At 36.6% G+C, this 72089-nt stretch overlaps 3 protein-coding genes across 3 annotated transcripts; 1 reads left to right on the top strand and 2 right to left on the bottom strand.

Annotated features, from left to right (window-relative positions):
* The first annotated feature begins 20997 nt into the window (after nt 1-20997).
* LOC149826845 (ruvB-like protein 1) lies at nt 20998-36056 on the top strand. The gene is made up of 12 exons (XM_090018994.1): nt 20998-21197; nt 21454-21642; nt 24391-24522; nt 24643-24792; nt 30570-30725; nt 31016-31150; nt 33082-33147; nt 33258-33364; nt 33465-33564; nt 33669-33760; nt 35023-35092; nt 35573-36056. The coding sequence occupies exons 1-12, from the start codon at nt 21114-21116 to the stop codon at nt 35660-35662; spliced, it is 1371 nt and encodes a 456-aa protein (XP_089875120.1). The 5' UTR covers nt 20998-21113; the 3' UTR covers nt 35663-36056.
* A 5467-nt stretch (nt 36057-41523) lies between these two features.
* Nucleotides 41524-59291, bottom strand: LOC149826844 (cytochrome b-c1 complex subunit Rieske-4, mitochondrial-like). The gene is made up of 2 exons (XM_090018993.1): nt 59055-59291; nt 41524-42453 (listed from the first exon to the last, which is right to left on the bottom strand). The coding sequence occupies exons 1-2, from the start codon at nt 59230-59232 to the stop codon at nt 41813-41815; spliced, it is 819 nt and encodes a 272-aa protein (XP_089875119.1). The 5' UTR covers nt 59233-59291; the 3' UTR covers nt 41524-41812.
* Nucleotides 59292-61886: 2595 nt separating this feature from the next.
* On the bottom strand, nt 61887-66615 carry LOC149826843 (pentatricopeptide repeat-containing protein At1g80270, mitochondrial-like). Its single transcript, XM_090020140.1, has 3 exons — nt 66405-66615; nt 65196-65841; nt 61887-63336 (listed from the first exon to the last, which is right to left on the bottom strand). The coding sequence occupies exons 1-3, from the start codon at nt 66437-66439 to the stop codon at nt 62089-62091; spliced, it is 1929 nt and encodes a 642-aa protein (XP_089876266.1). The 5' UTR covers nt 66440-66615; the 3' UTR covers nt 61887-62088.
* Nucleotides 66616-72089: the final 5474 nt, after the last annotated feature.

Genomic DNA, 72089 nt, shown 5'->3' with positions numbered 1-72089 from the left:
AAGGGAGGTACAAGAGAGAATATGCAACAATATAGAAAAAAGTTAAAATATGTAGGTTTAGTGTTCTCAGTATTTATAAACATTGAGGAAAAGGGTTACCAAAAAACTCATAAAACATAATGTGCTTATCGAAAAAAAATCATCATTAAGAATGTATTTACCAAAAAAACTCATCGTTAAGAATATGCTTACCGGAAAACTCATCATCGATGAATCTAAAAAAATTCAATGATGAAGTATTTGGTGTGAGTTTTATGAAAACCCTTTTTAAAACAATATTTTTAATGAAAATCCAGTGAAAGCCAGACACCAAAAATATAAAAACCGGCTCGCACAAGTGGTGGAGTCTGGGTCGATCTCAGGGAACGGAAAATACTTCGTATTCAAACACACAATCTAACTACTCTTTATTGCCAAAATAAAAAGAATTAATTAAATAATTAACTACGAGAGTACGGCCCTACGCAGAGGGCTTAAACAAAATAAATAAATGGTTTTATTACAGACCCAATTAATAAAATAAAATAAAACCCTAATCTAAAAAGAAAAGAAAGGCTTCAGTGCTTCGAGTCTTCTTGTCCCTTCTTGAAGTAATGTATGTTTTCTTGCACTTTTGCTTCTCTGAGGGCTCTCTGAGGACCTTTCTGAGGGTCAAAATCGCTTCTATCGCACATCCCAGCGCTTCCCTGCAAAACACAAAAATAAAACACAAGCAGTACTACGAAAACTATACAAGAAATTAATAGCTAATGATTAAAAATATTCAGCAAAAGCACGATTTGAATTAACTAAACTAAACTAAACATGAACTAACTACGAACTAACTTGTAACAACCTATACTAATTGACGAAATAGCATAACAATTTACTAATTAATCAAGAATTCAACATCTAACCAACTAATGACTAACATCTAGCTAATTCAAGAAATCGAGAATTCAAGAAACTAAAGTAAACTAACACCGATTAAGAAAGTACTCCACTGAACTCAAAAATTAATCCAATCAATCCATTAATCTAATATCAACAAGCTATTAAAAGTAAGCAGGACTTAAGCAACAAAATTTACGAGAAAACAATGTGAATCGGCTGGCAAGCGTTAATTAACACAAATTACTAAACTATATGCAAGACTAATGGCTATCAATCAACAAAATAAAACTTGTTGTACGGATGCTAAATCTGAAACTACGACTAGCTATGTAATATTATTAATCACTAACTACTTACTTGAATGAAAACAAGAATCAGCTACCTTAAATTAGCCTAAGCTAATTACCCTAATTAAACTAAGTTAATGACATTCAAATAGGAATAGCACTAAACTAATTGCTGAAAAAGAAAGCATAGTCCACATGACAGTTTAGAAGACAAAGATTAACTAATACTACACTACAATGGACTCATGGCTAAAGACATTAGACTATACTATACTATGTAATAGGAAAACTAGTTAGAAACATAGACTTCTATGTGCTAAGTGACAAAACTAAGGAACACACGATATAAGGTTAAAAGGAAGTGTTAAAATAACCAACTCAAACAATATAATATTACCCAAAAAAAACGATTAACATTAATTTCTAACCAACGACTATGCTGTTGAATAAACCAAAACGCTGGTGCATCAAACCGACTGAATAAAGATTGATAACCTAAGCAATTAACAGATCTAATTAACTATTGTAAAACCTGACGCTAATGAAGAACACCAATCTATAAAAACGCTGATTGCATAAAAAATGCTGATAAATAAAATATTTATTTCAACTGATAACTGTATGCACACCGACTAACAACTCAACATATGCCAATTACTAATATTCTAATGACTGACGACTAACTCTTGCTGAAAACATGTTGATCCATCAAAACACAGACTGTTAACGCATGATTAAATAGACTAAACACACTAAATAAACACAACGTTGAATCTCAACAGAACAAAATAAATGCAGAACCTATGAACCAACAAAACATAGAGCCTATGGTACCAGCAAAGACAATAATGAACTGAACTCAAATACGTGAAAAGAGAGGGGAGCAGAAGAAAGGATTACCGAGTGGCCCGGCTGGAGTGGTTGCGAAGAGAGTGGTCTCTCCCCATGAAATCAACACGCTGCCGTTTTGTGTGCTGGAAAAATAGAAGAGACTACGAACTGGATGGTAGAGAGAGAGAGAGAGAGAGAGATTCAAAGTGGGCTGCGTGAATTCCAAAGTGAGAGACCCCCTTTTTTCTGCTGTAGAAGACTACTTATAATATTAAATTAGGGTAAAGCAAATTTTTCAAAACCAGTCCCACACTTTTCAATAGTTTTCAAAAAGACCTACTTTAGTAAAACCTATTTTAATGTCTAAAAAGAAAACTTCCTAAACTAATTAAAAATTACAAATTAGCTAATACAAACCTAAGCTAACTAAACTACCCTTAAGAAAATCTAAATCTAATAAAAATACTAAAACCGTAGAGAAAACGTTGAAAACTCGATTTTCTGCTAAAATTTGATTCAATGCGATTTCTCAGAACTAACAATAAAAATGGGTTTTTAGAGCGATTTTTAACACGGATCATGCATAAATAATGATTAATAAAATGCAAATATTATGCATGATCAGTATTGTCGATGAATCACAAAAAAAAGGTTGTAGGAAATAGTTGCCAAAAAAAGTCATTGATTTTTTTATGAAAGATCAAGGAAGTTTGATATCACAAAAAAACCCTAGAATATGAAAAAATAGCCTTGGGGTATGGACAATCACTTTTTATACCCCTGAAGAGTCATTTTTATTCTAGTAGAAAAATCGTAAACATGAAAGAACATTGTACATTTAAATATGAAGTCTTATTGTGGTATTTGCGTAGTTAGTAACATATTTGCATCTCTCCGCACAATTAGATATGCAATCTTCTTATAAAATATGTGATTTTACTCCATTATTTATGAAGTTACAATTAAATGATATTCGCATAAGTTATATTTGTCTGCTTTGTGCGGACCACAAAAAAAAAGGTACAAATATACATTTAAGTGAGGGTTATAGAGAAGAAAAAAATGAGGTTCATACAGTCTTTAGTGACTTTAGTATAAAATATGTGATTTTACTAAGGTATTGACGAAGTTATGATCATAAGGTGGTTCACAAAACTTGTTTTTGTGCACTTCGTGAAAATCACAAAAAAAAACAGGTGTAAACATGTATTTAAGTGACACTAAAGAAATAAAAATGAAGATTCACATGGTTTCCTATAACTTTGGTATAAAATATATGATTTTACTAAGGTATTTACGATTAACAGAAAAGACTACATAAATAACATGAAATTTTACATGCTTTTTTAAGATCACAAAAAATATATGTGTGAATATACATTTAAGTGAGATTTTGCCTTGGCTAATAGGCGAAATGATATATTGTGCTAACTTCATGACGTTCGCTTGTGCAAAGGGTAAAATGGTTCAAAAAATTGCCTATTTGCAGTTTTGAACAATAAGAGAGTTTCAGAAATTTTGAAGCATTTGAGAGAACACATCATATTTGTTGTACAATACCATCATTTTTTGAAAAGAAAAAGAAAATATGACAAAAAAACTAGTATGTTTGGTTACATTCAAATGTGATTTGAAATCTCATGCAAATGAGAAAATGAATTTCATCTATAGAGATATCCAAACATTTGATATGGAATCTCATGCAAAAGATAAATGAAATGTGATTTGAAATCACATTTTAAGTGAATTTGAATCACACAGTTTTATATGTGATTTGAAATCATGACTTCAAATTGCATTTGATTTCATCGCATGTGATTCCAAATCACATGAGATGCAACCAAGCATTTGATAAAGAAAGATGAGATATTGTCTCTTAGGGTAGTACTTGCACTTCTCATAGAGAGAGAGAGAGAGAGAGTCTCTCTTAGTGGTTGTTCTCTTGTGTTTGAGAGAGGTCACATCTTTTTTATTGAGAGAGGATGAAGAGAGATCCGACATAGTTTTGGGTAGGGATGCGCAACGAGCCAAGCTAGCTTGGGCTCGACTCGTTTAAGCTTGGCTCAAACTTTGAAAAATAAATGAGTCAAGTTTGAACAAGGTTTCAGGCTCGAAACATATAAACGAGCTAAGCTTGAACTGACAATCTAGGTCGAATAAGCTCGATAAGCCTGCTTAGGCTCAGTTCACATAGTTATATAAAAAAATTAGATTTATATATCTATGTATTTTATTCATATTCATATAAAAAAAGGGTTTTACCTTAATGGATAAGTCATTGGTCATCTTTGGAAGATGCAGAAGTTCAAATCCCACCATTTGGATCTCTTTCAAAAAGTCATTTTACATAATTTTCAAAAAAATTAAAAACATATTTAAATTAAAGGTTTTTAGCTTGAGTCGTGCTTGAGCTCGACTCAAGTCGATCCTGAGCCAAGGTTGTTCAAGCTCGGTTTGAACCGAGCCGAGCCAACTCGAACCCGGCTCGTGTGCATCCCTAGTTTTGGGTACGATGGATAAGTGGTTGGACTACACACATCGGTGTGCCTTTATGGTAATTGAAGACAACAAAGGTTCGAGCAAAGTTGGTACTCTTGTTTTATTTTGGTTCTCTTTCTTGTATTTGCATTTTGCCTAAGACCGCTCTTGGAATTCTCTTTTTATGTATATCATTGAACCGCTTAAGTCCTTATATTCTTGTGCATGGTTTGTTTCTTTGCTAGTTTATTGTGTTTGTGTGATTTCCTAAATTACACCCAACATCAAATCTGACATAGCATGATCCTCGGCATTGGCTTCAAAACTTTGAATTTGGGATGTCCTTCACTTTGAATACCTTGAACCGACCTACCTAGCCAGGTGTTTGGAACCCCTGCAAGCTAGATATAGATATTTTGTAATAGGAGTTATCACTACAAGAGTTCGGTTCCAATTAGCCGAATTGTATGGCTTCACCAACTCTACGTGGGCTCCACTGGTTGACTGGCAAGATCCCGCCGGCGGTCGACGACCTCCACAGTCTCACCGAACTGAACTTCTTGGAAAACCCTATAGAACGTGGAACTGGCCAAAGCCACCAAAATACTAGGCAAGTTGATGGCATTATATATGTGGCAACTAACTTGATGGATTATAAAAGAATTCGGAATGTAGCAAGTTCACTATCAAGTCCATATGCCTAGTGGTTAGGTGACTTGATGACTGGAACTAAAAAAAGAAAAAAGGAAATCTGAACCTAACCAAAGTCTATATTGACTGGTTAATGAGTTTAACTAATTAATCAAATTAAGTCTAATATTGACTTACTAAGATGACAATTTGAATCCACAATATGTTTTCTGATAGATTCCTAACGTTGGCTTTTCACCGGAGTAATATGAGAGAGAGAGAGAGAGTTTTCCCGAAAAAATGTAATGCAAGTTGGGTTTTTTAGTTCAAAAAGAACTTTTTTTTAAAAAAAAATATTTACCAGGAGAAACTACCCTAAGGGTCAGAGACCTAGCCTTGCAGGCTCTGCCTGTCATAGTTACGTCTGCTGTCCTGGAAGTGTAAAACTTCGCAGGCTTTCCTCTTCCCCCCAGGGAGTCACCACGCTTCAGCTTGTGCAAGAGGTGACACCCATGGGATTTGAACCTAGACCACCGGTAGCGGCCTAGGTCATATCCCACTATGCCAAACCCCTTTGGTCAGTTCTAAAAAGGACTTGAAAAAAGGGTTTTCAGTAAAGAAAAGTCAAAGATGGTTTATTTGCTACTTTTTTTTGCCTTCTTTCAAGTGTTGTGTTCTAAATGATAAAACATCTCTTAATTTCAATATTTGTTTATTAAGCTAAAATTAGTTTCCTTTAATATTAAGTTGTCATTGTAATTTATGATTAATTAGGATGACAAATTATGGTTTAATCATTTTCATTTACCTCATATTGTTCATAACTTAAGATTTTTCTTGATTAATCAACAATAATCATGAACTTCGCCTGTGTAGTTATACACTGCCGGTCCCAAGCCCGGATAAAGGAGGAGGGTTGCGGTAGGCCTGTGACAGCCAGCATAAAAACTTTGTCATATCTTATGAAAATGAACCAATATGAGAATTTCGTTGGGGCGTTCCCTACTGAGCGACGCGCTGTACTCTCTAGGCCCGGAGGCAGTGATAAATGTGCAAGGGTTGCTAGGTCGTCGCCCAGAAGCGATGCGTCACACCGGCGCCCGGGTGTGGTGTCAAATAGGCAAGGGTTCCCTCACTTTGTTGGACGGGTGGGGGTAAAGAAGTTAGTCCAAGACCATAAAATTAGGTTAGCCACTTGGAACATAGGGTCTTTAACTGGTAAGTTGGTAGAGTTAGTAGATGTTATGTGTAGGAGAAAGATTGATATTTTATGTCTTCAAGAGACCAAATGGGTAGGTGAGAAAGCTAAAGTGATAGAACCTTGGGGATATAAGATTTGGTATACAGGAATAAATAGGAATAGGAATGGAGTAGGGATTGTTATGAGTCGTCAGTTTATAGATAATGTAGTGGAGGTCCGTAGGAAGGGTGATAGAATTTTACTTATTAAATTAGTACTAGGTACGGATATTATTAATATTATTAGTGTTTATGCACCTCAAGTAGGTTTAGATGATTCCATTAAGCATCAATTTTGGGAAGATTTAGATGGAGTAGTACAAGAGACATCTTATGGAGAAAAGCTTTTCATCGGCGGTGACCTTAATGGACATGTAGGCATTAGTAGGGATGGATTTGAGAATATCCATGGAGGCTATGGTATAGGAGAAAGAAATGAAAGTGGAGAAAGGATTTTAGATTTTTGTTTGTCCTATGATATGATCTTAGCAAACACTTGGTTTAGGAAGAGGGAGTCTCACCTAGTAACATTTAAAAGTGGGGTTAATACGAGTCAGATAGATTTTTTCCTACTTAGAAAGAGAGATAGGGGTTGTTGCATCGATTGTAAGGTTATACCAGGAGAAAGTGTAGCTACACAACATAGAGTCTTAATTTTAGATCTTAGAATTAGACAATGCCGCAAAAGGGATAGACATAGGATAGATCCTAGAATTAAGTGGTGGGCACTGAAAGGAGCTAAACAAGGAATGTTTGTAGAGCAGGTAGTTAAGGAAGTTGATTGGTGTCTCGAGGAGGATTCAGAATCAATGTGGAATAAGATAGCGGGTGGTATGAGAAAAGTAGCTAAGGAGGTATTGGGTGAGTCTAAAGGCGGTGCACCACTAGGTAAGGATACATCATGGTGGAACGAGGATGTCAAATTAGCTATTAAGGTTAAAAGAGAGTGTTATAGAAATCTAAGTAAGAGTCGTGATAATGAGAATTTGGAGAAGTATGTGATAACAAAGAAGGAAGCTAAAAAAGTAATTTGAAACACGAGGGATAAGGTATATAAGGAGGTTTATGACAAGTTGGATACCAAAGAGGGCGAGAAGGATATTTATAGGCTTGCAAAGATGAGAGATAGGAAATCGAGGGATCTGGGTATGGTTAGATGTATCAAAGATGAAACGCAAAGGGTTTTAGTCAAAGATGAGGAGATTAAGGAGAGATGAAAAGATTATTTTGATAAGCTATTTAATGGAAGTCATGCTCAAGATCTTGGAGACTTCTCCATTCCTTTTCATGAGATAAATCGTGACTTCATGCACAAGATTCAAAAGAAAGAAATTGCAGAGGCTTTGAAGAAAATGAAATCAAGAAGGGCAGTTGGCCCAGATGGTATACCTATCGAGGCTTGGAAATGCTTGGGAGAGAAAGGTTTAGAATGGTTGACAAATCTTTTTAACTTGATTTGGCGAACAAATAAGATGCCTAATGAGTGGAGGAAGAGTACTTTTGTGCCTTTATATAAGAATAAGGGTGATATACAAGATTGCACAAACTATCGTGGTATAAAACTCATGAGTCATACTATGAAACTTTGGGAGAGGGTGATTGAGTCTAGGTTGAGGAAGGTTGTCATGATATCGGAGAATCAATTTGGTTTTATGCCTGGAAGATCAACTATGGAAGCTATACATCTTCTTAGACAACTTACTGAAAGATATAGAGAGAGGAACAAAGATTTGCATATGGTTTTTATTGATTTAGAGAAGGCATACGATAGAGTACCTAGGGACGTTCTCTGGTGGACAATGATGAAGAAAGGTGTTTCTCTCAAGTATATTAGTATAATTAAAGATATGTATGAAGGAGTAGTAACCAATGTCCGCACTTGTGGAGGGGTGACAACCAATTTCCCGATAACGGTTGGGTTACATCAAGGATCTGCTTTAAGCCCTTTCCTATTTGCGATAGTGATGGATGAGCTTACGAGATCAATTCAAGAAAATGTACCGTGGTGTATGTTGTTTGCTGATGATATTGTTTTGATTGATGAGTCTAGAGCTGGGGTTAATGCTAAGTTAGAATTATGGAGACAGACATTGGAAGCTAGAGGTTTTAAGTTGAGTAAGAGTAAGACTGAATATATGGAATGTCGGTTTAGTAAGCAACGAAGTAGTGATGGGAGTGTAGTGAAGCTTGGTGAGCAAGATATACCGGTGAATGATTATTTCAAATATTTGGGATCCATCATTCAAAAGTATGGAGAAATTGATGGAGATGTAAATCATAGGATAAAGGTTGGGTGGATGAAATGGAAAAGTGCTACTGGAGTGCTGTGCGATCGTAGAATGCCATTGCGGTTGAAGGGAAAGTTTTATAGGACGACTATTAGACCCGCTTTACTATATGGTACGGAATGTTGGGCTGCCAAGAGACATCATATTCAAAAAATGAGTGTAGCTGAGATGCGGATGCTTAGATGGATGTGTGGAAATACAATAAAAGATAAGATTCGGAACGAAGAGATACGTAAGAAGGTAGGTGTTGCACCCATTGAAAATAAGATGCGAGAGAATCGTTTACGGTGGTTTGGACATATTCGGCGAAGGCCTAATGATGCTCCAGTTAGAAGGTTGGAGAAATGGGAAAATATATTAGTTAAAAGAGGTCGGGGTAGGCCTAGGAAGACTTGGATGGAGATGATAGGAAAGGATATGAATGCTTTGAACCTCACCGAGGACATGGCGTTGGATAGAAATGATTGGAGGAAAAGGATTCATGTGGAAGACCCAAAATGAATTTCTTTTTTGGTTCATATCGCTGACCCCAATTGTTTTGGGATGAAGGCATAGTTGTTGTTGTTTGTTGAATCAACAATAATCATGATTTAATAAAAAATACAAAAAACCACCAATTTGAATATGATAATTACAACTTCTTGATTTTAATTGAGTTTGAGGGAATGCCGACGACATCCGTGGTTACTGTTAGAACTTGAACTTCCACGGAGGATGGTTCTACAAATTTTGGTGGGTTAGACGTGAGACATGACTCCAGAGAGAGAGAGAGACAACACGAGTAGGAGGAGCATGAAGCGATAAGAAGAGAGAGTCGTTTACACAAGGGAGTTTGAGGTAGATGGGGGGGGGGGTGACGATAAGGGAGGGAGAAAAGGTGTTCTCTCTGGATCGATGACAGGCATGAAAGAGAGGCGAGAGAGAAATGCATTCCCTTAGAGAACAAAAACACGAACAATAAACTTTTTTGAAAATAAACTAAGCAGAATACATTTATATATAGATTTAAAAGATGACAAAAGAATAAAAATACACACAATTTTCACCTTAAAGAGGACTCTAAGGGACGTTCTACCAAAGTCCCAGCCTAGGTAGGACTCCAGGTTGGGCAAGTTTCTTTGAGAGTCCTGAGAGAAACGAAAACTCCCTATACGTAGTCTCAGCTAGGCAGGTCTTGGAAAACCGACGTGACTTGTTGTTCACCCGTAGGTTTAGTGATGCAGCACAGAGTTGTAATGCGTATGGTTCTAGGATCCATTTATGGTCCTCTTTTCCATTTTTTTAGATTTTTTTTTTTATATTTGGATCATAGTTAAGGCTTGGATCCATATTATATTAAGGTTTTTTTCAGTTTTCCTATAAATATTTATTGTAGAGAGTTATTTTTCAAAGATGGATGAATGAATTATCGATTATTTTCATTTAATTTCCTTAATTTTCTATAGATCAAATATTAGAGTAGATTGTATAACATAGATTTTTTCAAACCCAAAAATAGTTTTTCATCATTTAGGGACACAATTCCTGATAGGGAGACACAAAGACGTGTGCACAGATGTAAACAGTATGTAATAGGTCTTCTTCAAGAGGGGATATTCTCACTATTGGCATTTTTCTCGTATATCTTTTTTTGAGTGAGATACTCTCCGTTATAAGGGAGTGTATGTTGATGGTTTCACTCCCTAGGCAGCTTTAAGGGACTTATAGATTTTCTCTTTTTAGAGAGAAAATCGGTAACCAGTTTCACCTCAAGCTTATTCAAATGAATGTGTTTCATTTGGATAAGGCCCTCTATCGAACAGTTTCATACATTGGAGAGAGAGTGGACCCACCTCTCTCCTCAACTATGGTCATGTATGACCAACAGTTCCAGCATAAGGAACCTCCATGGACCCACTTGAGTGCAATAATTCATGAGATCACCTAAAAAAAGTTGAGAAAATCCATCATCTATTTGCTTCGCAATATTGGAGCCAAAGAACATAGGATCGTCATGCTCAACTGCATTAACACCCTTAATTGGTTTGTCTTTTACTATAATCATGCCGGTTTGAAATGAGAAGTTCATTATCCAGCAATAACCAGTCAGGTTCCTCGTCATGAGAGAGAGATGATGCCATTTATGTTGAACTAACTTGATGGGTCTTGAAAAAAGTCTTGAATGGGTTCTAAGAGAGGGATGTTTGTATTGGGTCTAGATTGAATTTCAACTATTTGGGTTTGGGTAAGCTGAGGGGTATCTGAAGGCTTTTCCTTTTCCATATTCAATTCATTTTCAATATCCAAGGCATGTTGAATAGCTTTCTCAAGAGAAGTGGTTGTGATGCTTCTCATTTTCTTGAATATCTAAAAATCAAGTTCGTTGATATACCTCGTAATCTGCTTCTTTATGGTTTCCTAAGTATGGGTGACCAATATTACGCGATAAAACTGCTTGTTATACTTTTTGTACGGACTTGGAGCCTTGAAAAAGGAAGAGGTATTAGGCTTTTGTTGCTATATCTTCAAGGATTGCATGCACATATCGATCCATTAGGGTTTAAGGTTTGCTTTGGGTTTGGTCTTCTGGTCAGAGGTTCTATGTATGGAAAAATATTTTTTTTTGGATTTTCAGAGTTTTTACAAGGTTAAAATTAATTTATTTCTGAGATGGGTCAGAGCGTTACATGTTTTGTTCATTTTTTTTAGTTCTAACATGTTCTAAAGATCGATGAATTTTTAGGATCTATAAATTCGGTTTGAAAGATAATATATATACGTTCCTAAAAAAAAACCAGGATTTATAGATCTAGGATCAAACCTGAGGAATTTTTTGAAGTTAAAAAATGTTAGGTCGTGAGGATCCAAACGTTGGATCTGACATGTTTTGGTAAAATGACGATATCTAAAGATCAAGATAGGATTTTTCTGATCCATAAATCGGGTTCAGTTTAGACAATCAAGGCTATCTACGATGACTTTTGAGATTTTGTGAAACTGTCAGATGGCCATAATGAATTTTGTAAAATCAAACTGGGATGTAGTCCTGTGTCGATCTTTCTAAGAACAGACATAAATTTAGCTTGATTTCTAAAAGTTAGATCGGGGTCACCGAAGGTCAGATTTTAACGATTCTAAATTCAAACTTAAAGTACAAAAATAAAAAAACTTGATGCCGATGTGATCTCTTTGAAATAATCAGAGTTGATATCTTGGGATGCAAGTCATTGCGGTTCATGCAGATCACTGTTGGTGGTGATTGAATCTGTCATGTGGATTCGTGAAGGGCTTGGGCTCTTGTTGCATTGACACATGATTTTTCAAAAGTGATGTTCTAATACCACTATAAAAAACAAAACTCCCACGAAGGACAATTCTATAAATTTTGAAGGATTGAACATGAGACATGACTCCAGAGAGAGACGCACACCACGAGTAGGAGGGCTTGCAATGTTGGGAGAGACAGAGAGTCGTCTCTCCTAATCGACTACACAGAAGAGCATATGGTAGATGTAAAGTCGACAACAAGGGAGGAAAAAAAAAGTGTTCTCTCTAGATCAATAACAGACATGGAAGAGAGGTGAGGGAGAAATACATTCCTTCAGAGAACAAGAATGAAGCTTAGAGAAATCTCTAAATAAACTTCATTGAAAATAAACTAAGCATAATACATTTATATATGGATTTACAAGAGGTCAAAAGGATAAAAATACATACAATTTTCACCCTAGAGAGGACTCTAGGGGGTGTCCCACTAGAGACCCAGCCTGGGTAGGACTCTAGGTTGAGCAAGTTTCTCTGAGAGTCTTAGGATAAAGGAAAACTCCCTTTGAGCAATCTCACCTGGGTTGATCCTAGTTGGGGTGGATCTGGTTGGTCAGACCTAGATTTGGAAAGGGTCTATAACAGTTACCAAGTCTTTGGCACTAGTTTGACTATCTAGATTTAGGCAATTAATTACCTAGAATCTTAGGTATAATTGAGGATTTATGGTGAGCTCACCTAAAGCCTGAAGTTTAGTACACCCAAAACCCAAAACCTTAATTTTAATACAAATCCTAAATGGATCCAATGCTTAACTATAAACCATAAGACAATCCAATATTCAATAATCAATTTCAATCTAATAAAAATTCAAAAAAGAATAAATGGATTTAAATTGATCCTAGATTAGATCGACCATGCTTCGCTCATGCATAAGGTTCACACACTTGTTTGCTACATAAAGAAGTTTCATGTTGCACAAATACACCTAAGGGCACATTTGATATCCTTATACCTTAGAGCCAATGTCATGCTTAGATCTAAAGTTTGCTTCTTTCTCACTTTTATAAAAGAAAAAGTGAATATCAGATATTGTGTTTGTTACACTTTAGATCTTAGCATGGAGCTCACGCCACATTAGTGCCCCTACGCCCTCCCGCTAAGATCCTTGGATTTGTGGTATGAGTGTATCAAATGCAGAATGTAGAAGCAATCAAGAAAACTATGTAGGTAAATATATAACCTATAGAAAAGTGTGTTAAGCCAACAAATCCTGCTTGTACAATGGACAGAGTTTACATCAAATGTCAGACTCATGTTTGCTTTGGTCACAAGTGGGACAAGCAATCATAACTGAGTTCAGTTCTTTTATTCAAGGACAAGCCATTCATTGGAATGCATTCTTAAGTTTTGTTTCTAGCAAACTCAAACTTTTTGTTGTGGAAGTCGCAATTGAGTCAACGATGTACTCACAGAACCTGATAAAGTTTGTAGATGGATAATCTCATCCCCCTCCTCAATTTGTGCAAGGTGATGATCTAACCTAGTCTTTGAATCCTAAATATGTTGTCTCGAAAAGGGCAAATCAGTTGACCCTAAGTTGGATTAAAGCAACGATGTTTGAGTCAGTGCTTTCATAAATTATTCGCATTCTCACTACTTGAGAGGCATGGGTTGCTCTCAAGAGTTCATATGCCTTGAATTCTAGTTTGGGTATTTTGCAACTCAAAAGAGATTTGCAAAATATAAAAAAGAATGGAAAATCAATGTCTGCTTATCTAAATGAAATCAAGTTTCTTGTGGATTCTCTAAGTGATGTAGGTGAACATGTCTTAGAATGACCTTGTCAGCTATACGCTTAATGGATTGTTATCTGAGTATGAAAGTTTCATAACGACTGTCACCACCATGAAGCCTCTTTCAGATTTTTTAATATATATGATATATGTAAAACCCATGAATTTTTTATATTTTTATGAGAAATAAAGGCAAAGTTAATGTTAAAATATTATTTGAAATTAAGATGAGATTAAATGGCAATCTAAGCTTCAATTTGGATTCAAAATGAATTTGAAATTTGGAATTTGAAATTCATCATGTTTGATTTCTAATTAGATTTAATCTGAAGTTGGATTTATTTAGGTCTAATTTTGGAGTTTATTGCAAATTGAATTTTAATTTAGTTCAAATTTGACTTAATTGTTAATTTGAATCTTGTTTGAATTTGAAGTTGGATGTAGCACCTATGATTTTCAGAGCATTTATAATGAATAAAATAATATTAATAAGGATTTTTATGTAAAAGAAATATAAAAATGCAAATTGGTCTAAATCCAATTTTAAAAGATATCTTATGAAGAACTAAAGTTGATTTTAGTGAAATTCATAATTAAAATCAAATTTATGAAAATAAAATTTTTATAGAATAATTGATAAATTTTGTTAAAATAAAGTAAAAAAAAGAGATTTCAGATGAATTTGGGTTTAATTTGATATGTATATGATGTAATTTTATAAAATTAGAATTGGGTTTATATGGATTTGAAATCCATAATCTAAAATAATACAAATTATTAAATATAGTTTTTTATGAAATGGAAAACTGGATTTAACTATGTTTAATAAAGTGGTAAAGGTCCATATGGTGAGGCATCTCCTTATATGGGCCCATCTTATGTGGCACCTTATGCTGGAATTTAACTTAAATTTTGAAAGTTAAAAACTCTAGAAATTGATATTTTAATAGTTTCTAAAAAATAAAACAGGTAAAGAAAAAATATAAAATAAATAAATTCAAAACTTGCCAAAAACCAACAAAAGGTAAATTGTGCAGATTTTTGACTTAGAGAACACATTCTCTAGGGTGGGATGTCCCATCCTAGAAGGTTCTCATAGTTAGATTGTTAGGTAAGTAACAAAAAAAGAAGAAAGAAATGAAGAAAAAAAAAATAAAAGTCAAAACTTACCAAATAAGTTAGTGTTAGTACCTAGGCTAGGTGGTTTTGGAGAATTGGTAAGCTTGAGAGCACAAGGGGGACGTCCCATGCTTGTGGACCCCATGTTCTACTTAGACTTTATGAAATATATTACACAGTTACCTAAGGTGACCATGTAAAACTTAATATATAAGGTTTTGTAATATAGTAAGTAAACTTTAGAAAAAAAAGGGAAGAAAACAAAAGAAAAAAAAGCTAACACAATAAAACTCATAAAATATTAAATAGGTGTAAAATTTTTTAGAATGAGAAATCATAAAGATTGTGGGCTGAAAATAAGTGAGAGAAAAGGCAAGTAAATAGAGCCTATTGGGACTTGAAAAAAAATTCCAATAAGCTTATACAAGAGGAGTTCACACCCCCCTTGTCCCTCTTTAGGATTTTTTTTGAGCTCTTCTTCCTTTCTCTCCCAAATCCGGTTCATACCTCTCTCTTATTCTTGCTCTTCTCCCAAGGGTGGTAATCTTCATTAAAGTAGAGGTATAACTGCAAACGAGGAAGACCAATTGAAGAATCCGATAGGCCCATGTGAATCGCATACCCGTATGACTCAAATTTTGGTTTCGGCTTTACGAGGTAGGGGTTTCTACTCGTAGATTGGAGCTCGTATGCACGAGCATACTCCGATGCTAAATAGATATGAAATCGTACATTATCGAATATTACACATGAGAAATCGATGTAGGTTCCAACCTATTGATCATCAAATCGGGCTTCAAAATCGATTACTAGCTTGATGTACCAATTGAAGAATGGACCGACCATGAATATAGATTGAGGTGGGACTGAGTGTATGTACTTTGTACATGCATAAATATATATATGCATGTATATATGTGTATAAAAATATAGTTTTTAAAAAAAATAATATACCCCGTATGAATGGTTGATTATAGGCATTTTTCCAAGTGTACATATATATATATATGGTTTAATGAATTAGCTAAGTCTTGCAAGAGTTGTTGAATTGTCCTCCTGGGTTCAGTTGTTGTGATTACTGAATGATTGTTAAATGTTTATTGTCTGGCATGTTTTTATAAAGCCTAAACTTAGAAAATTGTGTGAACTACCATATATATGTCCACCTATTGCGTTAATTCTTTTAAGCTAGATCTTAAAGTCAACATGAAACATTATTTACAAAAAAAAATAATCTTTCAAAAAAAAACTAATATTAACGTGTTGTAGTTTCACCCTAATATGCTATTCTCGCATGTGAAGATGAAACTCAACCTATGTCCGGTAAATCAATTGTATCTTCATCGTCCAGATGAGTTTTAATTATGGCATTAGAAAGCTGATAAAATTTTGCATATTTTGTTAAAGCTTGAGCTCTATTCTCAGTCAGTGAATAGAATAATGCCATTCAGAATAGAAAAGCATATATTAGCCTAAATCGATCATATCTTCATCATTAAGAATAATTTTTATGAACAATTTACGGCATTGAAAAATTGACAAAATTTTTCACATTCTGTAAATGTTTAAGCTCTGTTTTCAGACTGTACACAGAGTTGTGAAAATCAGAACAACAGATCAAATTTGAACTAAAGTGAGTTCTGAACCTGCTATGGACCAGATAACCAGTGCATGCAATGAATGTATGATTTAAGCTATCATTCTAAATGTTAACTGAATACGCAAATGCATCTTGTAATGTTGTGTTTATGTAGGTGCTAAGTGCCTAAAGGGCCATGACATGAAAAGGCTCATATCTGCTTGTGCATGTTTGAATGCACACTACTATTGAAGTGCCTACATTATGTATTATGTATTTATGTGATTGTGTATGGATGCATATGGATAATCATGATCAATGCTTATAAGTGAATGCATGAATGTGTTTGTTATGTTACAAATTACATGTTTGGCATGATAACATCTTTGGTATTAAATTTTTGCATCTATGAGCCCAAATTAAAGGCCTGAATCATAGATTTAATTTATTTTGTATATGCATGAATAAATGATAAAATTAATGGATTAAAAGAATAATCATGTGAACATTAATTCTATTGGACTTACAATGAAAGGGTATGCAGTACTTTTGGTTTCATGAAATATGTTTTGAGCATGTAAGGTTGTTAGTCATGAAATTACAGAGAAGGCCTCCATATTAGCCGCAAGGTAGTTAGTCATGAAATTCATGAGTAAAAGTCTGATGCATCATGATAGAGGTGTTGAGAGCGCTCTCTTGATTAGGTTGTCCCTCACTCAGAATTGGTGAAAGATGTCCGGCCAGGGTAAAGCCACAAATTATTTAAATATACCTCCTCAGTCGTGGTCCTGATCCAGGTACTGCCTGTGTAGTACCCATAGGGCTAAAAAATGAGAATCTTAATTGTTTGTGTATTTAGTTAAGCATGACATGCATCATGTAAAAAAAAAGCCTAAATAAAGACAATTAAAGTTACTCATATATGAAATATCTCCTGTCCTGCAATGATAAGTACATGCATGTTTATCTGCTCATGCAAAAGATTATAACCGTTTATGAATGATATTTTTGTGATGCACTATGATGATATGCATATTTGAATGGATAATTGACTGCATCATTGTGTGAGTTTATTGGAATATGATCATGTATATTGGTTTTAGTTTACTTGTGTCAGTATTTTCTACTAGGCTTTCACGAGTCTGACCCATTTTATAGGGTTTCAGGTGAAGTATGAGGTACAGCTGCGAAGCAGATGCGGAATACTCGAGCGACATCAAGAGCCACTCTTTTTCTTTTTCGGGGATAGTTTTAAAAAAATATTTATTGTTATTTTAGATTGAAAATACTCTGATATGAATTTTAAATTACTAAGACTGAATTAAATGTTAATAGTGATTATTATTCGCATTTTAATTCAGTTATGATGATTGATCGTACTAACCTACCCAGAATGTTTAACCCAAAGAAAGAGGTTTTTTTGTTGTTAAAAAAAATCTCAAAAAATTTTGGGTTAAAATTTTAGGGCATTACAATATGTTACTGAATCAAGAAAAGAGGCTACAAATGTTAGCCCCTAAGTCGCAACCACCTGTGAGTGATTAAAACTTGAATACCGCATTATTTAGTCATAGGGGAAGAGGTTGTTGAGGTTTATTTTGTGGTCGTGTACATGATCATAACAAAAATTTTGGTTGTGATTTTGGAAGTCAAAACTTCTTTCAAAATAAAGCAAATCATAAAGAGAAATTTAGTGGTGGAAATCGTGGAGATATCCAAGTTATATGTCAGTTTTGTGGAAGGAAAAATCATACAACTCGACAATGTTATGATATACCAAAGGCATTTGTAGCAATGCCTATAAATAACATAGTTGATGTCAATTGGTATCTTGATAGCAGGGCGTCTCATCATATCATTGTGGATGACTCAACTTTAACCGCCAAGGAAGATTATCATGATGCAGATGAAATAATGGTGGCAAATGGTAACAATTTGACCAAATGCTCTTACCCTCACAAAATAATAGTTTCTGTTTAAAGAATGTTCTACATGTTCCTAGTATTAAGAAAAATCTGATTTCAATATCTCAATTTACTAAAGATCATAATTGTTTCTTTGAGTTCCATATCCTCGTGGGTTTTATGTGAAGGATTGCCAGAAAGGAAAAATAGTTCAAAGAGGGTCGATTAAAGGAGAAATGTACATTTGGCCTACTTGCATGAGCAACACACATGAGGTGTTTGCAACAGAGAAAGTGACATCTTTTTCGCTTTGGCATGCAAAACTCTACCATCCTGATCACAAAACTTTCTCTTTTTTGAGACAACAATTATTTGAATTTTACTGATAATAATGACAATGGTTTATGCTATGCTTGCATGATTAGTAAAATGCATAAGATTGCTTTTGGCAAATCTGACCATTTATCAAATGCTCCTCTAGAGATTATCCATGTGGATTTATAGGGTTCAACTCCCGTCATATCAAGAGAAGGCTATAAATATTATTTTTTGATTGTTGATGATTTTTAAAGGTTCTCGTAGCTATTTTTCTTAAAAAATAAATTAGATGCTTTCAATAGTTTCAAGATATTTAAAAATGTTGTTGAAAAGCAAGTGAGTTACTCCAGCAAATTTTTTCATAGCGATGGAGGGGGTGAGTTTGTTAATAGAGAGTTCAATAACTTTTTAAATCATCATGACATAAGAAGATGATTAACATGCCCACGTACACCACAACAAAATGGTGTAGTAGAGAGAAGCCATAGACATGCAACTAAAAGTGGTTTATGCATGCTGTGTTTTGCCTCATTAAAAATAATTTTTTGGGTGAATGCCTTTAGATATGTCGATCATTTGATTAACACTGCCAAGGTCCCAATACAGATCAAAGAACTCCATATGAATTATTGTTTGAAACTAAAAATCAAGCTATGATCATATGGATTTTTTCAGAAGCACGGCTCCTTATAATAATTCCAAGTTGAAGCCAAAATCAAAACCATGCATCTTCATTAGTGTGGGCTCATCGTGTAAAGGGTTCTTGTGTTTTGATCCTATTTTCAAGAAATCTTTTTATTTCTCATCATATAAAGTTTGAAGAATCACATTTTCTGTATGCTGAAACTCAAGAGCCCATTACAAGTGATGTGTCAAACACTACTTATAAGTAAAGAAGGTAAGTCGGCTGAGCCCTCACTTGATCATGTTGATGATGATAATAGTGATCACGAAGAAGACAATGAAAGTGTTAATGGTGTCCACAATGTCACTGAAGGTAATAATGATGAACTTGAAAGTAATAATGAATTAGTTGACCCCCCCCCAGCTCCAGGCCGAGTTCACCCTATGATAACTCGGTCACAAGATGGATACCAATATGGGCTTCTTAGCCAATTAGTCCATGAAGAATAGCCTTTGTCCTTTGTATTTACACTAAATCATGGATTTGGCAGCTGCCACTTCTTCAGATGCATAAACACCCATCCCAGTAACAACCACAGGAGAGGGTGTTGCCTGTGCACCCCAACATGCACTGTAGCTACAATGCGTGTTCTGAGGTCCCCACTGAAAGCATGACGCTCAGTGGGGTGTATGGAGGAACCGTACATCAGCCCGCGGGGTGTATGACTCCCCCGTACACCCCACTGAGTGCCACGCTGCGCTCAATGGGGACACAGGAACATGCACCGTAGCTACAACGTGTTCCTGGAGGAACATATAACCTGCCCGCCAACTACAGACTCCAAACAAGCTCTTGTAGTTTTTTGGGGAATATAATAATCTTGGTGATGGTGATAGTAATCAATTGGCCCTTGTAGTTTTTTTTATATTCTGAAAATATTGCATTTTAATAGGCATAATCTATGTCACAAAAACACCTAAACATGAGGATGCATGACTCACGTTAGGCACACAACTTCAATTTTTTTTTTTTTAAAAAAGACATGAGGACATGGATTTTTTGAATTTTATAAGCAATAAAAACTAATCTTTTAATATTGAAAAATAGGTTTTTTGTTGTAATAATATTTAAAATTATTAAAAAATATTAAAAATATGTGTCAGTGACGATGTCCACGTGTCTGACAGAGTCCACTCTTGTGTCATGTGGGGCACACCACCAAAATGGCATGTCCTTGTGACATAGGACTTATTAATATTAATACGATTAAAAAGTTTTTTATGTCTACTGATAGTTTGAAAATAATTACAAACTTACTCCTAACTTACGCATGCATGCCGGCATAAATTTGTAAAATAAAAAGCTATTATAAAAATTTGCAAAAACATGCTTAGCTTTTAGACTATTTACAAAACACTCTCCTAACTGTTGACATGTTAGAAATTCACGCTTACCTTTTGAGAATTGCTTTGTTAACCAAGTGTATTCGTAATATCTCAAAAGTTAAGAAGTCTTTGAAAATAAGCCAAAAGATAGCCGTGTTTTTGTAAATTTGTCTAATATATATATATATATATATATATATATATATATATATATATATATATATATATATATATATATATATATATATATATATATATATATATATATATATACGCAGCGGAGTTTTTCTCACGAAATCAAGATTTTTTAGCATATCTTGAGATTTTCCCTCGGCGAGAATTTCCCGAGAACGCGATTTCTGACGTTTTTATTTTCATTTTGCGCGCTCCCTCGCACTCTCTCGAACCGCCGCTCGTTCTCTCTCCCTCTCGCTCCGTGCTTTTCTTCTCGATTAATCTTCTCCGAGGAGGGACTCACAGAATCGAACCCTCAGAGAGAGAGAGAGAGAGAGAGAGAGATGATGAAGATAGAGGAGGTTCAATCCACCACGAAGAAGCAGAGAATCGCTACCCACACCCACATCAAAGGCCTTGGCCTCGAGGTACTTCCTTCTTCTTCCTCTTCTTTACTTTTTCCTTCTCGCTTTCTTCCTCGTTTTTTTCAAGGGGAAACAGAGGGTTTTGGGTTTCAACCGCACACGCCGCCTCCTGGGAACTCTGGTGCATTAGGGTTTATTTACGGTAACTGGTGGTACATCCAATTGGTTGTTCTGTGGTTGCCGTCATCGTCGTCCTCATTCTCATTGTTGTCCTCCGTGTTTAGTCTGCGAAGTTGTTGATGTGTGAATATGGTTTCAGCCGAATGGAAAAGCATTGCCAATGGCTTCCGGGTTCGTGGGTCAAGCTGGAGCAAGGGAGGCCGCTGGCCTTGTTGTCGACATGATCCGCCAGAAGAAGATGGCCGGCCGAGCTCTTCTGTTTGCCGGGCCGCCCGGCACGGGCAAGACGGCGTTGGCTCTTGGCATCTCTCAGGAGCTTGGTAGTAAGGTGATCTCATCCGAAGCCTCTATTTTTCTCTCTCGTTTCTCGTGTTGTTTTTTGAACACAATAAAGGTGTTCTTGTTGGTTGTTTTTGCTGCATCAATTGTTGCTTACTTTCCTTAGTTCTTGATGGGCATGAGCTTTGAAGTTTCATTCATCATTTTTCGTGTCTTTACCACCAATGCACTTATACACGATATGTTTTTTCTTTTCCCTGTTTCATGGATTGAGTGAAATTAACTAGAGCTTCCAGAATATTAGTGTCAGGCTTGGTTGGGTTGTTGGTAGGTTCAGGGAAGCCTGAAATCTGTGTGTCTTGTGCGAAATGTTGTATCGTTTTAAGGGTAATTTAACGAGTAAACGGAGTTTCAGGAATTCACCGCACGATTTTTGACTTTAATATCTTGTTTGGTCTATTGTTGGGATAAGGCGTGATCATGGTTATGATCTTGTTTGTTCTACTTCCCTAGTTCTCTGTGTATATTGTGTCGTGTTAAAGTGGGAGTTCTTGTACTCAGATGGTTACCTTTTGTAGTTTTTGAGTATTTGGAAGTGAGACTCCATAGTTTCCACTGATTCTAGTGGAATAGCTTCTACATGGATAATTTTACAATATGTTCTTGTTTGTTCATGATTTTTTGTTGGAGTGTCCTATAACGTCCAGTAACCATTTCTTGTGTATGATAGAAAATCTTATGCAAGAGCGTTTGTATGTTACAATGATGAAAGAGTAAGTACATTCAAAGAGCCAAATTGTGTTTCTTTACCTTTCGGTAGATTCCCTAATTTTTATCATTAATGTGGAAAAGTTTCTGTTACTTTCTTCTTTCTTTTAAGAAACCTAACCTTTCTCAATACCACCGAGCCTTTTCTTCATCTTAGTTATTGCTATTGCAGCCACTGAAGCAATTATTGAACTGGCTATTGTTTCTAGGATCTATCATAACAGAAAATCAAGTTTTATCAATCAAAATACATCATGTCTCCTTATTCCATCATCTGACATGTTCTTCATGTAGCATTTTGTTTCTCATCCCATTTATCTGGTTTAGACAGTTGATGACAGGTTGGTGGCTATGGGGTGCAACCATCAAAACTTGTTAAAACTTTAATAGAGAATTGACAGAGTTACATCATTTTTTTTCTAACCAACTTTGGGTGGAATTGAAGTTCAAGAATTTGAACTTTAGTTCCATTTCAGGTAGACAAATTGAAAAAGAAAAGAAATGGATTTCATTGTTCTCCAATGAACTTTGAATTCTCAAAGACAAAAAAATTGCATACATTTGCATTAAAGATGTGAAGAATCAAATATCAAAGCATGAAAAAAAGGTGGTATCACTCAGCGTCGACAAAATATCTTCGCTGAATTAAATTTTCATTAAAGCAGAGACTTAGACACAAACATGGAAGTCTGTTTAGGTCTCTGGTTACTCATTTGATTCCATATGGAAAATGTGCATAAGAAACGCTTGGCTTGGGAAATAGAATGCTGATAATTGATGTTACATGGGCACAAACAGGGTCATGGCCTAACCTGACCTCAAGCAACTGGATACTGTTTCACCATGTGTCTATCTTTATGTGCTTGATAAACAAGGATTTGGATTGGACATGCAATATCTATCCTGACCTCAATCAGCTGGATACTGTTTCACCATGTGTCTATCTTTATGTGCTTGATAAACAAGGATTGGATTGGACATTCAATATCTATCCACAAGATATACATGCATGATTGCATTCTTAATATCGGGAATATATGGTGATATTTTCAAAATATCGCGATAATAGCGCACTAATATTGCGATATTTTTAGAGATTATTTATTTATTTTAATTTTGTACTTCCTATTTTTTGTTTCTTTTATATTTTAAAACCTTTAAAACATGTTTATTTATATTTTTGAAAGAAAAATAATGCAAAATTTATTATTTTCTTAGCTTTTTTGTTGTTATTTATATTTTTTCCAATTTTTTAAACTCCCGAGATATTCCTGATATTTATCAACTTTTGAAAATCTCTCCAAGAAATACCCTCACCGAGAAATACAGGTGGCTATGGGTTAACCTGCCATTCCAATGTATAACAGTAAAAGAACAAAAGACTAATATTTTACTTCATAGTTCTTTGAGAGATGATCTATATTAAATTGCAATATCCTTTTATCCATTAATGGGGCCTTTGACACTTTATGTACACTCTAAAGAAGTGGCTGGGTGTGGGCATCTGTAAGTGTTAAGCACTTGTGTCCAGGTAAGTTAGCTGGTCATGATCTAAAGTAGCAAATCTAGTAATTATAGATTAAAATGGTCCAGGAATGAGAAAGCTCACTAAATGCAAGCAAAACCCTACAGAAAATATGATATGTATGGCTTGCATACTGTGTTAACAGAAGTAGGAACATGGACACAACACGAAGTGCAATAATCATGACTCACGAGCAATATAGAGGACATGTAATTGACTGAAAAAAACACTCATACTAGGAAAAAGAGCAAGTGAAAAAATAAAAACCATAATGAAGGGGTGAAAAATAATATGAGGGCTTCTCTTTTGTGGAGCTCCCACTATGTAGGGATTCTGCAACCAAACAGTGGTTAATTATATGCAGATTTTGACATGGGGACTAAATGTAAAGCAATAAATATGCTGACGAGCCTGTTCACCTACCATGAACTAAGTCTTTAATTGTGAAATGCAGCTTTTCCAAGCCTTCCTTTGTAGTTAATTATTGTTTTAATTCTGTTTCAGGTTCCGTTTTGCCCAATGGTGGGATCAGAAGTGTATTCATCTGAGGTTAAGAAAACAGAGGTGCTTATGGAAAACTTTAGAAGAGCTATTGGTCTTCGTATCAAGGAGAACAAGGAAGTTTATGAAGGAGAGGTATGTTTTCCTTTTGTTTTTCTTGAACAATCCATCTTTTACTTAACAGCTGCTTTGCCTGACAAATTTATGCATTAAATTTCAAATACTCATTATTTTGGTTGTCTGCTTTTGCTCTAGGTGACTGAACTTTCACCAGAAGAAGCAGAAAGTATGACGGGAGGCTATGGGAAGAGCATTAGCCATGTAATTATTGGGCTAAAAACTGTCAAGGGAACAAAACAATTGAAGCTGGATCCAACCATCTATGATGCTTTAATCAAGGAAAAGGTACCAACCTTTTGGTTTTACATTTCAAGAACTGAGTCAGAAATGGAGCTTTCAATTAGATTATCATATTATCAAAGCCATTTTGTTGATTGATATTTTGATGCATATACTTCCTTAGTGCATGTGCAATCCAATTGATATTAAGTACAAAGAATGTTCAGACTGGGACAACCAAGATATGACTTTGTCTCTTGGGCATTTGCTGTTCATTTGACAGGCAAAACATTTTCAGTTCTGGCATCTGTGACCTTAAATATCATTACAACAACAACAACAACAACTACGCCTTCATCCCAAAACAACTGGGGTCGGCGATATGAACCAAAAAAGAAAATCATTCTGGGTCTTCCACATGAATCCTTCTCCTCCAATCATTTCTATCCAATGCCATGTCCTCCGTGAGGTTCAAAGCATTCATATCCTTTCCTATCATCTCCATCCAAGTCTTCTTAGGCCTACCCCGACCTCTTTTAACTAATATATTTTCTCATTTCTCCATCCTTCTAGCTGGAACATCATTAGGCCTTTGCCGAATATGTCCAAACCACCGTAAACGATTCTCTCTCATCTTATTTTCAATGGATGCAACACCTACCTTCTTACGTATCTCCTTGTTTCAAATCTTATCTTTTATTGTATTTCCACACATCCATCTAAGCATATGCATCTCAGCTACACTCATTTTTTGAATATGATGTATCTTGGCAGCCCACCATTCCGTACCATGTAGTAAAGTAGGCCTAATTGTCGTCCTATAAAATTTTTCCTTCAACCGCAATGGCATTCTACGATCGCACAACACTCCAGTTGCATTTTTCCATTTCATCCACCCAACCTTTATCCTATGATTTACATCTCCATCAATTTCTCCATACTTTTGAATGATAGATCCCAAATATTTGAAACAATCATCCACCAGTCAAGCTTCACTATACTCCCATCACTACTTCGTTGCTTACTAAACCGACATTCTATATATTCTGTCTTACTCTTACTCAACTTAAAACCTCTTGCTTCCAATGTTCGTCTCCATAATTCTAACTTAGCATTAACCCCAACTTTAGATTGATCAATCAAAACAATATCATCAACAAACAACATACACTATGACACATTTTCTTGAATTGATATCATAAGGTCATCCATCACTATAGCAAATAGGAAAGGGCTTAATGCAGATCCTTGATGTAACCCAACCGTTATAGGAAAATTGATTGTCACCCCTCTACAAGTACAGACATTGGTTATTACTCCTTCGTACATATATTTAATTATACTAATGTACTTGAGAGAAACACCTTTCTTCATCATTGTCCAACAGAGAACATCCTTAGGTACTCTATCGTATGCCTTCTCCAAATCAATAAAAACCATATGCAAATCTTTGTTCCTCTCTCTATATCTCTCAATAAGTTGTCTAAGAAGATGTATAGCTTCCATAGTTGATCTTTCAGGCATAAAACCAAATTGATTCTCCGATATCATGACAACCTATACTCAATCACCTTCTCCCAAAGTTTCATAGTATGACTCATGAGTTTTATACCACGATAGTTTGTGCAATCTTGTATATCACCCTTATTCTTATATAGAGGCACCAAAGTACTCTTCTTTCACTCATTAGGCATCTTATTTGTCCGTCAAATCTTGTTAAAAAGATTTGTCAACCATTCTAAACCTTTCTCACCCAAGCATTTTCAAGCCTCGATAGGTATACCATCTGGGCCAACTGCCCTTCTTGATTTCATTTTCTTCAAAGCCTCTGCAATTTCTTTCTTTTGAATCTTGCGCATGAAGTCATGATTCATCTCATGAAAAGGAATGGAGAAGTCTCCAAGATCCTGAGCATGACTTCCATTAAATAGCTTATCAAAATAATCTTTTCATCTCTCCTTAATCTCCTCATCTTTGACTAAAACCCTTTGCGTTTCATCTTTGATACATCTAACCATACCCAGATCCCTCGATTTCCTATCTCTCATCTTTGCAAGCCTATAAATATCCTTCTCGCCCTCTTTGGTATCCAACTTGTCATAAACCTCCTTATATACCTTATCCCTCGTGTTTCAAATTACTTTTTTAGCTTCCTTCTTTGTTATCACATACTTCTCCAAATTCTCATTATCACGACTCTTACTTAGATTTCTATAACACTCTCTTTTAACCTTAATAGCTAATTTGACATCCTCGTTCCACCATGATGTATCCTTACCTAGCGATGCACCGCCTTTAGACTCACCCAATACCTCCTTAGCCACCTTTCTCATGCCACCCGCTATCTTATTCCACATTGATTATGAATCCTCCTCGAGACACTAATCGGCTTTCTTAGCTACCTGCTCTACAAGCATTCCTTGTTTAGCTCCTTTCAGTGCCCACCACTTAATTCTAGGATATATCCTATGTCTATCTCTTTTGCGGCATTTTCTAATTCTAAGATCTAAAATTAAGACTCTATGTTGTGTAGCTACACTTTCTCCCGATATAACTTTACAATCGATGCAACAACCCCTATCTCTCTTTCTAAGTAGAAAAAAATGTATCTGACTCCTATTAACCCCACTTTTAAATGTTATTAGGTGAGACTCCCTATTCCTAAATCAAGTGTTTGCTAAGATCATATCATAGGAAAAACCAAAATCTAAAATCCTTTCTCCACTTTCGTTTCTTTCTCCTATACCATAGCCTCCATGGATACTCTCAAATCCATCCCTACTAATGCCTACATGTCTATTAAGGTCACCGCCGATGAAAAGCTTTTCTCCATAACATATCCCTTGTACTACATTTAAATCTTCTCAAAATTGACCCTTAATGGAATCATCTAAACCTACTTGAGGTGCATAAACACTAATAATATTAATAACATCCGTACTTAATATTAATTTAGTAAGTAAAATCCTATCACCCTTCCTATGGACCTCAACTACATTATCTATAAACTCACGACTAATAACAATCCCTACTCCATTCATATTCCTATTTATTCCTATATACCAAATCTTATATCCCCAAGGTTCTATCACTTTTGCTTTTTCACCTACCCATTTGGTCTCTTGTAGACATAAAATATCCATCTTTCTCCTACACATAACATCTACTAACTCTACCAACTTACCGGTTAAAGACCCTATGCTCCAAGTGGCTAACCTAATTTTATGCTCTTGAACTATCTTCTTTACCCCCACCCGTCCAACAAAGTGAGGGAACCCTTGCCTATTTGACACCACACCCGGGCGCCGGTGTGACGCATCGCTTCTGGGTGACGACCTAGCAACCCTTGCCCATTTATCACTGCCTTCGGGCCTATAGAGCACAGTGCATCGCTCAATAGGGAACGCCCCAACGAAATTCTCATATTGGTTCATATTCATAGGGTGTGACTAAGTTTTTATGCTGGCTGTCACTGGCCTACCGCAACCCTCCTCCTTTATCCAGGCTTGGGACCGGCAGTGTATAACTAAACAATTATACACAGGCAGAGTTATCATTCTTTAAGGAAAAAATCTTGGTTGTCTGGAGTTTTTTTCCGGTTTTTATTATTGTAAAAGTGTGGAATGGACCCTTTTTGTGAAGGTTGTGACTTTCCTATAATGGTCCTTTTTTTCTGCAATGAGTAGACTTTTGCTTTCAATGGAACAAGTTCATTTTCTTTCTATCTCCTCCCCCCCCCCCCCCCATTTAGGGTCTTCAAATTTATTTATGTGGTTGTCACCTAGTGTTGCTTGCATGTTTCACCTTTGCCTCTCCTTTTTCTGGGAAAAAGGACAATGTGATCTTGATACGTAGTTTACCAATGTGCTAGGTTGACCTGTTAATAGATGGCAAACCTGTTTGATGTGTGATCTGTCCACACACACATTTGTATATGCTTGCATAAATACATGCACATGGATTGTTGTATCGCAACTTGGATCAATTATAAATTTGACTAGGCTGGGTTATTGAGTTAATTCTTGGGAAACTGGGTCAGACCCAATGATTAGAAGCTCAAATTTCAGGTGTGTGGTAGTCAGTCCACAGGGGTTAAAGCATGAGCTTTGAGGTACTCCAAGGCATAATATTTTTTTCCTTTTGGAAAGATGAAGGTTTGGAAAAGTATATACACACATCTTATGTACACATACAGAAACCTAAATACATGCATGTGTACATGGAGACATGAGTTACATATGTACCTAGGTGCATAATGTGCATGTGTGTGCCATATCAATAAGTAAAAGAGAATCTTATAAACATTTCACAGAAAGTTGTCTTTATCTTATTTGCTAGTGAAGCTGGGTTGCCAATAACCCTTGTTTGCTAGCAAAGCTGTGTTGCGAGTGACCTTTGCCAGATCATGAATAGATCAACGTGTATGTTGCATCAGAATTGTAATGGGACAGATTTCCAACATGGTGCTTTACTGTTCCACTCAAAGTATGTTTTATAACCTACCAAATGTGGCTAGTTTTCCACTGTTTCTTTATAAGTGAGGGATCACTGCATTCTGGCAGTGAAAAATATAACCTTGTTTGATTGGAGAAATGCAGCTGAATTGTAGCAGATCATGTTTTCATCTTGTTATGTGTAGCTTCATTTGTAGGCATCGTAGAAGGAGCACTGACAAGAGGCATATCAGATCGTCCCTTGTCTTGAATAAACTTTTCCATGAGAGGTTGTGGGCAGCTTATGAAAGGGCCTACCTCCTTTTATTAAATGTGTGCCTGATGCATTTTGTATATTAACTTGTCTGCCTGCTTGTAGTGCTTAAGATGTTTCCACCTAACAATCTCTCCTTAGAAAGCTTTAGCTGGTGCATTGGCCTTTGTTTGTTTTGATATGGTTTATTTAGTGCATCTGCTTGATGCTTTCTATCTTCATTTCTTCACAAGTACCTTAGAAATCTTCCATAAATATTTTTCTTTCCTATTACACTTTGAAGGTGATTCTCATCTTTTTTCTATTTTTGCTCAAGCATTTTCATACAAGGTTATAGGCACACTATGTCACATAGGTGCGGGTGCGGATGCGGCACTTTAAAAAAACTTGGGTGCGGGGAGGATATATATATATATATAATTTTTAACAGTTTTAAGTTAACACACTGTGTATTTGTGTGCATTTATGTATTTATATATATAATATAGATAAAAATGGACTTGATTAGGGTTAACTGAATCTACTTTTGGATAGAAATGGACCTCAGTGTGGTTGACTTCACCTAACATAAAGGAAGCTGTGTCCAAGTGTCACACCCGCCTGGGTGCGGGTGCGGTGCCCTGTTAGAAGAGTCCGTGTGACATAGTAGGCACATTATCTACAATGGTTTCCTCTTCTTTGATTAAATTTATACACCTGTGTGGCAGAAATAACGTATTTATTTGTTGAGGTTAGGGTTGTTTTGTGAATTAATGTTATTGTTAGGCATGTTTTGCATAACTGGAATTGGAATGTTCTAGGAATATATCATTATATTGTGTTAGACTTATCCTTGTTTGTTCTTCATTGATTCTACAATTTTATATTCGATAACATGGTGTCTCTTGTTAGGCAAAGATATGCACATGGTACATGCAGTTACACATGCACTTTGTGCATATGCATGTTGAACCTGTATAAGCATTTTTAACTACTATTAACAATCCTTTATAACTAATCTTGGTGTTTCACTTTTCCTTTTGAAGCTATGGCCTTGATGTTCCATTTTTTCTTTTTCCATGTAAAATGGTTTTTGCCTTTTTTGGTAAGTTGATATCTATCACATGCCTTGGTGAAATAATGATTATGTGCTGTAGGTGGCTGTAGGTGATGTCATCTATATAGAAGCAAATAGTGGGGCAGTTAAAAGAGTGGGCCGTAGTGATGCCTTTGCTACAGAATTTGATCTTGAAGCAGAAGAATATGTTCCATTGCCAAAAGGTGAAGTTCACAAGAAGAAGGAGATAGTGCAGGTAGTTTCCTTTTCCCTTATTGTGCTGACGTTTGTTCTAGCATTCTCTATATGTGATACATTTCTTGAATGAGTCATCTGGACAAATTGTTGAAATGCTTTGAAAGTCCAAACTGCTTGGCGTGCATCCCGGCTATGGCAATCTTGGATAAGCAATTACCCTGTGGCACTTTTTGTTTTCACTGGAAGGTTCCCTATAAAATAGCAAGCATACATTGTTTCTCTTTGTGTGGTTCTGAACATTAGTGCATTGTAGTATACAGTATACTGAATCGTTTTACCTCTTACCAGGATGTCACTTTGCATGATTTGGATGCTGCTAATGCTCGGCCACAAGGCGGACAAGATATTTTGTCTTTAATGGGCCAGATGATGAAACCTAGGAAGACAGAAATCACTGAAAAGCTTCGCCAAGAAATTAACAAGGTTCTTGCACTTGTTTCTATAATTCTCTTCATTGCTTTCTTGGTGTGTACTTTTGAATGTCATTGAATGAAGCTGTGGTTAAAAGTTTCTCTTTTCTGGATTCTGTCTTGCGTGAACTGGATCCTACCTTTATGTGACCTGTATTTTTTTGTATTGATAGGAACATGTACTGTGCTAGATAACCAAGGCTTTGGGTACCAGCCTGGGGAGCTATACGGTCATATTTATGAAAATTTTAATATGACTTGTATATAAAGGGATATGGGACGGCAGTCAAAATGGAGTATTCGAATGACATAGCCAGGGAGAGTTTGGTATTTGGCCTAGTTTTTGGGCCCCAGACTCTTCGGGGCCAGGCTCAGCTGTTCCCCCACCCCCATGTTGACAGGGACAGGTGAACATAAGGCCTGCCCCTCCAGACCCAACATAGAATACAATGCCGAGTATGTCCTGCACATCATCCACATGGTCAACATTGTGTCAATCATGGTGTTGAACTTGAACGTGTCCACATCCCATGTGGTCATAATGAGAGAGAGAGAGAGAGTACAAAACTTTTGTTGACATGAACAGGGAAAAACTATAATTAGAAATAAATATTCATTATTTGCTTGATACGATAGATTCTTTACTGTCATTTCAATGGTGTAATCAAGCTATTATATTAATTACAAAATGTGTCATGTTCAGCATCTATTCATCTTTTGAATTTGGATATACTACAAAAAAATGACACTTCATATTTTGTATGCAAATTTAAAACTCTCTCTCTCTTTCTACAACAACAACAACAACTACGCCTTCATCCCAAAACAATTGGGGTCGGCGATATGAACCAACAAAGAAAATCATTATGGGTCTTCCACATGAATCCTTCTCCTCCAATCATTTCTATCCAATGCCATGTCCTCGGTGAGGTTTAAAGCATTCATATCCTTTCTTATCACCTCCATCCATGTCTTCCTAGGCCTACCCCGACCTCTTTTAACTAATATATTTTCCCATTTCTCCATCCTTCTAACTGGAGCATCATTAGGCCTTCGTCGAATATGTCCAAACCACCGTAAACGAATCTCTCTCATCTTATTTTCAATGGGTGCAACGCCTACCTTCTTACGTATCTCCTCGTTCCGAATCTTATCTTTTATTGTATTTCCACACATCCATCTCAGCATACGCATCTCAGCTACACTCATTTTTTGAATACGATGTCTCTTGGCAGCCCAACATTCCGTACTATATAGTAAAGCGGCCTAATAGTCGTCTTATAAAACTTTCCCTTCAACCGCAATGGCATTCTACGAACGCACAACACTCCAGTTGCACTCTTCCATTTCATCCACCCAACCTTCATCCTATGATTTACATCTCCATCAATTTCTCCATACTTTTGAATGATAGATCCCAAATATTTGAAAGAATCATCCATCGGTATTTCGTGCTCACCAAGCTTCACTACACTCCCATCACTACTTCGTTGCTTACTAAATCGACATTCCATGTATTCTGTCTTACTCTTACTCAACTTAAAATCTCTTGCTTCCAATGTCTGTCTCCATAATTCTAACTTAGCATTAACCCCAGCTCTAGACTCATCAATCAATGTCTCCCTCTCTTTCTATATATATTTATATATGTGTATGTGTGTGTGTCCTCATGTCTTAATTTTTACTAAGTCAATGAACTTGTGCCCCGTATGCTTGTCAAGTCCATGTACGTGTCTCTATCTGTGTGACATGGTGAAAACTTGGATTTGACTGTTTGTTCTTGGTTCACCCACACAGACATGCCATATTTTTTGGCCTGTCTTCTGTCCAACCCATGATCATGAATGAAAATATGGATGGATAAACACTTTGTCTAATAATATAATGAACAAGGTGAAGATTATATGGCAATATAAGTTCACTCATGAAAGGCATTGGTGGCAGGTTGTTAACCGGTATATTGATGAAGGAATAGCAGAGCTGGTCCCTGGAGTGCTCTTCATTGATGAGGTCTTTCTTTTTCTTTTCTCTTACCCTTTTTCAAGTGCAGTATGTGCCATTTTCATTTCCCATGTGGACAACTCTTTGTTGTACTCTAGTTTTTAATATTTGATTAACAGGTTCACATGCTTGATATGGAATGTTTTTCATATCTTAACCGTGCCTTAGAGAGCTCTCTGTCACCTATTGTAATTCTTGCAACAAACAGGGGAATATGTAATGTAAGGTAACCAATGTTTCCTCAGCCTTTGCTTTTGTCTGCCAATATTTCCCCAGTTCATGCACAGCTGATGTCCTGCTGCTGTCTATTTGTGTCTGATGTTCAGGGGTACTGATATAAGCAGTCCACATGGCATACCTGTGGACTTATTGGACCGTTTAGTTATCATCCGGACTGAAACTTATGACCCTGCAGAAATGATACAGGTTATTGATCAGGCCTACTGATGGACTTGTAGCTACAGGCATGTTTATTAATGCTGTCTTTTGTGTTTCACTATGTTCATGATGATCGTTGCATGTTGTTGCAGATATTGGCAATCCGTGCTCAGGTTGAAGAATTGGTTATTGATGAGGATAGCCTTGCGTATCTTGGGGAAATTGGTCAGCGGGCATCTTTGAGGTTTGACCATTTTCTTTCATCTGTCTGAACCCTGGCCTGAGGCTCCTTCATAATCTTCTTAGCTTTTTCCTTTTTTCTCATACTGTTTTAGCCTCAGAACATCACTGTTCTTGTTTGTTTTTTGACTTTTCATGAGCACTGCAATACTACCTCCTAACGTTCAGGCATAGGATTTGGGCCAAACTCAATTAAGACATTACACAATGAAAAATTCACAAGTGTTTTGCCTTGCAATCAGTCTGTTGGTCCATACTATTTGTTCTCTTGGGTCAAAATTCAATACAACTCGGCTATTCCTTAGTTCAGTAGAATGATCTCCACTCAACAAAGGCAGTTCTCAACTTCTGAGATGCTTGTTGTTCTCAATAATTTGTGATTTGTGGGCACCTTTTTGTGTATAAAATTTTTGATTCATCATGTTTGCTGTCATGCTTACATTTCACTGTTTATATCCTTAGTATGTGGATTTGCAGTAGGGTTGGAAATTAGGTGTTCAGTGTTTTCTTGAGCAGATCAATATTTCTTGTCTACCAAAGTGTTTGTGGTTTGAATCCCAATTTAGGACTCAGGCTACTCAATTCAGCAGGTTTAACAGTATATTGAATTATTTGGGACTAGGACTGTTGTGGTGGTGTTAAGCGTATAGAGGATGAGTGGACCCCCCCAACCCTGCTATGCAATGTTACCTGGAACTATGCTTCTTGTGGTTAATTTTACTTAACATGATGAACATCTTGATGGCTTCATAGGAGAACTGTATGTTTATGGTTTTATTTGAATCATCAAAGAAAAAATTACTAAATAAAACTAGTATTTTCATATCTTCTGGTTTTATATATTTCATTACTAGTTCAACACTATTCTTATGTTCAAATATGTTTTATCCCCTCTTTGTAGTTCAAGCGTGTTTTACCCATTTTCAGTGTGGCTGTATCCATGTCTTTCTTTTGGGGCTTCAATTTGTCTAACATCTTGTACACGTCTAACACCAACACGAATAATAAGCGTGGGGTATGAAAGCTGCTAAGGGTTTGACAAGTCAACCTGCACCATCTTTGCCAGCATGCACTTGCACATTAACAGGTTTGAGCTGCTGAAGTTACCTGAATGTTGTAATAGGATCCTGTTCATGACCACTCCTTAATCCTGATTGAAGTGCACGTTTTTCTAGTAGTGGTGTCCTGCATGTCTTTTCAACTTGCATGAATTTTGATCCTGGTTTTGGTTGGAAAGCCCTTAAGCGATATGGTGTGCATCTGCAGGCATGCTGTTCAGTTGTTGTCACCAGCAAGTGTTGTGGCTAGAATGAATGGCAGAGAGAACATATGCAAGGTACTTTGAATCTTGTCCCCTAGAAACAATGTTACCGTATTATCTGACAGCTTATCCAATGTTCTTCAATTTGTAGACAAGAATTCCATTATTTTTATTCACAAATTATAATGTTGCATATTTTGATTATGTATAGGCTTTGTTTATGCGAGAAACCATTATAGCCTGCATAGGTCCAGACTGCAGGCTACGTTTTGCCATTTTGTATCTCTTTGCACATTTTTGATGAACTGTCGATTTGGTTTTGCCTATTGGCTGAGTATAATAAGCATTCTGGGCAATCGTGGCTGACATTTCAGTATTTGCATCTGCAACCTTAGCCTCTTTTGTTTCTTTAGTGCATTTATGCACTCTGGCATGCTATGTATTTTCAAAAAGGTTTTCTGAGAGTTGCTTGCATCATAATCTGAGGCAGGTTTGCTTTGAATTTTCTGCAAATTCTTGACGTTTTACTTTTTTGGTGTTCTAATGTGTTCTCAGGCGGACCTTGAGGAAGTGAAGTCCTTGTATCTAGATGCAAAGTCTTCAGCGAGGCTTCTACAGGAGCAACAGGATAGATACATTTCCTGAAAAAAAAATCGGCGTGCTTTCTTTTCCAATCAGATCAGAGTCCCTCATATGAACGAATGGATACATTTTTGTTCTGTATCCAGGGTCTCACGTCCCATGCTTCAATCAGCATATAGGCATCATGTGTTATTGCTATTGACCATGTTGTCACCGGGGTTGTGCCATCTTTGACGTAGACTCCAAATGGGAGAGCACATTTTAGCACTGATGCAGGTTTTGTTAAGCCTTTTTAAAGTTATTTGTCTTCCGAAGTTAGTGACTCCACCTTTTATGGCTAAAGGTGTATCTTGTTATACATGGCTAGTGGTTAAATTCAAATTACTCACTGCAGAAACATATGGTGGAAGGAGTGTATGTTTTGTTAAACAAATATGATGGCAAGCATTATGATTTCAAGGGTCTCTCTCTCTCTCTCTCTTGGTGATTAAATGAATCCTGCCCAAACACTGTCACTGGGAGAGTATGGCAGGATGATCTGGTTGAGGTTGATAATTCATTGGAACTATCAACGAATTTCTCCCTTATTGTTCTTTGTTGAAAGCCTGATGAAGCCTCCAGGCCTATATGACCACTTGCGTCGCCACCTCCGAAGCCTCAACTGCTCGTTTGATTGACAATTCTGATACTTTAATTTGGAAATCTTATAAAATGGACCACTTGAAGATTTGGGTCCTTGGAGAAAGCATTCATACTGCTCTTCACCCAATTCTCTACTGCTATAGAGGCACCCTCTCAACACCAATGTTGTCAATTGGGCATCCTTAGTCTGGTTCAACAAACCAGATTTTGCGTCAATTCCATCATACCAACTTTGAGTTTTGCCATGTTCAATCTCTTCCAGGATCTCAGACGGCTTCATCAATCTGATGTCCTCTAGAGTGTGATGACCATGATCATTTATAACAAATGATCCCCTGCTTTCCGCCACATGGGAATTGGCAAATGCCTCCAAGACAAAGGCATCTCCTGGGATGGTTGACCAGAGGGCTCTCCCTGGCTCAGCTTGGTGGAAAACTGTGAGGTACCCACCATGGTTGGGGTACCAAACAAGCTCGAAATCTTCTCCAGTTTGTAAGGCCTGGTCAGGGAGGATTGAGGGGTGGGAGAAGAGGCTTCCATGGATGAAAACAAGGGTCTTTCCTCAACTTTTACAATAGTCATTGCTGAATAGGGTGGAGCCATGTGTCCAGAGGAGAATCGATTTATATGGCTCTGGATTTGGCAGCGTGGGCCTGAATTGGATTCCTTTGAATTGAGGGATATTCAGAATCTTCAAATTACTTGAATATACCCTGATGTGTGGTGTTGGTTTCAGAAGTTTACCAAGCTGCTCAATGATTGACCAAAGTACCGTCATTAACAAAGGGATTAGGAGGGTCAAGTCCAAGGTTTTGGTCCTTGTGATTATTGGAGTTAGAGAATATTACAGAATAAATAATACAATGAAACAATTGACACAGTGACTAAGAGAAAAACTGTTCAATAAATAATGCAATGAAACATTTGGCAAGTCAAAAGTGAATGGATGCAAGAAAGCACAGATTGGTTTTCTGTGGATTGTGAACGTGAATAACTGTGCCATACAGCAAACAGCCTACTTCAACATTGACCAAGTTTTTCTTGAAGTTAAAAAACGGTGTCAGAGCTTGGTTTCAGACTTAAAATTAAATTGATAAACCAGGTGGCTATGATCTTCCAAACCAGTGAGAATAAGTCCATGCTTTCTGGATTCTATTATGAGTCCATGTATGTATGTAGACAAGCGCCGTCTGTTACCCATCTATGTGCAACCTGATGTGGGAGAGTTCTTTTCTCAGTTTCAGCGAAAACTATAAAGCCATTTTCTAATTTAACCATGAGGGAACGAGGTTCTTTTAGCTTGTTCTTCCTTAGCTAAGGTATTTTATGTGGATCTATTGGGTACTGACCAAGTTATGCTCACCACATAAAACCATTATTGGGTACTGACCAAGTTGTGCTCACCATTTAAAACCATTATTAAGTTTTCAAAATGTCGCCCCAAGGGGGGGGGGCTTGGATGCTAAACGGGCAGTCAAGGTTCAATTTCTATGGGAGTTGTCCCTCTCTGCAAGCCAATACGTACCCCGAGGGCTGGGGTCTTAGCCTCGAAGTTTTAGGCTCCCGGCACGATGACTATAAGTATGGCAGGCTGAGCCAGTGCGACCAAGTCTTCGTGCGGAATGCGATTTCTTCAGGTTATAAATCCAATAAAAGTTTTCAAAATGTCTTACTCTCTTCTCTTTGTGGAAGATGGTTCACTTTTTTTCGGACTTCATGGAAAATTCCACACTTTAGGCTGCCGCCAGTCAAAATTTTATTTAGTTTTTTAGAAAATATCATTTACAGACCTGCCTTTTGCTGATTTCCAAACGGAGACCCATTTTCTCTGAAAAAATATTTTAGGGCCCCCACGGCTCCACTCCCCTCACCTCAATCTGAAAACATGGGACTCGTTTTGGAATGGCAGATAAAAGGTGAGACCCTAATGAGAAATGTTACTTCTGTTTTTTTTTCGTGTCACCTCAGCCTTTTTTATTAACTCCGAGACCTTGACCGCCCTCGATGTTGCACTTGGTACAACCAGGATGTTTGTTTTTTGGTCACACTCCACTCCAGGGACGTAGTGAGAAGTTGACATTTGCTTTTTGGTCTCATCATCCCTTGAACTTCACTATTAATAATCTTGATTGTTTGGAGATTTCCACTCTTTATTATTAATAATTGTCTGCACAGATCAGCTGTTGGCTGTTAGTTTTCAAGATTGGTAATAACATGAGATTCTTGTGATTTTTTTCAAAAAAAAAATTCCTACTTTTTGGACAAACTTTGGTTTTCTTTTATTTTCTAAAAAGTTCTCCAAACCCTAAAAAAGAAAAAAAAACCCACAATTGATTCGAAATCTCAGGGAAACCTTCAAAACAAATTAAACTCAGAGGAATTCATCCTCCTTTGCCATAAATCATAAAAAACCAATGGAGCAAATACATAAAGCTGCTGAAATCAAATATATAGTGCAATGGTGGCTTGACAGGGGTGTTAGTAGCTAACGTGAAATAAATACATAGGAAGTGGTAACATTATGAACCTAGATGCAAGATGAGCATATATTTAGTGGCATCTTTCACCCCCCCTTTATTTTACATGGCAGACATTTCAAATTTACAAAATAAGTTATTCACAACTTTACAAAAGATCTAGGTTCCTCAGATTCTTCATGAAGTTTTCTCCAACAAGAGAGCCTGCCTTGACAAATACAGCAGGATATCCTATAGGTGCATCAAGTCATGCTTCAAATCCTTGCTCTGTATGACCTGAACAAAGCAAGGACCTACTCTATAACTTCCCTGTCCAAACATGCTGCCAAGCACAACCATCTGTAAGTGGAAAATAGGCCTTGACTCCCTTTATCTAAGACCGGCACGACAAGGATTTTTGTGCCAACCAAAAATTGCTCATAAGTGAAGCGCAGGACACAGGCTGAGAAAGAAGGAACCATGGAAGATAAGAAAGGGAGAAAATTTTGATTGGAACAATAAGGGAGAAAAAAATTCTGTGCCAATCTGTTATATTTTTTTTGACAGAGAAAGCTGGGGTTAGGCAGACCCCTACCAGTTATACAACCATACCATAGGGATTCGAACTTTCAACGTCCCAACACAAGGTGACGTGCAGTAATTGCTCCTGCCACACAAGCGGAGCCCCCGTTGGTTGATCATGTTATCGGGCGTGCATTCCGACTCCACCGGTCTAAAAATCGATTCATGCATGAAGTGCTGTCACGTATACGCAACAAGCAGTGGCATGTCCAAGGAACGTATAAACAAGAATCTTGGCAGATGCACACTCTTTCAAGTATACTCAAGGGGCTCGTTTTCAAGTATAAACAGACAACTAACAAATAGTTTTTTCAATTTTGTTTGCATGCGAGAGCAATTTTGGCTAAAAACACAAGAGATCTGGTGAACACTTGCTGGGAACAATCAACATACAAATCAAGGTCGACTCTTGACATTATCAGGTGCAGGCAGCAGCAGCCAGGGAATTCAACAGAAAGCCTGACCTAATCTTCCCAAAATAGGAGGTACAAGGTGATGAGTTTTTGGTCAAACAACTATTTTCTAAATATTTTAAGAATAAAACTACGGGGTAGACACAGCAGGACAGGCAGCCTGCAATCAGCTGATGGCCGGCTCACTGCGGACAGGCTTGGGCGGACTTTTGGGACTTAGCCTGCACAGTTGACGGGGTCACAAGCCAACCAACCTGATCCAATCCACCTGGTTCCAGGCCCATTGTTTTTTTTAACTCGGAGAAACTGCCACGTGAGGCATATTTTCTTTTTACTCGGAGAAACTGCCCCAAGGACAGAGACCTATCCGTGCTGGCTCAGCCTGCCGTAATTATGGTCGCTGTCCTGTCAGCATAAAACTCCGAGGGCTTACCTTTCGACCCCAGTGAGTCGTCAAGCTTTGGCTTACGGAGGGAGTGACGCCCATGAGTTTTGAACCTAGGCTGACCATCAAACGGCCTAGGCCCCATCCCACTTAGTCAAACCCCTTAGGTCTGACGTGAGGCATATTGACTTAGAGTACCTAATCTCAAAGAATACATTCACATATATAATTGTAAGCTCAAAGATCTCAAGCGTCCATTACACACCATTGATGTTGGCTGGTTTATGGAGAGTATTCATGTGCATTTGTTTGTTGCTTGCTTTGCTGGCCACTTGTACTAAGACGTGCTAAAGATTACCAACGGGAGCTCCGCTTGTCTGGTAGGAGCAGTTAGTGCACGTTGCAGGTTCAAAGCCCAATGGTATAGTTGTATAACTGGTAGAGGTCTGCCTAATCCCAGCTTGCCTTTCAAAAAAAAAAAAAAGACGTGCTAAAGATTGCTTAAAACATCGCTTGCAAAGCAAGTCTATGTTTCGCTATAGCATTTCTTCAAGTAGTTCCATGACTTGCGCAGGTAGGGCTGTGCAGGGGTTAGACTAGGATTAGGATATTTTGGGATTTAAGATAATCTGATTCAGACCTATTTGGACACGTTTACATGAAATCAGACTCAGCTGCATAAGTGCTTCAATCAAATCTGACTTTAATTAGTAATTCGGTACAGGTCTTTCAAACAAATCCGACAAAATGGACTCAGATTTTATTGGAAATTTAAACCCAAATGTTTTTATCACTAATGCCTTTTCAGTTTAATCGGCTGCATGAATGTAGGTAGGCTTACCTCATTTGGGAAAAACGAGCACAGTTGGAAACCATGATACTCCAGTTTCTTAGCTTGACTTGTTTCTTACAAATTATTCCATACCTTGCAAAAAAATTACACAAGAATGTTGTTGCATCATGCCCTCTTTTCTTTTTCTTTTGATGATAAAGGGAAAACCTACCAAGTTCACTGGCATAAAAAGCCAGGCCTCCCTTGCCCATAAAGAGTATACCAAGCTTCGTCCTTGTGGCGAAGAATGTGCATCCACGGGTTTCAAACTCATGCCACCTTTGTCAACTTGGTGACCATTTATGGGTCGCCCCCACGAGAGAGAGAGAGAGAGAGAGAGAGAGAGAGAGAGAGAGAGAGAGAGAGAGAGAGAGTTCCCAGGTTGTGTAACTCTACGTGTAGAATCGGTTCTAAAGGTAGAGGCTCCTTAATGAATGCCAAATGGTGGCATTTGATTGTTGGTGGCAACTATGCCCACCCCAATGGGGATGGCCAGAGCATTTCACCTAAAGATAGTGCCTATGTGTAAATTACCCAATCATTTTTGTATATCCTTTTACATTATTGATTCAGAAACTTAACTAGATTAACAATTCAAAAAATTGAACAATTAAACAAAATTCAGATCTCAGACATAAGTTAGCATAACCGAAAAGAAAATTTTAATATTCCATACAAGCTAAAATCTAACAAGAAGTCCCTTTCTTCCCAGTAAAGCACTTTTACTGGATTATATTTCTCAGGGCCAACATTATTCAGAAAGTATGATGCCAGACAAAATACTGGCTACTACAACTCAAAAATATAATCAACACAAAATAAGCATATGAGAAGTCCATTCAAGTCTCAATACTGATGAAAAGTTGTAGAAGCATACCAGAAGCTGTTCATTCCTAAAAGAATTCAACCAATCATCAGCTTATTATCCTCCAAGAAGGCGTATGTTGGGACCTCAAGGTTGTATGGTGCTGGCCCCTTGCGTATCCTGCCGGAAATGTCATAGTGAGATCCATGGCATGGACAGAACCAACCACCAAAATCTCCTGCATTTGGTAATGGAATGCAGCCAAGGTGAGTACACACTCCAACTACAACAAGCCATTCAGGGTTCTTGACTCTCTCTGCATCCTCCTGTGGATCACGCAGTGAGGCAACATCAACGCTGTTTGCAAGCTTGACATCAGCTTCTGTCCGATGCCTAATGAAAACAGGCTTCCCTCTCCACTTCACAGTAACGGTGGTCCCAGGTTCAATGCTTGACAGATCAACCTCAAGTGATGCTAAAGCAAGGACGTCTTTGCTAGCAGACATGCTCAAGACAAACTTGAGAACCAACAGGCGGATCAATGAGGCATACACAAACCTTCCACCACTCAATACAAAATAGGCAAAGGCTCTCTTGCTGGGATCTCCAGGTGGAAACCTCTCGTGATTAGATTCATCATACAAAATCTTGGAAGTTGGGTTTTTCACAGCTGCCACTGTAGCAGGAAGGTCAGAGATCTCTAGGTCGTGCCTTGGAACAAGTGTTTCAGAAGCAAAACCTGCATATTCAGCAATCAGCAAGAGCAACTCTACTTCAATAATAAAAAGGAAAAAAATGGTTCATATCATGTTTGTAATCACACATACATGCCAAAAGTAACGGATATTGAGAATATAATGCATATAAAATACATCATGCTTCTTCAACAAGTGCTCAAAAACTTATGAAACATTTAACAATTTCTTTCCCTTATCTAGCATATAATCCACCTATGGAGATTTCAGCTTTAGACCAGGCCAGTAATGATCTATGTCACCTGGGTATGGGTACGGAGGGTATGACACGGCAATTTTAAAAAAATGAGGGTATGGGGACATAGATATATATATTATAAGGTTTGGGTCTGGATCATATGTGGATCCATATTAAGGTCAATATTAAAAATTTAAAGAAAAAGGTCTGTACGTGTAATTTTCGAAAAATGGGGAGGGAAATGAAAATTTAGAAAACAAGGTCTATACGTTTAATTTTCAAAAAAAAGGAGGGGGAATGAAAAGTTTTTATATAAAAGGAAAGGGGTACCTCATACCCCTCTCTCTCTCTCTCTCCACGAAGGAGAATGAGGAGAAGACGAAGAAGGTGGAGATTGGGAAATTCCCAGCCAAATCAACATCCAAACAGGTTCCAACATCTCTCTCTCTCTCTCTCTCTCTCTCTCTCTCTTCTTTTTCTTCTTCTTCTCCCCTCCTGCTGAGGGTGGGAAAGGGGAGGTTTGACAGGAAAGAAAAAAGAAAAACAAAACCAGAGTGGGTTTTGGGTTGGGTCTTAATTGGACCCGACCCACAGGCCCACGTACCCGTGCCGCACCCGTACCCATACGCGTTTCGGGCCGTGTCAACACGGGTACATGGCCCATTTTGCCGTGTCCTGGTAACATAGGTAATGATATAAGCCAATCATGGGATTGTGGCTATTGTTGCAATAATTTTTGCACTGTCAGCAATAAAGCATGATACATAGGAATGTATCTCGAAACCTAACCGATATGTAAATTAGCGACCAAAAGTATTGGTATTGCTATATATCATGATCTCTAAGTAAGCAAATTCTTTTTATTCTATGTTTACCTCATTTGGAGTTGCCCTAGTTTTAGCAATTCAAAATTTCAGCCTCAATTTAAAGAAGATACACGTTTAAGGGCTTTATTAAGATAGCCCCAAAAAACCAATTTCCCCAATCAGTTGGAGTTGTAAAACCATTTGCTAATAATAATATCAAGATCATAAAAAATTTAACCTGATACCAAGGTAAAGGATATTGTTAAGATGACAATTTAGGGTACATTAATGATCAATATTGTTTAATGTTAGTTATTTTGTGTCGGTAACAATTTAGTTACTCATAATTGACAATATTATGCATATATAATTATATATAGGCTGACTATATATAGGGGACCTATAGGCTATCCAATAGACAATATAGAGGTCAAACTATATACTGCTGATACATAGACTTGTGATAATGCTTTGGAACTGAAACAGTGCTCAAGAACCCCCGTGACCAGCAATACCAGTGTCAAAACATTTAGCTGCTATTCTGTAGTACCCATGTGAGAAGCTTGGATCTAGTCGCTTTTTCAGATGTGTTCACATATCTTTTGGACTTGGTACAAATTGCTTGCCCTAGCTCAGACCTAAGAAATATGCCGAGCAAGTCTAGCCCTCTCCAGGCCTAAAACAGGTAGTTGTTTTAGAACTATATAAATATGTAGGGTCTTTCTCTCTCACAAATGCATGGAGTTCACAGCTTCAGGTATAATTTGGCAGTGGTATGGTGTGTGTACAGGCACGTGCATGTGCACAAGTAACTACACTGAACCTGATGGAACTAGTCGTCCCTATCGACAAAATTATGCTTTTATGTGCAAACCATGCACTAGCAAAGCAACTGTACCTCAACTTATGAATAGATGCATGAGATTAAGCACAAAGACAGTTATTTTTCTGCTACAGGTTATACAGATCATTAAGTATACAAAACTCATTATTTGTATATACATAAATAATAACAAATAAGCAGATTGTGGGTTTTAATGAAAAGTAAAACAGCTAGAAACAATGATACTAACAGGAAAAAAATTACAGAGTAAGAAATCAGAAGACAGTAGAAAGGAGACACAATAAGATTGACAATAAACACAGAGAATGTGCATGTCTAAAGGATTAAACATTATAATATTATTACTTCCAAACATATTAACATATATTTTAAATTTTTAAGTATTATATTTGTCCAAAGTAATCCAAAAGTTTGTGACAAAGAAAAAAAGAGATACATTTCAATTCCTACAAAAATAAAAAATGTGGGATAAAATGGATGAGAATACCGGTACATTTCTTTTTCCCATTCAGTTGAGCTGAATGATAACCCTAGCTTGGATTTGAATCCAAGACCACCTTCTCTATGATTTTGCAACCTTACCAATAAAAGCAATTACATTTGACCCAAGATAGGCAAATGCATGAGAGTGGTCCCAATCCTATTGATTGTGCCACAAGAAACTCTTGTTCAACATATCAGTACATAGATTTGGTCCCAGGAAATGAAAACTGGCTCTTTAAAGATCCACGTTAGATAGAGCAACCCAGAAATTACATTGGGAAGGGCATAGAGGTTAAATATTAAAAAAATACAATGGAAGTTCATACTTCATAAGGACCTCCATTGATGAGAAGGCCACCTATGCATCAGGATAAACTTCACCCTCTTCATGGATCTTGCACACCCTTCTGCTGCTATATATTGAATAAGAATTGGAGATGAGGCCAATGTGGCCTAACTTCTGATAGGCTTCACAAAACCTAACCTAGGTTTGTTACACTTCCCAAACCTTAACAAGGCATAAACAAAGAAAAGGCCCTAAACATCTCACTTATACGCCATAGAGTGTAGGACTCAAAATCTTGAACGCCCATGGAGGTTCCAACCAATGTAGCTTAAAACCTTGTAAGCCGGCACCTGAAGACCAAAAGAAGTGTTTAAAAAATGAAAAGCAATGGAATGCCATAAGCTTAAAGACACTGCTACTATAAGGTATTGTATACGGAAGGTCTTCATTCCCAATCACCTTCCACGTTCAACTCATATCAGAAACCAAAAATATACTCTTCTTTGACTGACATTATATTATAACATTCAACAATGATCAACTCTAATGAATTCCTCAAGAGTCAAAGATGACAAGAATGTGCCTCAACAATAAAAACCCACGCCTTTGAATTGAAATGTCTGATGATCTGATCTTTACTTGAACTCCCAAAAATACATGTCATAACGTCCAATACGTGCAGCAATAAGGTTGTACCAAACAAATCATTACTTCAAGATGATTTCTTTTGAAGTCCATAATCACCTACCCTTTTAAAGGTACATAATTCTGTTTCCCTCTTTTCCAGTGTTGTGAAAAGCGTTGAGGGGGTAGCGAGGCCCTCCACCAAAAACCGAGGGGGGGCGTAAGCCTCAATTTTTTTTTTGAAAACTTCAAAAAATTTATAAAAAAATATCTAAAAATACAAATAAATAAAGAAATGCTTTATTGATGAAATAACAACCAATAAAAAATAGAAAATCTCAAATAAGTACTAAAAAATATGAGATTAACATATAAAAGTAACTAAAAACTGATTATATAACTGGAAAATATATGACATTAACCAAAAAAAGTTAAAATATACTAAGAATCTGATTACATAACTGAAATAACTGGACAATATATGAGATTAACCTACAAAAGTTAAAATATATGAGATTATTCTAAAAAATATGAGATTAACATATAAAAGTAACTAAAAAATGATTACATAACTGGAAAATATATGAGATTAACCAACAAAAGATAAAATATACTAAGAAACCAATTACATAACTGGAAAATATATGAGATTATTCTAAAAAATATGAGATTAACATATAAAAGTAATTAAAAAACTGATTACATAACTGGAAAATATATGAGATTAACCAAAAAAAGTTAAAATATACTAAGAAACTAATTACATAACTGAAATAACTGAAAAATATATAAGATTAACCTGCAAAAGTTAAAATATATGAGATTATTCTAAAAAATGTGAGATTAACATATAAAAGTAACTAAAAACTGATTACATAACTGGAAAATATATGAGATTAACCAACAAAAGTTAAAATATACTAAGAAACTGATTACACAACTGAAATAACTGAAAAATATATGAGATTAACCTACAAAAGCTAAAATATATGAGATTATTCAAAAAATATGAGATTAACATATAAAAGTAACTAAAAAACTGATTACATAACTGAAAAATATATGAGATTAACCAACAAAAGTTAAAATATATTAAGAAACTAATTACATGACTGAAATAACTGAAAAATATACGAGATTAACCAACAAAAGTTAAAATATAGTAATATACTAAGAAACTTATTACATAACTGAAATAACTGAAAAATATATGAGATTAACCTACAAAAACTTTGTTGATTATATCTCAGAAATCTTGTTGTAAAAAAAAATATTTTTTGTGCCTCAGGCTTGCACCTTGAGGCACAGAGGGCCGCGCCTCAAGGCGAGGCGCGCCTTTTGCGCCTCAAGGCGCGTTTTTGATAACACTGCTCTTTTCTATTGCAGGGAGGGATTGTCGGGGGACTTCTATATCTGCATTATATCCAGTACATCTTGTAACTCCTAGCAGCTGTTCCCATGAACATTTCAGTTATTTGAACCTATGGGGTGTAACAGTAATATTTGTCATTCTGTGATATTCATGGGGTTACTTGAACTTCCAAATATACATGTCATAACACATATTGTCCAATACGTACAGCAATAAGTACCAAACAAATCATTACTTCAAGATGATTTCTTCTGAAGGCCATAATCACCTACCCTTCTATAGGTACATAATTCTGATTTTGTTTCCCTCTTTTCTATTGCAGGGAAGGATTTTGGGGGGACTTCTATATCTGGCATTATATCCAGTAAACAAATATCTTTTTCCAAAAGAATTATTTACAGAACATCTTGTAACTCCTAGCAGCTATTCCCATGGGCATTTCAGTCATTTGCACCTATGGGGTGTAACAGTAATATTTGTTCTGTGATATTCATGGGGTATATGTGTAAATTATCAACATGTTGTGCATCATTTGTAAAAGACCTACTTAAGGCTAAACATGTTTATCTAGAAATATCACAAAGGAGACATTTCATGGGAGTGAAAGTCCACAGAAATTCTAGGCTCAGCTTCTGTTCTCCTCTCCAATCTATTTCCCCCCATTTTCTACTGCTTTCATCTACATCTATAACTTTCCTAATAACAGGAATATTGCAGGCTTTTCTTGACAGGTCTTAGATTTGTTAGTACTACAAAAATTGTTTCACATAAGCCTCCATAAAACTTGAAAAACTTCTCAAGTAGTGGAAGGGCATAAAAAGGATACTCGATGGTCCTAGAGTGAGACAAAGTTTTTTTTGGGTGGGGTGGGTGGGGGGAGGAGAGGGGCACATAATCTTTTATGTGTGTTCTTATCAGCGATTTCAAGACAAATTTCGATTTTAACCACTCGCTGGTAACTCTAAAAGCTGATTTTAAGAGTTGCTTATCTTCTCAACAGTAAAATCTTATAATCCAAATGCATTAGCACCTAGCTGCAGTTAAAAGTCTCAAATAGAATCTGTTTCGCTCGCTGCTTAAATAAAGATTTCTTAAAGGAATTAAACAAAGATTAATACAACTACTTTTGTAGTTAAAACCCATCTAACAAACTGATTAAAAAAGTACACCATTTTGTGTTCCTTCCTTTTTCCAAAAAAGATCCTTTTTTCAGGTGCTGGTAGATACTTTTCAATCTAGAGGCTAGAAATCTATTCCACCGAACTAAATGGATGGAACTCAGAAAAAGTTAATTTACTTAAACAACCTTAAAAAGTAAATATGCTGGATTTAATTTTCAAGAAAAGACTGTTTGTCCCTTTTTTCATCCTTTACCTTTGGTGATTTATGTTGTTTGCTGATGATATTGTTTTGATTGATGAGTCTAGAGCTGGGGTTAATGCTAAGTTAGAATTATGGAGACAGACATTGGAAGCAAGAGGTTTTAAGTTAAGAGTAAGACAGAATACATGGAATGTCGATTTAGTAAGCAACGAAGTAGTGATGGGAGTGTAGTGCGAAATACCGGTGGATGATTCTTTCAAATATTTGAGATCTATCATTCAAAAGTATGGAGAAATTGATGGAGATGTAAATCATAGAATAAAGGTTGGGTGGATGAAATGGAAGAGTGCAACTGGAGTGTTGTGCGATCGTAGAATGCCATTGCGGTTGAAGGGAAAGTTTTATAGGACGACTATTAGGCCCGCTTTACTATATAGTACGGAATGTTGGGCTGCCAAGAGACATCATATTCAAAAAATGAGTGTAGCTGAGATGCGTATGCTGAGATGGATGTGTGGAAATACAATAAAAGATAAGATTCGGAACGAGGAGATACGTAAGAAGGTAGGCGTTGCACCCATTGAAAATAAGATGAGAGAGAATCGTTTACGATGGTTCGGACATATTCGACGAAGGCCTAATGATGCTCCAGTTAGAAGGATGGAGAAATGGGAAAATATATTAGTTAAAAGAGGTCGGGGTAGGCCTAGGAAGACATGGATGGAGGTGATAAGAAAGGATATGAATGCTTTGAACCTCACCGAGGACATGGCATTGGATAAAAATGAATGGAGGAAAAGGATTCATGTGGAAGACCCATAATGATTTTCTTTGTTGGTTCATATCGCCGACCCCAATTGTTTTGGGATGAAGGCATAGTTGTTGTTGTTGTTGTTGTTGTTGTACCTTTGGTGATTTATGCAAAATTTGAGTAATATTAGGCCTGACCCAGTCAAGGAGAATGGAATAAAAGCAAATTTAAAACATATTTATACTATTTCAAATTTATAACATAAGTTACATAACACACTAGACTAAACTATGGATGGTTTTGGATTAGGTACATGCAGTTATTTTAGCTTCAACAAGTTCAACCACAATAACCTGTTAAGATTTTACCACTCTCTCTTTGTGTGTGCGTACTCACACACAGTTTTCAAATAGAATATAAAAAGTTATTTTGACAGTTTTTGATAGGCAGGCTTGATAATAGCCCCATGGATCTAAGCCCAAAACCTGCCAGCTATGATAGTGTGACTTCACCATCCAACTAGCTCCTTTGTCCCCAAAATATAAAACATAAAAGAGAATGCGACATACATAAAATGATATCGCAGCCAAGGTCTCTCGCTGCTTAAATAAAGATTTCTTAAAGGAATTAAATAAAGATTAATACAACTACTTTTGTAGTTAAAACCCATCTAACAAACTGATTAAAGTACTCCATTTTGTGTTCCTTCTCTTTTCCAAAAAATATCCTTTTTCAAGTGCTGGTACCTACTTTTCAATCTAGAGTCTAGAAATATATTCTACTGAAGTAAATGGATGCAACTCAGAAAGAGTTAATTTACTTAAACAACCTTAAAAAGTAAATATGCTAGATTTAATTTTCAAGAAAAGGCTGCTTGTCCCTTTTTTCCTCCTTTACCTTTGGTGATTTATGCAAAATTTGAGTAATATGGATGTTGCTGATCACCAATCCAAAAACAACTTCAATCAATCACTTACATTCAAAAGAGAAATGAGTTGCCAGAATTCAGTTTGCATAACTAGAGAAATTCATTGCCCATTGCTGAAGCAATAGGTCGCTATAGACAGTAAGAGGGTGTTTGGTTGGACCATGAAATACATTTTGTACAAAACACAAGTACAATTTACTGTGTTTTGCAAGATTTACTTGTGCAGTAAGCTCTAGCCAGATCACGTGTATGCTACACAAGACCTAAGGAGCTAGCATTTCTTTTGGAGTAACATGTGCCTAAAATTAAATCAAACTTTATCCAATTCTGCTCAAAATGTATGCTACACAAGACCTGTTTCTCTGAAAATATGCAATCAAACATCGCCTAAAATAAAATCAAACTTATCCAATTCTGTTCAAAATGTATGCTACCCAAGACCTGTTTGTCAGAAAATATGCAAACAGCGCCTAAACAGTGTTGAAATAAAAAAAAGGTTCAGTTGTAGGTGAAATGACTATGATTGAAGTCCAGTGAACAAATGCCACCTTCATAAACGCCAGAAATGAAACAACAAGTGCACAAATACTGAAAAGAAGCCTCACAAATAATCAAATTTAATAAACAACTTGACAAAACATACATCCACCAAATATGCTAGAACAAAATAGCATATAAATACTTCACGACAAAGATGTAAAAAGAGTGCTTAAAAGCACGTTAATCTGAATATTATTGAGGGGTAAAACCCTCTACAAAAAATGTTTTATAATGGGCACAAATAGCCCTTATTTATAGAGTGCTGGCTCACTTGAAAGAGCTGTTGGGCTGTTCCCAACAGCTCTAATTAGAGCCGTTGGGAGTAGCCCAACAGCTCTTTGTCAACAGTCAAATATTGACTGTTGACTGTACAGTGACAGTCATTATGACTGTTAGGGAAAAAGACAAAACAGAAAAAGAATAAAAAGAAATAAAACAAAAATACAGAAAAATAAAGATTACAAAGATATATATATATACTTTAAATATATATTTATATACATATACATACTTTTATATTACGAAGAGTATATATATATATATATGTTATTTTCTAACAGTCTCCCTCAAACTTATGGTGAAATCACCGAAAGTTTGTTAAGTAAAAAGTTGAATCTTGGTGAATAAATCAGCAAGTTGATATTCTGATGTCACATAGGGAAGATTAATAGTCTTCTTTAAGTATTCTTCACGAACGAAATGACAGTTCATCTCTATATGCTTAGTTCTTTCATGAAAAGTATGATTTCGAGCAATGTATATAGAGATTTTGTTGTCACAACAAAATCTTGTAGGATTCTGAAGATGAATTCCAATATCTGAAATTAGTTGCTTGAGCCACATGATTTTCATGGTAGTAGTCGTCATTGCTCTATATTTAGCTTTTGTAGATGATAAATACACCTTTTGTTGTTTCTTGCACCTTCATGAAATCAATGATTCACCTAGAAACACACAAAAACCAGTTGTTGATCTCCTATTATTTGGATCCCTTCCCCAATCAGTATCAGAGTATGCAATACGATCTAAGGAGGAAGAAGATGATAGAAAAACTCCCTTATTTATTGTGCCTCTAATGTATTTGATAATTCTCACGACTGCACTCATATGAGCTAAAGTTGGAGCGTGTTGAAATTGACTGGCTATATGTACAACATGAGCTATGTCTGATCTTATAATACTTAAATACATAAGAGACCCCATGAGTTGTCTGAATGGAGTTGGACTGTCCAAAGGAACTCCATCATCGGCTCACATCTTCGTTCCAACAGTCTGTGGAGTGTTAACAACTTTATCATCTGATAGTTTTGACCTGTCAATAATATCTGAATCAAACTTTGTTTGTGACAATATGTACCCTATGTTAGAATATGATACTCCTATACCAAGAAAGTATGTTAGGAACCCAAGATATGTCATTTCAAAAGAATTTTTCAAAAACTGTTTTACTTTCTTGATTCAATCTTTGTCACTACTTGTAATCAACATATAAGAGTAAAATTATAATACCTGCAAAAGAATTCTTGATAAATAACATTGTATCTTATAACATGGTTTAAAACCATATCCTGTAATAACATTGTTAAAAGTATCAAACCAAGCTTTAGGTGCTTGTTTGAGGCCATACAATGCCTTTTTTAATTTAAGCACTTTGCCTGAAGGAATTATCAATCCAGGTGGAACATCCATGTATACTTCTTCATTGAGATTTCCATTTAAAAAAGCATTTTTAACATCCATTTGAAATATATTTCAATTTTTAGTAGCTGGAATAGCTACAAGAATTCGAACAATGGTCATCCTGGCAACAAGAGCAAAAGTTTCTTCATAATCGACTTTGTATTCCTGAGAATATCATTTGGCAACCGACTTTATGTCATTCCAAGGATCCATCACTTTTGGTTTTTACTTTAAAAACCCATCTACAACCTATAGTGATCTTTCCAATGGGTAATTTTATAATTTCACAAGTATTAGCTTCTTTAAGAGCGTCTAATTTTATATGCATAGCTTTTATCCATTCGGGTAAATTTTTTGCTTCATTGTAACATGAGGGTTCAAAATATAAATGAATAGCTATAAGACATGCTCTATGTTTAGGAGAAAATGAGTCATAAGACACAAATTTATTTGAAATTCTTGAGATTCATTCAGATCTACGAATAGTGGTTTGTTCTGAGGGAATTTCTAATGTTTCATGGTTACTTTGATTTGTACCTTCATCGAGTACGGTTTGATTTCTTCTAGTGTAAACTATTGGTTCAATTGTTGTTCTATTCTCAATAGGAGGTTCTACACAAATATTTTCATCATTAGACAATAGTTTAAATAAAAAAGAGTAACCAAAATTTATGTTTTGCGATATGTTTCCTTCAAATCCACTTTCATTTTCAACAAAATTAACATTCCTCGAGACTAGAAGTTTATCATTTTTTATATCATAACATTTAAATCCTTTTTGCATTTCAAATACCCAATGAACGCACAGAGAATAGCCTTAGAAGATAGTTTATCTCATTTATCATTTAAAACATAACACTTACAACTGAAGATTCTTAGTCTTTGATAGTCATGTTGATATTTGAATAATTTTTCAAAAGGAATTTCATTGGACAAAGTTTTTGAAGGCATTCTGTTCATAAGGTATACTGAGGTTAATGTAGCTTCGGCCCAAAGATTTTTTGGAATATTCTTAGCAATAAGAAGAGTCCTTGCCGTTTCCATAATGTATTTTCTTTCTGAAATTCTGTTTTGTTGTGGTGTTCTAGGACACGATCTTTGATGTAAAATTCATTCGTTTTCTAAAAATTGTTTAAATTCATTTGACAAGTATTCTCCTCAAGAGTTAGTTCTTAGAATTTTTAGCTTACTTTCATATTGAATTTTAATCATGTTATGGAACATTTTAAAGATTGTAAATACATCATATTTAAATTTAAGGAAGTAAATCCAACAATCTATAGTGAAGTCATCGATAAACACCACATAATAAGAGAATTCTCCTTTAGAGGCTACGGGAGCAGGGCCCCACACATCTGAATGGACTAATTCAAAAAGCTTTGAAGAGAAAAAAGTTCTTTCACCATAAGACAAGGCTGTCATTTTACCAAGTAAACATTCTTTACATTCAAAATTATATTTACAAAGATTCTTGGTAATAGGTACAAAATTTAATTTTCTTATATTTGGATGCCCAAGTCTATAATGCCAAGTCCGTATATCTTTTGTTTGGACAATATTACAAAATGATTTCTTTGAAATACAAAAAAAAATCATATAATAAAGATATCCTTGCCTAGATCCTTCCCCAATCAATTTCCTTGACTGGCGATCCTGCACCCAATATTTATTTGATGAGAATATGACATCACATCTATGATCCGAGATTTGAGAAACAGAAAGTAGGTTAAGATGAAGTTTTGGTATAAATCTTATTTTTGAAATATAAAATTTGTTGTATTTTGACAAATCATTTTTAAAAATTCCAACACCTTCTATTTTCAAGGCAGTGCCATCGGCAGTGGAAACCAGAGTTACCAGTCGAGGAAGCGGGAGCGGGAAGCGATACGGGAGCGGGAAGCGAGGCACTTTCAAAAATTTAGGAAGCGGGGAAGCGAGGGACCACTTAGAAGAAAATTCTGAACCGTCTCGGAAGCGACCTAGGAAGCGAGGGGGAAGCGAAAAAATGAAAAAAATGGGGAAGCGAGGGGGGAGCGTGGGGGAAGCGCGCTTCCCATAAAAGGGGGACGCACTTCCCATAAAAGGGAAGCGCACTTCCCAAAAAAGGGAAGCGCACTTCCCAAAAAAGGGGGACGCTTCCCCTCACGCTTCGGAAGCGCGACGTTTCGCGCTTCCCCTTTTGCCTAGGCGCTTCCGGTAACTCTGGTGGAAACAAAGGATGCATTTGAGTTAGGTTGACATTCAGATAAAATAGACATCTGTGGAATCATATGAAATGAACCTCTCGAATCAAGAAGCCAATAGCACATGCTAGGAGTAGAAGAGGATGCAATGGCCACTCCTGAGGTAGATCCTTTCATCAATTGTTGCAAATGAGATCTTTGAGATTTAGATTATCTTCATATTGTTTTGATGGTACAGCGGGAACACATTTTTCTTGAGGCCTGTATTTATATTTAGGACATTGAGGCCTAATATGAACGAGCTCATTACAGTTATGACAAATGATTTTTTATTCTCCTCTATTCTTACTAAAATGAGGAGGTCTATATGACTTGATATAATGCCCTAGTTTTGATGCGGCAAGTGCGCAATCCTCTTCTTAGCCATTACTAGAAGTAGCAAGCACACTAACATTTTTACTCATATTTAGCCTAGTTTCTTCTCCACTAAGCTTAGTGAGAATCTCATGAATAGGAGGAGGTGATCAAGATGATAGCAAGGAAGCCCTTGTTTGTTCAAACTCGGGTCTCAAACCATAGAGAAAAGCGAAGAGTCTATCTTCTTCAACTTGAACTCTTCGCATTTATATACACTTACCTTCCCATTTGGGTTCAAATTGGGCAAGTTGGGTCCAAATAGAAGATAACTTCATAAAGTAATCTCTTACATTTTTATCTCCTTGTTTGATATTTCTAACTTTTTCTTGGAGATAATACTTGTGAGCCATATCTTTTTTCGGTAAACATACCTCTAAAATATTTTCATGCTTCATTTGCCTTTTTGTAGCATAATAGGTTTGAGGCAATTTTTTTATCAACTCCACTTAGCATCCATGAAAGAATTTTTGCATTTTTCATTTCCTATTCATCCAATTTCTTGTAGTATTCTTCCATGGCTTTGTCTCTTTCGTCAAGACTAGTCTCAACCCCATTTTCACCTAATGTAATTTTGAACGTAGGTTCAAGAATAATACCTCTTACGAATCCCCACAAACCTTGACCCTTGATGAATGTCTCCAAGTGTCCTGCCCAAATGTTAGAGTTGCTTCATTTCCGTGAAGTTTGAATGGTGGAATAAAGTTGGAGTTGCTTGTATTGTGTGGGAAAAATTCACCCATGGTGAATTAGAAGAGAAAAAGAAATCACCACCACGAAGAGGAATAAACACGCTTTTCGAGGCAGCCCACCAATGCACAGATGATCATACACCAAGCTCTGATACCATGAAAAAATGCCTCACAAATAATCAAGTTTAATAAATAACTTGACAAAACATATATCCACCAAATATGCTAGAACAAAATAGCATATAAATGCTTCACGGCAAGATGTAAAAAGAGTGCTTAAAAGCACGTTAATCAGAATATTATTGAGGGGTAAAACCCTCTACAAAAAGTGTTTTACAATGGGCACAAATGGCCCTTATTTATAGTGTTGGCTCACTTGAAAGAGTTGTTGGGCTGTTCCCAACAGCTCCAATTAGAGTCGTTGGGAGTAGCCCAACAGCTCTTTGTCAACAGTCAAATATTGACTGTTGACTGTGAATTGACAATCATTATGACTGTTAGGGAAAAAGACAAAACAGAAAAAGAATAAAAAGAAATAAAACAAAAATACAGAAAAATAAAGATTACAAAGATATACGTATATACTTTAAATATATATTTATATACATATAAGTATTTACGAAGAGTATGTATGTATGTATTCAAGTATATACATATATATGTTATTTTCTAACAAATACAACGCCACAAAGTCCCTACAAAGGTGCACACTCACAAATACAAAAGCCTCTAATGGGCCAAATACAATGAGCCACTAAGGCCTAACACACAATCTCTCAAAAGAGAGCAAGAACACATAAAAATAATAAGGGCTTTTATTCAAATATGCTTGGCAACAAGCATAGCTAATACAAGAGGAAGGAGTGCCTTTAAATAGGCACTCCATGCAACAAGGGGCCGACCCAACTAGATGTTGGGTCAGCCCCAACGGCTAGTTGGACCAGCACCCAATACAGGTACAGGTACAGGTACAACAATTATTACAAAAATAAAAAGAAAAAATAAAAGAAATAAAAAACCTAAAGTCGTCAGTTCCTAGTGGACTGATACCTGTCACAAGCTGAAATTACTGAAATACCCCTGATGGGTATTTCAGTTTACATACACAGTAAAAGACTATATATATAATACATTTTAACAATGGCAATCCCATTATGTAGGATTTATCTTCAACATGTCAATTTCTGATGGTAATTTCCTCAAGAGTCCTTGATTTTTGCCACTTTAGTGCATTATTGACATCTTCCCCCTGTAGAAACCTTAATTTACATCACAATTTCAGCGAATATGGACTTCTGCCCGATGTAGACTAAATTGTGACAAAAGCATAGAGAAAGGCTACAAAACTGCCACACCCAATCCATTTTGACTAAAGAAGACAGGGAACAAAAAGTGATAGAAGACACAGTATTTCTTAGACCTTGACTGGATAGTTAAAACTTAAAAAGAAGAATAGGAAAGCCAAAACCAAACTGCTATGCATGATTCATTGTGCTAACACAACATAATCAAGAAGCAACAGAAAATAGTAAAGGAAGAATAACTTCTTTGGTATATCTTTTAATATCACATGCACTCTTATTTTTTCTCACAGTGCACCACATGAGCACTCAAGAGAGAAGTTCAAATTCTAGAAGGAAATATTGAAGACGTTGATGACAAGTAAAAGATATACAAAACTGAGCAAGACATCAAGAGTGGTTTCAAAGACTGATTTAAAACTCAAAAATGGAGAAATCACGGAAAGAAACATGTGCACAAAATAGTGAAATAAAACAGGTTAAATGACCCAAATAATGATGGTATATGGTAGATTAGTTGGTTATTAGATTTTTAGAATTCTTCAAGGCATACATAATCTAAACCTGGGCAAACCCACGTCAACTCAACACCCCAAAATGGTCAAAACAAACCTCTAAAAAGTTATTGGAAGCATCATACAAGAGTAGGAAGCATGCTTTTGGGAAACCACACTTTGGAATTGAAAATTCCTCGCTTCTAAAGCATCAGGGAAAGCAATGGAATTTCAATCTAAAGAAATAGGATTTGTAATTCCTTCACATAGAAATCTTGATTCGATGAAAAGCAAATCACGATTATAATCACAATATGATTATGCGATTTTATTATTTCTATCTCGTTAGAGACTAGAATTCTGATTAATCCATTCATAGCATGGACTATATACCTTTTACAGCATGTTACTTGCCACATGAAGATTTAGCATTTGCTTTAAGTTGACTTATGACATGTAAACATTAATACTACATGTTGAATATGCATTCGCTATTTACTTCTAAGACGGTGATGTTTCCAACTCTTTACCTTTCTATAACACAATCATATGTTTTCAATAGTTTAAAAAATAATTCTTCACTTTTCATTTAATTCTATCTCATTTCTGGTTAGATTTTTGTTTCACATCCAACATGATTCTTATGTTGATTCTCACTTCTCATTTGTGATTTATGAATCGCTTCTTTTTTCTGATTCCCAAACTAGCAACTTTGCTCCAAACATAGAGATCAACAAAGTAATTGGAGCAAATTCAATTTGCAATACCCTTTTCCCATGGGTAATATTGGATTAGAACAAGCAAACAAATGAATGGTTGGACGGATGAAATTTTAGCTTCTTAACTGTAATCTTATAATGATTTCCTAAAATCATGGATTTGTTTAAAGAATGCAAACTTGGTACCATTTATATTACAATCAGTAGAAGTTTTCTTAACATGACTAGGCTCATCGGATCAAATGTACAACTAGCATGCCCTAATTCTATGTCAAATTATTCTCTCCTTGTATTCAGAAACCGTGAAGTCCGCCCAACTGTCTCACTTGATATGGAAAGAGAATGATAAAACGGAACCTTTACATGAAATGCTTGAATAGTTATTCTTTAACAACATGGCGTTTAAGGGAAAATTGACTATTTCCCAACAATATGTGGAGGTCCTCAAGGACTTTACTACTATTGACCCAACATCATCTGGAAAAAAAAAAAAACGCCCCAATAAAAATTACGATATCCCCTTAAAAAGATAACCATTTTAGTTTCCGAGAAATAAAAAAAAAGAAGAATCCACCCAAAACCTGCAACCTTCTAGATACTTCAACAGCTTAATCACAAAAAAGGAGCAACCTTTAAACCCAATCATTGAGCAATCATTGACAGAATTTTCCATCAAAGATACCTCATCCTAAAAGAACAGATCGATAAATGAAAGAAGCAGAAACCCTGATTTTGTAAACCCAGTCGCCATAAAATCAGCATCACGGGTACACCCCCCCCCCCCCAACACACACACACACACACGAAAACGAACAGAACGAAGACACATAAAAAAAATTAACAGGAACTCAAAGGATTAGGGTAGGAAGAATCGGAACAAAAACAAGTGCAGATCACACATCAAGAAGAAGAAACCCTAGACTCAGGTTAAGGTGGCTTTTTTTCTTTCTTTTTCTTTTCCTTTTACCTCTGACCGCAGACCGCTGGATCCAATTAGGGTTAGCTCCAAGGGAAGAGGAACGACGGGCGATCAGAGTGGACGAATCGTCCTCGGAGATTTGCAAGTTCCTGGAGAAGAAGGCAGACGTCGACGGTGACGATGCCCTCGAGAACGAGGAGAGCCTCCTTCCTGCGATTCGCAACATCTCTCTCTCTCTCTCTCTCTCTCTCTCTCTCTCTCTCTCTGTCGCCCGCTTCAACAATGAGGGTGAAGGTTAGAGCGTAAGTTATTCCAGGAACGTAGGGCTGCAAACGGATCGAATATGGTCGGATATCTGATCCGAGTCCAACATGGTTTTTGTGGATATGGATCCAATATAGAGTATTCAAATTCAAGGGTCGATGTGGTTCGAACCTGAGATTTTGATCAAATCGGATCAATATTCTAAAAACATTTTTTGTAAATAAATTTTTTTCATTTTCTAAAAGTTTCTATTAAAAGAACAAATTTTTCTGCCAATCTTTTGAAAAAGGATGGAGTTTCTTTCTTTTTCCCGTTTGGTTTTCAAACAACAACAACAACTACGCCTTCATCCCAAAACAATTGGGGTCAGCGATATGAACCAAAAAAGAAAGATGTCTTTTAAATCAAGTTTCGCTTTTGTACTTATATGCATTCTACTCACCGACTGCACAAAATGATTAATAACCAAATACCAAAGTCTTTGGATGGAATGTTACAGCTGGATGGTTAGCTCGCACTATCGTTATCGTAACCAAGTGTCTCGGGTTCAAATCCCATGGGATTATGCCCCCCGCTTGCATCCGGGAAATATATATATATATATATATATGAGAACTGAAAATATTATATTAGGCCCTCTTTTATCGTTCTTTCCCGTTAGGCCCCATATTTTAAAGTGTCTTATGATAGATCTGAACCGTTAGTTGTGTTTAGCATGCTCGATTTAGTGGGAATTTACTCTTAAGATCATGTTTTTTCGATGAAAAAAATGTATTTTTATGAGCTGGAAAAAATTGATGCCTTCATAGCCATTGATTTTGGATCACCGAAGAAAAAAACTGTATACAGACATACTCCAAAAGCCGGTTCCAACTAAACAAAACCTATAGATCACATCTATGGGGTTAAATGTGAGAAAAAATACAAAAAAATTATGATTTTTGACTGTGCCTGATGAGGGCATATATATATATATATGATCTTACAACTGGGTTTGCAAGATGTGGGAATGGATCCAGTTTTGTATTTAGAAATGATCTCTTCTTGCAATGAAGTTTCTGGATCAGAGTGAAATATGATCTACTACTGAATCTGCGGGAAGAGGGTAAAATCAGTTGATTTCCAAGTGCAAAAGATAACAGGATCTTGATTAGATCCAATTGGTCATATTCCCATATTCAATTCACTTAATGGACCTGCCTCCCTGCTAGGTAAAACTTAGGATTGAGGACACCACCACCCAGCCTTACGTGCCCCAACAGCACTCAAAACTGCTGAGCAGCAGGGAGCAGGCCCTTTGCACAAGAAATTCAGAATGTGAAAAATAGTTCAGAATAGAATGTGAATAATACTCAATAATTGCTATGTAATGAACTGGTAAGCTGACCGTATAGACGTATCTTAGCTTCTGTCTACTTTCAGGCCCTGTTTGGAGACTAGGAGCTGAGATAGGAGTTAATGCATTTGGAAAAAACTTGATCAGACTACCTTGAGGTTCTGAATGGAATCCATAGCTGCCAAATCCAAGATTTGGCAGTTCCCACTTTCTCAAATGGCACTTCCTATCCCAGCTACTAGTTTCCAAACAGGGCCTCATTGTCGTTATTTGATCCAATAGTGCAATGGAACTCAACTTTTTTATAATCACTATTACGGCAGAGACATTTAAGAACGCAAGAACCACTGCAGTTCTTATCATATTCTTGAACACTGAATTTGAAGTGTGTTACTTATTCATTACTAAATCAGCATAAATGTTTCATGGCTTAAAACAGATTTGACAGTTGAGACACTACGTTGCCACTGTTTTCAGTTTCCAGCCACGAAGGCAATGTTGTCAGTATAGGTATCGGCCCTCAATCGTTTGGCCACCGATTCAGCTGCATCGGGCCCGTACCGATACTCAAGTGAATCATTCTGTATCAGTAAAAAATAAAAAATTAAGTGTCAATCACAACGTGACACATGTTAAAACTATTAAAGTAATATTAAAATTTTATTTTTTAGTATTTTTTTACATTTATTAAAAAATAGCCTATTCAAGGGTGAAGCGTATCGACTTTGTATCAGCCGATACAGGCCAATACTCACCGATAATGACAACATTGCATGAAAGATGTCTGATTATAAAAAACTGTGACCCAACAAGCAAAGCCCAAAGATAAAGCTTTGAGAGTGCTTTTGATAGAATAAACTTGAAGTTTCCCAAGAATGGAGTTGGGGAACTCCATTCTTGGGAAACTTTCTTTGCCTCGAAAGGTTATAAAGTCCCTGGTCCACTCTGGAGCTCACTCAACAGGCTTTGGGGACCTACCAAATCAGAAGCCTTCAGCCGAAAATTAGACCATCAACCCCGCTCTCACTCGGAAACCACTTTGGATAGAAAGTACTTCCCCAGGAATAAGTATGAACCCATTTTGACAAAAAAGCTGGTTTTTTACATTTATTATGTGGGTCTCACCGTACATTTCTCATTAGATATGTTTGTTTTAGGAAAGAGATTCCATTCCTTATGGAAGACGGCCTCTTTATAGGAAAGGGCATGAAACAAACACCACTGAGAGAGAGAGAGAGAGAGATCATAAACTCTAACTGTTTGAAACTTAACCACCCAAGTTTAGTTTAAACGAGTATAGTTTTGGAAGAAACACTTTAATGATCTCTGTCCCAGCTTAGCCTCAGAGCATAACCTGCCTCACAGATTCTTTATCACTTTTTCACAACTATAGAAGCCTTAATAAGAACACACTGAGAGAGAGAGAGATCGTCAGTCTAAAAAAAGATTTAACAGCTAAAAAGATGAAACTTATTACTCTCGTCACTCCAGCAATTCGGCTATCATAGACTTCTTTAAACGGTCCACCTGCGCCAGCTGAAACGCCAAAGTCTTGTTTGGGAACATATTGTCTGCCTTCATTCTTTCTCTAAATCCATATGCAGGCGCCTTTGCATTTAAATATGCCTGGAGAAGCCTCTGAAACATTGACACCCTGCCCACATATCCAGACTGTCTCGCACTCTGAAAAATTTTCTCGGCACTGTGGATGTCACCCTTCTGCGCATATTTTTCCAAGATGGTCATGTATGAGCTGTAGAGGGGCTTCAATTGGCTCTGTTGCACAGCCTTATGTAGAACAGAATCAGCCTTCTCCAACTCACCTGACTGCACATAGAGCTTCACAATTGCATCCCATGTAAATGGCCCAATCAAGCAGCCATTGGCAGACATCCGCTTCACTAGATCCTTTCCCTTGGCCAAAAGCTTGTGATTTGCATAAACCGTCAAAAGAGCAGTGTAAACTTTTTGGGGGAGATTCTCCCCACTCTTGGTCATCTTCTCAAACACTGCCTCAGCATTCTTTATCTTACTCAACTTTCCCCATGCTTCGATCACAGATATAGACTCTTCCAATTGTGGATTTGGCTCACACAACTTCCAAATCCGGCTAACATCATCAGTTTTACCCAGAGCAGCATAGAGAGGAAGCAAGTCCTTGCATGCAGCTCGATTAACTTTCGAGCTGCCACCTTCCATCTCCTTCAAGATTGCTTCTGCCTTCCCTTTGGACTCTGCATTGATATAGTACCTAGCAAGCATTGATTGAGTATGAAGATCAGGATCTATCCCCTCAGACTTCATGTTCTCTATCACCTGTTCCATCCCTTTGTAATCACAACTCCGGCCTTTGGCATCGACCAAGATCTTGTAAGTGAACAGTGTGGGCTTTAAATTTTCTTTCTCCATCATCAGTAAAACATCTGCAAGCTTCTTCTTGTCATGTCTCTTGTACAGCAGAAGCAGTTGGTTACATGAAAATGCAGTCAAGGGGAATCCTTTATCCCTCATCAAATTAAACAATTGCTCTGCCTTCTTGACATTGTCAATGGATGTACAGTTAGCCAAAAGCGTTCTGTACACTACTTCAGTTTGCATGGAGGATGGAATTTTCTTGGTATAAATCTCAGCATTTTGAACGCCATACACTTTTGCAATCAAATCCACACGAGCAGCATAATCTCTATCTGTGACGGTTATAGCATTATTTGCTTCCAACCATTCTGCAAACTGCAAAAATACGGGAATGAAGTCAGAGGTCACAAGGGAGAAAATATAATGTTCTGTATGATCACTCAAAAGTTAATTTATTAATTGCTCAACAATTCAGTATAATGTTATGGATCTCTTTTGTCTCATCTACATGTCCATGACTTCAAAACACACTCTAAAACATGTACAGAAGCAAAAACAAAACTATTAATAAGGATACTTGCTCTCTACCCTACTACAGTCATAGAAGATTCACATAGAAAGGAGGTATGAACTAGAATTGAGTTCCATTTTACAGCACGAACAAGCCAACTACATAGATGTAACTGATAAGTTCCACAAGCAGCAGTGCAAATCTGGGCAATACACAAAACCAATTCAAATTTAAGAGAAAATGTATGAACATATGTTCGCAAATATATCAGAACTCACTAATATAAGCAAAATGACTTGCATGTCTCATTGCACGCAAACATAGGGCAGATAAGTTTTTTTGCACCATGATAAGCATGCCAGTCTGTTTCTTTGATTTAACCTCAAACATCAGAAGCTCTTCACTCAAAGAAACCGTAGAGCCTCGTCACAAAGAACAAAAACCTGTAGTGGTCTTGTTTCTGCACACTCTTCACTAATTCAGATGCATGTCATCCAACAAGAAATAGTGCTGACAAATAAGCATCTATCTAACATACTGCACTCAAGAATTGACATCAAAAGAGTCCCATATATATGATCTATGCACCCATGCTTTATGTGAAAGAGAACACTTTGACAGGTTACTTGATTGGGACTCCATTTCAGACACTTCATGTGCTTTCTGTATCTTCAGTCCTAAACCATGATATTTAATATATTCTAGAGAAAAGGTCAAAATCTAATATGCTAGATAGAGTGCACATTTCCCCTTGTTCAGAATGTCATGCATTAAGAAATTGGAAACCTGAGAATCAAGACGACGATATATTTGTTAGTCGGAAATCAATGGCTAACTGCAATGTTGTTCAACTTTGTTGAGATTCCAATTATATAAAAAAAATCCAATAGAAACTAATGAACAATCTAACAAAAGGTTCTGTTTTAGCAAGAAGAGATATTTGTGATTTCTGCTTTGGATTCCCTTTTCTGTCTTCAAATGCCAATGTCTGAAGTCCCTCCCCAATGCCCTTTCCCCACAGATCATAAAGACAGCCGTGTAAGTTAGTTCTCATGTCTGCTTAGTATGTGTACTGAATGCAATCTAATCATTTTTATTGAGAGTGTTATGTTAGTACTAATTTCTGCTTAGTTCTCATGAGACCACCTTTAGGTGGCAGATTTGTAATAAGGATGCAGTCTTTTATTGTTCATTTTTGTGCCACTTAGAAGTGGCAATCCAAACATAGGTCATTCTTCATCAGTGAGGAAAGATACCAGTACCCAAAATCAAGAGTTATCCACCATGATTTGCAATGCCTCCAAATCTAGATATGTCTACAGAAACTTTTCAGGGAAAGCTAGTTTACGTTACACTGAAGATGACTCCCTGTCACTTGAAAGTCCGTTATCTTCTGTGCTTATTGCTCAAAGAAAGAAGGTTAGAATGTCTAACCCCCCATTATTTCATCAACTATGAACAAAAAGAATGTTCCATTCCCTATCATTTCATATCAAGCTATCTAAAACAACCTGAGGTTATAAAGGACATCCAGTGAGAATGATTTTCATAATGCTTCATGAAAAGTTTCCATTATTTTGGAAAACAAAACAGAACATGAAAGGGAAACATATAACAAAAAAATAGGAAATGCAAACTTTAAAAAAAAGATTTTTTCCCAAAAATATTGCAATATTATCTTCATGGCTATAACAAAACGAAACAGAACATGAAAGGGAATTACCTGCAAAGCCTTTCTATATAATTTGCGCTTCCGGAGATTTGACATGACTGTCAACACAACATTTTCAGTCACAGTGTGACCTCCTTGAACCGACCTATCAATTGCATCTTTAACAGACTGTGGAGGAGTTCTAATAATAATGTTAGTCAATGGGGAACTACTCCTCTTAGGAGACTCCTTGACCTCATCACCAAACCGAACTTCATCTTCTGAAAAGTCAATTTCTGCATGTTTTTTCTCCAAATTCTCAGACGAATCATTGTCCTCTGGAAGCTCATCTCCAGACATCAAATCATTAGCATCTTCCCCGCTCTTGCTCTCAGTCTTTTCCGCAATCTCAGGGGACTCAAGCTCTGAGAATCCATCCCCTAGTTGGTCTCCATTGGCAATCTCAGGGGACTCAAGCTCTGAGAATCCATCCTCTAGTTGGTCTTCAGCGTCTGGGCCTGCTTGGGAAGAAAGGCATCTACCACCCACAAAGAACTTGGTGTATGCTAAGCAATCAAAGAACCTCTTCGGCGTACAGCTATGATGAACTACGAACTGACTAGGTTCATGGCTACTCGAGCACTGCATAATGCCATTGCTAAAAGCATCCCCATTAACAGAGAAGATTCTACAAGCAAGTATATGAAACCCATGTCCCCTGGCACAAAGATAAATACGATTAAATAGCCATTATAAAGTCACCAACCAATTTACTCACAACCAATATGAACCGCAGCCAATAACAATGCAAACAACTAGGTAAACCAAAAAAGAAACAGCATCCATCCTGCTGATATTGTCTCATAAACATGAAAAAGAACATGATATCAATCAATGTTATAGCACGAAAGAAGTGAATAGCTATGCTTAACATGATCCAAAAGTAGTAGGAAAAAAATGTAACGACAAAGAATTAAACAATACACTCATAAATACATGCATGGGGATGAAAGAACAATGAGTCCTGACTAAGATTGAAAAAAAAAAACACCAAAAAGGAACAAAGAGGAAATGTATAAATCTCAAACAAGTAGAGAAAGCAACAAAAAAAAATTGAATGTGGTCTTCAGATCAAACCCAACACAAATGACAAGAAGAAAGAGCAAATAGAGAAGCCATCCAAGCTTATTTCAACATAAAAACTGAAGCAATAGAAACCAATCTATAGTAGTCTATAGAGAGAGAGAGAGAGAGAGAGAGAGAGAGAGAAAGACAGATCACCTGAGAGGGTTGGTAGCTCTACGAACTGCCCACATAGTGGAACCTCAACACCCACCACCTTAAACCCTAGAAGTTGTTCTTAAACCCCAAGGAAGAATCTGTCTGTGACCTGTCCCGTTGGTCGTGGCCTATTGCGCTTGTAGAAGGCCACCATAAACCCTAAACCCTAATTTTTGGGGTTGCCCCAAAAACCTCTTTGTGTCATCTCCTCTGGGTGAGGTGCTAAAATCATTTTAGAGTGCATTTTGTTCGTGTTGCCGAAATGCCACAAATCTTTCGTATGATTTCCTATGGTGTCAACGGGTCGGGTCGGGTTTGGTTTGGACTCAGGTGAAATCAGACCCAAACCTAATTTAAGATGATGGTATGAGTCTGGACCCGAGTCTAATCGAACTCATCTTAAGAAAAAACATATCCGAATCCTATAAGGATTACATGAACCAGATCCAGATCATACCTAGTAAAATAATATTTTAGAGCATTTTTACATTGAAAATTATGGATCTTAATTGGAACTCGGGTTGGGCCTGAGTCTGGTATGAAATTTCACAAACCATATTGTAAATACCCCAAATTTTCACTCACCTCTCCAATATTTTCACCAAGCATCGACATCCAGTCTCTGAAATCACAGGAGGGCAAAATGGTCATTTTCTGAGCCCGGACCTCGCAAAAGTCTAAATTTCATCTGCAACTCTCAGAATTTCTCTATTTTTAGCTCAGATGTTCAAAATTTTATTCCTGACAGAAGACAAGAATCTCCAAGTCTTTGTTCAAGATTATATTTCATAAGACATGGCATTGCATATCATTGCATGAGCATTTCATATCACCGCACTGCACAACATGTCATTTCGAGGTCCAGAACTCTTGATTTCAAAATTTTCAATCCAGATTAGAATTTCAACTCTTTTCAAAATTGATTTCAAAACCATGGGTCTTCAAAATTATCAATTCTTCCCATTTTACCCTCAGGGCTCCGAATTTCAAAATATTTCCTCAGGAAAACGATCTGGATAGTTTTCAATATGGATTTCAACCACTTCATCTCAGATTTTGCCCTTTTGTCAGCTATTTCAACTATCATTCTTTTACAAAATCGCCCTACAGGGGCCAACTCTTTTCAAAAAAATTTGTTTTACCAATTAGTCCAGATTTTATGAAAATTCCAAAAAGAGTTTTTGTTGTCTTGTCCTTATTTCAATAAAGAAGCAATGTGGGACCCACACCGAAGTGGTGTCACACAGGCTTTTCTTTTGAAAAACCTGAACTTTGAAAAACCCGAAAATATAGGAGCCTTGTCCCCTGGATTGGCGCCACTTGTTTTTTCTCTCTCCTCCCATTTATCTGCCAAGTGTCAGTGTAGGGCTACCTTAAGAAGCCGCCATATGTCATTAGACATCCTCTTCATTCCATGCCACGTGTCAGTGTCCACCATCTTCGCCATGTGCCATGTGTCATTCCAAAGTCACCATGAGATGCCAAGTGTCATATGTTGTCCTGTTCAGAAAAAGTAAAGTTTGTCTCCCCTGAGGTGGCGCCAATGGAAGTGTGTCTTCTGCAGAGGACACGTGTCATTCTCTGCTCTTCTCAGAAAAGTCAAGTGACACATGTCACTCCCTGCTTTTCTCAGAAAAAACAAGGGACACATGTCATTCTCTGCTTTCTTCAGAAAAAACAAATGCCACATGTCATTTCCTGCTCTCTTCAGAAAAAGCTAGAATTCAAACATTCAAATCCTTCCAGAGGTGGCGCAAATCCTAAACTTCACCTTTTTTATTTTGTCTGAGATGGCGCCACATGTACTTAGCCCTCCTTCTCTTCCCTCTGCCACGTGTCAGCCTCTGCTCCCTCTAGAAAAAGCAGAAATTTGAATATTTGAACTCCAGGCTAAGGTGGCGTGAATCCTGAAGTCTCCTCCCTAAATTCATTTTTGAGATGGTGCCACGTGTCCCTTTTCCTCCCTCTTGCCACATGTCATTGTAGGAGCCACCCTGAGGCGGCGCCACATGTCCACCCTCTATTCTTCCAGAGCCAACCTCATTTGAATTTCAAATTTCTTCCCTGAAGTGGCACCATCTGAAGAACCTCCTCCAGCAAGCTGACACTTGTCAGGTATGGAACCATCCTGGACTGCCACATGTCCAGATCTCCTTTCATCAGAAAAAGTAGAATTCAAACTCCTCTGAGGTGGCACCTTCTGAGCCCACTGCCCTGTTCTTCTGACACGTGTCAAGAGCCACTCTGATGTGGCGCCACATGGCATGCTCCTACTGCTTCTAGATTCAAATCTCAAACACCTTTTGAGGTGGAGCCATTCCAGAGCCCCACTTGGCTTCAATTTTCAATTTTCATTTTTTATTTTATTCAAAATAAAAGTAGCCCCATGAGGTGGCGCCACATGAGAGCTCCTTGCAAAAGGCAAATTTTGAATTTCAAACCCAAGCAACACCCTCTGAGGTGGCGCCATTTGGGAGCCTCCTGCAGAGAAAATCAAGTAAGCTTTTTGAAAAATTCCAAATTCCCCTGCTCAGGTGTCTCACTCACAAAATTCCCAGTTTTATTTTCTCAAAAAATCAAAATGGCATGCCTTGAGATGGCGCCACATGGAAGGTCCAGATTCACTGTGTTTGAATTTTGAAAATCTCCAAAATTTCTATAAATACCCTAGCCCACGCCCAGCTCAGGGAGAGCCCTGTTTGAGAATTGAACTTCATAATTCCATTTTTTTCTTTCTTGGTGTCCTCTGAGTTCACGCCCTCCCTGGAGTCCCTCATCAAGGTAGCCGCCCGTCTCTGAGGTGTCAAAGCAGCAAAAGAACACAAGGTGAGTCTTTATTCTAATTGATTTTATTGAAATAATGCCTTTGTCTTTATTTGTATTTTCGTTTTGAAGAAAAGGCTCGTCCAAATGATGGATCGAGCTATTCTCATAAAATGACGTATATCAAAAAATTATAATTATGCTTCCTTGATGATTTCTAGCATTCATGCATCTAGTTAAATTTAATTTATATTTTATTTCATTAATTTAGCCTGTTTTATAAGTTAATTAGGTTAATTTGGTGTTTATTTCAATTCTGCTTAGTTTCAGTAATTCTCTGTTTTTGTCAGTCAGTCCACACGTCATTTAATGCAATTATTTTTTGTTCAAAATGCTAAAAAAATCATGGTATTCTCCCTTAGATGTCCCTAGAAATGTGCCAAAAATTCGGAAGGATTTGAATTGGTTTACTGCGGTAAACATTCCAAATGGTAAGTCGGGTTTTGTTACCCGGGATGCGTTTTAAAAACTCATTTTCGACTTGTAAAATCGATATCTCTCTCATTTGAGGTCCGATTTTTGATCTGAAATATGTTCTGAACTCGGGGTGATGTCTAATTTTTAAACTGATTTTCTCAGAATTTTCTGATTTTTTTTTATGTCTGACAAAAATTCGAGAGTTCGGGACACATGTCAAAGCCTGATTTGGGCCTCTGAGATTTTGGATCGACTTAAGGCGATGGGTCCTATTTGGGTATTGCTCCAAATCCAAATCTGTAAAAAGTGAATGTCATGTTATGGATGTCTTCTGTTTGCATCTGAAAGCTTATAATTTTTAGAATAGTTTTGATATCTGTTTCGAATTTTTCTTGTCAGTCTCCTGTTTTGTGATATTCGTCTGCTCTGTTGATTTAGGCATGAAAAGTCATATTTTTATCTCTGTTCCTGTTGATCAAATGCCAAAATCATAAAAATTAAAGTTGTTTCTGTGTCTGTCATTAGTTCCTCTGTTAAATATCAGAAATTTTTATGGTTCGATACTATTTTTTATGCAATTTTACATCGGATCAGGTTGATTTTTCCTTCGTCAGAACCAAATTCTCGTTACCGAACTCACCATAGTTCAAATCCCAGGGCTGTAAAAGACAAAATTGCTTATTTTCATGTCATTTAGCATTATACAAAATCTCAGATGTTTCTATGGTGGAATTCTTGTATTATTGCATTAAGTGTTGCATTTGGTTCGGGTCCGTAGGCGAAATCCGCCTTTTTTAGGATTTTCTTTAAATTTTAGTATCTAAACCATGTCATTTCGTAAGTTTTAGCATTCTAGGCTATTTATCAGAATAGGTAGATGCTTCATACCGAATTTGGTGTGATTTGGAATTCATTTGAGGCTCGATTTAGCCATATCATCAAAACATGGCCCCGCGGGACCCTGATCCAAGCGAAAAACAAGCGAAATTCGTTATTTTTTATGAAGGGTAGCATGTCAAATTCTGATTTTACAGTCCTAATGTGTTTAGCAGCATGTCATCATGCCTCATACTGCATTTCATTCTCATTTGATTCAATTCGAATTTCAAAATCTCAATTTTACCAAGTTTTCCTTCAAAAAACCCTGATTTTAAAGGTATAACTTTAATATTAGGGGTATTTTGGTCATTTTGACCCCAATTTCGAATTTTAAACTATTTCTTACTGAATTTCTTGCATTTACATCATTTAAAATATCAAAAAACATAAAAATAGGGTTTATATCCAACTAAGTCCAATAATTTCAGAATATTATTGGAAAATCTTAGAAAAACCCACATATTTGAGCTAACCCCATTTCAAGTTTGGCAGGGACATTCAAAAAAAGGAGTTGAAGTCTGAAATTTTCTTTTATTTCATTTATTTAGTGATGTAATAATGTAAATTTTGGAATAAGAGATTTAATTTTTTTGCTTAGACTATGATGCATATCATATAGTTTAAATTCCTGCAATATCATGTTTATGTGATTCATGCATTTTATTTCAAAAGCACTATGGATGTACACTAATGGCACATGCACCAACTCTTAGGGAGTTAATGAACTCGGTGGAGTCCATATTTACGGCCCTAGTCGGAATATGGATGAGACCCAGATCCATCATCTCTCTACCAGTCACATTGAGCCTACACTCTTAGGTTATCTTCAAAATGCACATCATATTTCCAATTTTATAAAATATTGTGAATTAACTCAATTAAACTCTGAACATATTCATGGCCACAGTCAGAATATGTGAAGGATTTATTTTGACTTAATACACATTTTTCCAACAAATTTCTTAGAAAATCTTTCAAAGTGCATTGATTCACTCATATCATTTTGCATCATGAAATCATTGGTTTTCCCATGATTTTCTCAAGAAAACTTCATTCTCAAGAAAATTGATTTCTCAAGAAACTCTGGGGATTTTTCAAAATCGGTTTTCCCAAGTCAAGTTTTTCCACAATTTTCCCTGGAAAATGTTATTTTCTTAAGATTTTCAAAAGGAGTTTCCCAATCTTTCTCAAGAATTAAAAATCGATTTACAAGTGTTTCAAAGTTAAGATTCTCAGGATTTCAGTTTTTCGAGTTTCAATTCTCCCTCTCCAAAGAATTTTCCAATGAATCTCAACCATTTTCCAAAGAAAGTTTTCAAAACTTGAAGCTTTTCCTGACAAACATTTTTCCTTCAAATGTTTACCCTTTTCTCAAGAATTTTTTCCATTTTCTCAGGATTTTCATCCATTCATGATTTTCCCACATCTTTATAAACTTTCTTGTGATTTCAAATCTTTTTCGTCTGAGTTTTCTGAGAGATTGATTTTCATCTTTTTCCTGAGAAATGCTTTTCAACTCCAAATATTTTCTAAGCATACATCATAGTTTTCCAACTTATATTTTAC

The sequence above is a fragment of the Nuphar pumila genome, chromosome 10 (assembly GCF_984573655.1).
Source record: "Nuphar pumila chromosome 10, dmNupPumi1.hap1.1, whole genome shotgun sequence".
Lineage (NCBI taxonomy): Eukaryota > Viridiplantae > Streptophyta > Magnoliopsida > Nymphaeales > Nymphaeaceae > Nuphar > Nuphar pumila.
This window is presented reverse-complemented; position numbering and strand designations above follow the sequence as displayed.

Excerpts from the sequence above, each read along its gene's own strand:
- LOC149826845 (XM_090018994.1), top strand. The coding sequence starts at position 21,114 with ATGATGAAGATAGAGGAGGTTCAATCCACCACGAAGAAGCAGAGAATC. Across the intron at positions 24,523-24,642 it reads AGGAAGTTTATGAAGGAGAG|GTGACTGAACTTTCACCAGA; the intron begins GTATGTTTTCCT and ends CTTTTGCTCTAG. Across the intron at positions 24,793-30,569 it reads ATGCTTTAATCAAGGAAAAG|GTGGCTGTAGGTGATGTCAT; the intron begins GTACCAACCTTT and ends TATGTGCTGTAG.
- LOC149826844 (XM_090018993.1), bottom strand. The coding sequence starts at position 59,232 with ATGTTGCGAATCGCAGGAAGGAGGCTCTCCTCGTTCTCGAGGGCATCG. Across the intron at positions 42,454-59,054 it reads CCAGCGGTCTGCGGTCAGAG|GTTTTGCTTCTGAAACACTT; the intron begins GTAAAAGGAAAA and ends CTGAATATGCAG.
- LOC149826843 (XM_090020140.1), bottom strand. The coding sequence starts at position 66,439 with ATGTGGGCAGTTCGTAGAGCTACCAACCCTCTCAG. Across the intron at positions 65,842-66,404 it reads AGAGCTACCAACCCTCTCAG|GGGACATGGGTTTCATATAC; the intron begins GTGATCTGTCTT and ends TCTTTGTGCCAG. Across the intron at positions 63,337-65,195 it reads TATATAGAAAGGCTTTGCAG|TTTGCAGAATGGTTGGAAGC; the intron begins GTAATTCCCTTT and ends GTATTTTTGCAG.